Source organism: Hylobates moloch, unplaced genomic scaffold (genome assembly GCF_009828535.3).
Source record: "Hylobates moloch isolate HMO894 unplaced genomic scaffold, HMol_V3 SCAFFOLD_15, whole genome shotgun sequence".
Taxonomy (NCBI): Eukaryota; Metazoa; Chordata; class Mammalia; order Primates; family Hylobatidae; genus Hylobates; species Hylobates moloch.
Window position 1 is genome coordinate 47,892,661 of NW_026652290.1, and position 66,309 is coordinate 47,958,969.

Consider the following 66,309-nt stretch of genomic DNA (forward strand, 5'->3'; position numbering starts at 1 on the left):
AGTAGCTGGGATTACAGGCCCATGCTAGCAGGCGCAGTTAATTTTTGTATTTTTAGTAGAGACAGCGTTTCACCATGTTGGCCAGGCTGGTCTCGAACTCCTGACCTCAAGTGATCTGCCTGCCTCGTCTTCCCAAAGTGTTGGGATTAAAGGTATAAGCCACTGCGCCCAGCCCACAGTTGATCTTAAAAGCAAGGCAGTACAACACCAAGTGATTTTCTTAACTCTGCAAACAACAGAGGTAACTCTAGGAAGGGTCTGCTGAAGGGTTGTTTGGCTAAACTGGGCTTTGCTCCAAGGTGCAGGGTGATGCAGCCCTCCTGGAAGCATCACTTTGATGCAGCTTGGTGCATGCACAGCACAGATAGGCTTGCAGCAGTCTGGCTTGCCTCTTGCCTCTTGCCACTTGCCTGGCTGGACATTCTCTAGACCTTTGGGAGTCCTATCTCACCAAAGATCCTGACAGTTGCCAGGCAGAAGGCAGTATAAAGGTACTTCCCATCATTTGGGCCTGAGTTTTCTTTGGGATCATTCCCCAAATAGCTCATTCTTCTTTCACGATGTGTGTTCCCTTTACACTTTTAATTATTTCTTTTTTTTGAGACAGAGTTTTACTCTTGTCGCCCAGGCTGGGGTGCAGTGGTGCGATTTCGGCTCACTGCAACCTCTGCCTCCCAGGTTCAAGCGATTCTCCTGCCTCAGCGTCCCGAGTAGCTGGGACTACAGGCGTGTGCCACTATGCCCAGCTAATTATTTGTGTTTTTACTAGAGATGGGATTTCACTGTATTAGCCAGATGGTCTTGATCTCCTGACCTCATAATCTGCCCGCCTCAGCCTCCCAAAGTGCTGGAATTACAAGCGTGAGCCACCGCGCCCAGTGAATTTTTGTATTTTTTAGTAGAGACAGGGTTTCACCATGTTGGCCAGGCTGATCTCGAACTCCTGACCTCAGGTGATCCACCTGCCTTGACCTCCCAAAGTGCTGGGATTACAGGCATGAGCCATCACGCCCAGCCACTTTTTTTTTTTTTGAATTATACTTTAAGTTCTGGGATACATGTGCAGGATGTGCAGGTTTGTTACAGGATGTGCAGGTTTGTGCAGGTATACAGGTGCCATGGTGGTTTGCTGCACCCATCAACCCATCATCTAGGTATTTCTCCTAATGCTATCCCTCCCCTAGCCCCTCACCCACCAACAGGCCCAGGTGTGTGATGTTCCCCTCCCTGTGTCCATGTGTTCTCATTGTTCAACTCCCACTTATCAGTGACAACATGCGGTGTTTGGTTTTCTGTTCTTGTGTTAGTTTGCTGAGAATGATGGTTTCTAGTGTCATCCATGTCCCTACAAAGGACAGGAACTCATCCTTTTTATGGCTGCATAGTATTCCATGGTGTATATGTGCCACATTTTCTTTATCCAGTCTATCATTGATGGGCATTTGGGTTGGTTCCAAGTCTGCTATTGTGAACAGTGCCGCAATAAACATACTTGTGCACGTGTCTTTATAGTAGAATGAGTTATAATCCTTTGGGTATATACCCAGTAATGGGATTGCTGAGTCAAATGGTATTTCTAGTTCTAAATCCTTGAGGAATTGCCACACTGTCTTCCACAATTGTTGAGCTAATTTTTTTGTTTTTTTTTGTTTTTTTTGAGACGGAGTCTCGCTCTGTCGCCCAGGCTGGAGTGCAGTGGCGCAATCTCGGCTCACTGCAAGCTCTGCCTCCCGGGTTCACCCCATTCTCCTGCCTCAGCCTCTCCGAGTAGCTGGGACTACAGGCGCCCGCCACCATGCCCGGCTAATTTTTTTGTATTTTTAATAGAGACGGGGTTTCACCATGGTCTCGATCTCCTGACCTCGTGATCCGCCCACCTCGGCCTCCCAAAGTGCTGGGATTACAAGCGTGAGCCACCGCTCCTGGCCTAATTTTTTTTTTTTTTTTTGAGATGGAGTTTCACTCTAGTTGCCCAGGCTGGAGTGCAATGGCGCGATCTTGGCTCACTGCAACCTCTGCCTCCCAGGTTCAAGCAATTCTCCTGCCTCAGCCTCCCGAGTAGCTGGTATTACAGGCATGCACCACCACAACCGGCTAATTATGTGTTTTTTGGTAGAGACAGGGTTTCTCCATGTTGAGGCTGGTCTCGAACTCCTGACCTCAGGTGATCTGCCTTCCTCGGCCTCCCAAAGTGCTGGGATTACAGGTATGAGCCACCGTGCCCAGCATGGTCAAACTAATTTACACTCCCACCAACAGTGTAAAAGTGTTCCTATTTCTCCACATCCTCTCCAGCATCTGTTGTTTCCTGACTTTTTAATGATCGCCATTCTAACTGGCATGAGATGGTATCTCACTGTGGTTTTGATTTGCATTTCTCTAATGACCAGTGATGATGAACATTTTTTCATATGTCTGTTGGCTGCATAAATGTCTTCTTTTGAGAAGTGTTTGTTCATATCCTTTGCCCAGTTTTTAATGGGGTTGTTTTTTTCTTGTAAATTTAAGTTCTTTGTAGATTCCGGATATTAGCCCTTTGTCAGATGGATAGATTGCAAAAATTTTCTCCCATTCTGTATTCACACACCGAAAGCAATGGCAACAAAAGCCAAAAGAGACAAATGAGATCTAATTAAACTAAAGAGCTTCTGCACAGCCACTTTTAATTATTTCTTTTGTGTCTACTTAAATATTCTTGTTTTATAGTCTCTCAATTTTTTCTGTATCTGAAATCTTTGGGTCTTGATACTCTTGTCGGTTTTATCTGTGGATTCTCGCTCATGGTGGATATTTCCTTATAAGTTTGGACGGTGATCTCTTCAGTGCTGCTTTGCCTGTAGTGTGTGTGCTTTGCCTGTAGTGTGTGTGCTTTGCCTGTAGTGTGTGTGCTTTGCCTGTAGTGTGTGTGCTTTGCCTGTAGTGTGTGTGCTTTGCCTGTGGTGTGTGTAGGTGCTTTCAGAGTAGTTTTTCATTTGCCTCTCTGGGCTTCCTGGATTATCTCTTTCCATGGAAGCAATTTTATGTTAATTTTTCTACTTGGGGGTTTCCAGACCCACAGGTGGTATAATTCCAAACCCCAAACTCTTGTAAGTTGTAGGCGTGTTGTCTAAAATTCTCAGGGGAGACTTTTCTAATAAACCAGGAAGGAAGAGATAAATTTCCTTGCAGTCCGCCTGTCCTGGTGAATGAATTTTTCGAATCCATCCTTCTGCTGAGGTCACATTTCTTTGAGAGTTCTGGTTCTGCTAAGGGATCTTAGTGCTAACTTCCCACCTCGTACTATACAAAATCTCATCTCTTACACTTGGGTATAGGAAGCTGCTGGTTACTGAGATTAACAGCTCAGACTTATCTAGGGCAGATGAACGACCTCAGATGAACTGGGTCAGCCATAGCATCAGCTTAAACCTACTGCCGCAGATTTTAGTTCCCACCTGGTTGCTGGCACCTGGGAATCTCCTGACTTACCTCTTCTCTTCTCATGAGCTCAGCTAGCTATACATTAAAAAAATTTTTTGTTATATTTTTCCAAAATTTTTAGAAATTTGGGGGTTATTTTTGTCCTCATCTTTCTGGAATCTGAAGTTTCCCAGATCCTCCTTGTTACTGAGTAAGAACTATGCTTACTGTGTCAATGAGGAAGAAGGGGAGAGAGTAGCAGAATTGGTTGTATTAATCTGTAGATAGTCTCTTTGGAAGAGGTGAATAGCAGCCACCTCAGTAGTCTTTACCTTCTTTTGCTTAAAATAGTTCTGAAAAACAATGAGTCTTGTAGCACATTTAAAAAGTTTATAAACCGTTTCAAAATAAATAAAAGTAGTTGCAAAAGATAACTTCCAACATACATTAAATATTTTCACTTAAAAATAAAACTGTTGGCCGGGCGCGGTGGCTCACGCTTGTAATCCCAGCACTTTGGGAGGCCGAGGCGGGCGGATCACGAGGTCAGGAGATCGAGACCACGGTGAAACCCCGTCTCTACTAAAAATACAAAAAAAAAAAATTAGCCGAGCGTGGTGGCGGGTGCCTGTAGTCCCAGCTACTCGGAGAGGCTGAGGCAGGAGAATGGCGTGAACCCGGGAGGCAGAGGTTGCAGTGAGCCGAGATCGCACCACTGCACTCCAGCCTGGGTGACAGAGCGAGACTCCGTCTCAAAAAAATAAATAAATAAATAAATAAATAATAAAAAAAATAAAACTGTTACATCATTAAAAATGTATTCAATGTAATCTAAATATGTTAGTGATTTGATACCTACCATCATTTATTACAAATGCAAATACAACTTCATAAAAAGTTGGAAACTTGGCCACGCACAGTGGCTCATGCCTGTAACCCCAGCACTTTGGGAGGCCAAAGTGGGTGGATTGCCTGAGGTCAGGAGTTCGAAACCAGCCTGACCGACATGGTGAAACCTCGTCTCTACTAAAAATACAAAAATTAGCTGGGCATGGTGGCGGGCGCCTGTAATCCCAGCTACTTGGGAGGCTGAGGCAGGAGAATTGCTTGAACCCAGGAGGTGGAGGTTGCAGTGAGCCAAAACCGGGCCATTGCACTCCAGCCTGAACAACAAGAGTAAAACACCGTCTGAAAAAGAAAAAAAAGTTGGAAACTTTACATCATTTTCCTCTGTGAACCCATTTTTTCTGTACCACTTCCTGCTGAATAACTTTACTCTGATTTTGCCTTTAAATGTGTTTTACTGATCATTGTTTCATGTTTCTCGGCAATACACTAATGTTTATAAAATTAAATTTTATTTTCTATGATCATAAATACTTCAGTGTTGGACACATTTCTTCTGGATCATTTTTGCAGCTATGCTATTGATCAAAATACCAAGTACATTTTGATAAAGAAATACTTAAATATTTTGAAAATGGAAATGTATCCCGTCCTGAGATGAATGGGATTGAGGCATTAGGTTAAGTATGTATAGGCAAATATTGCTTATTGCTTGAATGAGACAGGATTCAATACACATTTTGCTCTCTTATTTTAATAGATGCGAGCACCTAACAGCTTCATTCACGTAAATAAGAGGGAGAAGGAAGAAGTTTTGTCTCATCTGTTATTCAATTCTTTAGCTCCTAAACTTCTTAAGCCCAAAATTGTACCGTGATCTACCATCAAAAATTATTTTTAGCAATCTATCTGTTAGCTATTTGATTAGTTCTCTTTCAATTTCACAGAAGGCAAAGAACTGAAAAATTGTGTGACGTGCAGAAAGTAAATGGAGTTACTCATTTTCTCACCCTGTAAACCAATGCCTCAAAATTGCTCTTTTGTTTGATGCCCAGAAGTTTTCACATCTGGGGATAAAGATGTGAAAATTACAGTGAGGTTCCGAGTGGGTGAGAAGAAGTGTGACTTTCTTTCATAAAGTGGGAGAAGGGAAATTTTGAGAGTGGAGTCCTCTGCTGGAGGCATTTTCAGGAAGATCAATTTAGGGAGTAGTACCTTTGGAAGTTGAGTATCTGGAATGGAAATTCATTCCCCCTGAGACTGCCAGTACTACACACCCCCTGCAAAGCTTTTCAAACCCTCTGTTATTTGTTTGAGGCAGGCTTCCTGGAAGAAGAAGGCTTTGCAGCTAGATTATAAGCTCTGTGGATCTTGCAGTGACTTTACAGTGCTCAGCATGTAAAGGCTGGGCAATAATTAGCAAATTTTTATTGTATGTTTACTGTGCATTGGTACCTTCACAGTGGTGCATGTGCCTTAGCTCAGTCAGTTCACAAATAAACTCTATGAGAAATTTCTTCTTATGAACACTACCTTATGAGTGAGAAGCTAAAGATTGGAGGAGCTAAGTAACTTGCCTTAGGTTGCGTGAGTGATAAATAGTAGAACTGGGGATTGGATCCTAAAGAGTTTGTCTAATATAAAAGCTCATAGGCTGGGTGTGGTGGCTCATGCCTGTAATCCCAGCACTTTGGGAGGCCGAGGTGGGAGGATCACTTGAGGTCATGAGTTCGAGACCAGCCTGGCCAACATGGAGAAACCACATCTCTACTAAAACTATAAAAATTAGCTGGGTGTGGTGGCAGGCACCTGTAATCCCAGTTGCTCAAGAGGCTGAAGCAAAAGAACCTGGGAGGCAGAGGGTGCAGTGAGCTGAGATCATGCCACTGCACCAGCCTGAGTGACAGAGAGACTCCATCTCAAATGAATGAATGAATGAATGAATGAATAAATAAATGCCCATAATCTTACCAATTGCTCCACAGGAGAAGCAGCAAAGGAAGGACTCAAGTTAGACCCCTGACTCACATTCCCTTCACTCTTGTTAAGAAGAGAGGAGAAAAGAGATAGCTTCTTAGAGAATTAAAAATAATAGAATGGCAGTGTTGGAAGTAGCTTATGAGCAATGTGATGTGGGATGAGTCAGTTAACTTGTCTTAGACTTAATACCGCATCTGTAAAATGAGGATGGTGATGATGGTGATGATGATGAAGATGATGGTGATGATGAAGATGATGGTGATGATGGTGAAGATGATGGTGATGATGGTGATGGTGATGATGGTGATGATGACGGTTATGATGGTGATGGTGATGACGGTTATGATGGTGATGGTGATGATGGTGATGGTGATGACGGTTATGATGGTGATGGTGATGATGGTGGTGATGATGGTGATGGTGGTGATGATGGTGATGGTGATGATGGTGATGATGATGGTTATGATGGTGATGGTGATGATGGTGATGGTGATGCTGATGATGGTGATGATGGTGGTGATGATGGTGATGACTATACTTCCTGCATAAGACAGAAATTATCCTATAGTCAGTACCTTCCATTACTTGACACTTCTACCTATCTGCTTTGCTTAGATGAAATCTTTTACCTCTTAGTCTACAAAACACTCTCTTCATAACAAGCTCTCAACTGTTTGATGTTGAAATATATTTTCTTTGGTGTTTTTTTCCAGGATAGATCTCATGAGTTATTTAAGTTAAGACAGTGTCTCGCTCCATTGCCCAGGCTGGAGTGCAGTGGCGTGACCTTGGCTCACTGCAAACTCCATCTCCCAGGGTCAAGTGATTCTCATGCCTCAGCCTCCTGAGTAGCTGAGATTACAGACATGCACCACCACGCCTGGCTAATTTTTTGTAGTTTTAGTAGACACAGGGTTTCACCATGCTGGTCACGCTGGTCTCAAACTACCGGGCTTGTGCCACTGAGCCCAGCCACCATGCCCGGCCAGAAATATGATTGGTTTTTGTTTATTGATCTTGTACCCTACAACATGGGTGTACTTGTTTATTAGTTCTTATATAATTTTTTATTTTTGACACATAATAATTGCACTTACTTATGGGGTCCAGTGTGATTTTCTTTTTTCTTGAGATGGAGTGTCACTCTGTCTCCCAGGCTGGAGTGCAGTGGCGCCATCTCGGCTCACTGCAACCTCCGCCTCCTGGGTTCAAGCGATTCTAGTGCCTTAGCCTCCCCAGTAGCTGCATTTTTAGTAATGATGGAGTTTCACCATGCTGCCCAGGCTGGTCTCGAACTTCTGACCTCAGGTGATCTGCCCACCTCGCCCTCCAAAAGTGCTAGGATCACAGGCATAAGCCACCATGCCCAGCCTCAAGGCAATCATATCAAAACCCCAGTTTTCTTTCTTGCAGAAATTCTCAAGCTGATCCTAAAATTCAGATTAAAATACAAGAGTTGGCCAGGCATGGTGGCTCATGCCTATAATCCCAACACTTTGGGAAGCTGAGGCGGGAGAATTGCTTGAGGCCAGGAATTTGGGACCAGACTGGGCAACATGGTGAGACTCTCTACCAAAAACTACTACAACAAAATTAGAGTGGTGTGGTGGCTTGTGCCTATAATCCCACCTACCTGGGAGGCTGAGGTGGGAGGATTGCTTGAGCCCAGGAGGTAGAGGCTGCAGTGAACCATGTTCACACCTCTGCACTCCAGCCTGGGTATCACAGTGAGACCCTGTCTCTAAAAAATACAAAAACAAACAAAAAAAAGGGAACCTAGAGCAACCACTGAAAAAAGTTGTTAAAAAGTAAAAAAAATAAGTACAATGAATATGCTACGAAAAAAATGAAAAAAATAAAAAGGAGAGAAAAAATGAAGTAATACAAAATGGTCAGTTAAAACTACAAAAGGAAGAAAAATAGTGAAAGAAATACAAGGGACACAAAATAGCCAAAACAACCTTGAGAAAGAACAAAGTTGAAGGACTGGCACTTCCTGATTTCAAAACAGCGCTGTATTAGTCCGGTTTCATACTGCTGTAAATAACTTTCTGAGACTAGGTAATTTATAAAGGAAAGAAGCTTAATTGACTCACAGTTCTTTTCTGCCAGCTGCTGTCTTCTTCTTCTTCTTTCTTCTTCCTTCTTCTTCTTTCCTTCTTCTTCTTTCTTCTTCCTTCTTCTTCTTTCTCCTTCTTCTTCTTCTTCTCTCTCTTTGAGACGGAGTCTTGCTCTGTCATCCAGGCTGGAGTGCAGTGGCACCATCTCAGCTCACTGCAGCCTCTGCCTCCCGGGTTCAAGTGATTCTCCTGCCTCAGCTTCCTGGGTAGCTGGGACTGCAGGCACATGCCACCACACCCTTCTGCCGGTTTCTTTAACAGCCTGTTTCTGTGTTCAGTGTCATTCTCAGGCACTCCTGCAGCAACTGATGCTGTTTCCCTGAGACTGCATTGTGCTAACCCCTTGATTGTACTGTAATTTTATATTTATTAGTGTGTTTATTGTTTGAATAGAGCAAGAAAAGACGGAAGGAATAAAAAAGTGAACGCATTACCAGGAGTGTGGAGTGAAGAGGCACAGAAATAGTGAGGCTCTGGGGGTCTGCCAGGCAGCCCAGCATTGCTGTGGCACATCCAGGCCTGCTTCAAGTCAGCCATTGAGAATAAAAAAGAAAGGAATGAGGGGAATGGAATAGAACATGTAATTGGTGCTTGTGGTTTTAACTTTTAAAAAAAAAATTGGGACCAGGCGCGGTGGCTGAAGCCTGTAATCTCAGCACTTTGGGAGGCCAAGGCAGGCAGATCACAAGGTCAGGAGATCGAGACCATCCTGGCTAACATAATGAAACCCCGTCTCTACTAAAAAAAAAAAAAAAAAAAAAAAAAAAAAATTAGCCGGGCACGGTGGTGGGCGCCTGTAGTCCCAGCTACTCAGGAGGCTGAGGCAGGAGAATGGCATGAACCCGGGAGGCGGATGTTGCAGTGAGCTGAGATCGTGCCACTGCACTCCAGCCTGGGTGACAGAGCAAGACTCCATCTCATAAAAAGAAAAAAAAACAAAGACTGGGCTGGGCGCGGTGGTTCACCCCTGTAATCCCAGCACTTTGGGAGGCTAAGGCAGGTGGATCACAAGGTCAGGAGATCGAGACCATCCTGGCTAACACAGTGAAACCCTGTCTCTACTAAAAATAAAAAAAATTTAGCCCGGCATTGTGGCATACGCTTGTACTCCCAGCTACTTGGGAGGCTGAGGCAGGAGAATGGTGTGAACCTGGGAGACAGAGCTTGCAGTGAGCCGAGATCATGCCACTGCACTCCAGCCTGGGCAACAGAGCTCACTCCGTCTCAAAAAAAAAAAAAAAAAATTGGCTGCTTCAGTGGAAAAAAAATAGATTTTATTTAACGGCATCAATGCATGTCAATATTTATAAACCTGTTATTCTGTAAAAATAAAGAATATGTATTTTGAAATGTTTAGGGAGCATATGGAGAAAAAAGAGGCTACATATAGAACCTCCTTCTATTCAGTACCGGGCCTGCTCTGAGTAGATTTGAGTTTAGAAAATGCATTAATGGGAAGATAACATGAGAAGAAAGTGGAAGTAGTCACCTTCCTTGATGAAGAAAACCTGGAAGATGTTTAGTCATATGAGAGAATGCTGCTTCTTGTTATGTACTCCCAGTGTGGAAAACACAGAAAATAGTCAAGCTAATTAGAAAAAGCACTAGCTCAGGCCAGGCGTGGTGGCTAATACCTGTAATCCCAGCATTTTGGAAGGCTAGGCCAAGGCGAGTGCATTACTTGAGGTTAAGAGTTCAAGACCAGCCTGGCCAACATGGTGAAACTTCGTCTCTACTAAAAATTAAAATAAATAGCTGGGTGTGGTGGTGCGCACCTGTAATCCTAGCTCCTCAGGAGGCTGAGGTAGGAGAATTGCTTGAACTCAGGAGGTGGAGGTTACAGTGAGCCAAGATTGTGTGCCACTGCACTCCAGCCTGGGCAACAGAGCGAGACTCCGCCAAAAAAAAAAAAAGAAAAAAAAGGAAGATATAATAGGAAAGAGAGAGAGAGAAGGAAGGAAGGAAGGAAGGAAGGAGGGAGGGAGGGAGGGAAGGAAGGAAGGAAAGAAGGAAGGAAGGAAGGAGGGAAGGAAGGAAGGAAGGAAAAGAAGGGAAGCAAAGCAAAGAAAAGAAAAGAGAAAAGAATACTAGCTCAATTTGGTTCAATACGTGCTCATGGAACTTTTCCCCTGTGCAGGGCACCATGCTGAGCAAGGCACCATGCTGAGCAAGGCACCATGCTGAGCAAGACGTGCGAAGCATGGTCCTGTATCCAGGTGCTGAAGAGGTGGTGCAGGTGAGGGAAGATGTGGATTTATTTGTAGCGAGGCCAAATTTGGGAATGAGAATCTGATTCTCCGTTTATTCGAGCATATGAATAGAGGATATATTTTGATCTAAGAATAAATGGGATACATTTCTCTAAACTTTAATAGCCTTAAGCTTTTTATTTGATGCTAAGTAGGAAAGTATTAATAGTAATCCTAGAATCATATGAAACACAGCATCCTCTCATACTTTTCGATATGAGATCCTATTTTAATACTATTTTGTTTTTTCCAATTCCTGTTAAAGTTATTATGCAGTCACTGATTTATTTTAAATCACTTCCCAAATTAAACTTGCTAGCAAACTATTCATCTAAAAGAGTGTAACTGAGGATTTGCTGAAAGAAAATGTTGAGACACATGAATACACATTTAATAAGGTACAGCAGAACCAGCATAGTTGGATTACATAGCAATAACTAAATTAAGTTAAGGATGTGTAACTTTTATGCATTTAAAATGCTTTTTTTTTTCTTTTTTATGAGACGGAGTCTCGCTCTGTTGCCCAGGCTGGAGTGCAGTGGCGCAATCTCGGCTCACTGCAAGCTCCGCATCCCGGGTTCATGCCCTTCTCCCGCCTCAGCCTCCCAAGTAGCTGGGACTACAGGTGCCTGCCACCACGCTCAGCTAATTTTTGTATTTTTAGTAGAGACAGGGTTTCACCATGTTAGCCAGGATGGTCTCGATCTCCTGACCATGTGATCCACCCGCCTCGGCCTCCCAAAGTGCTGGGATTACAGGCATGAGCCACCGCGCCCAGCCTTAAAATGCTATTTTTTTTTTTTTTTTTTCTCTGTCGCCCAGGCTGGAGTGCAGTGCTGCAATCTCGGCTCACTGCAGGCTCCGCCCCCCGGGTTCATGCCGTTCTCCTGCCTCAGTCTCCCGAGGAGCTGGGACTACAGGCGCCTGTCACCTCGCCAGGCTAATTTTTTGTATTTTTAGTAGAGACGGGGTTTCACCATGTTAGCCAGGATGGTCTCCATCTCCTGACTCGTGATCTGCCAGCCTTGGCCTCCCAAAGTGCTGAGATTACAGGCGTGAGGCACCGCGCCCGGCTTAAAATGCTATTTTTGAATACCAGATATTGTTACCAGACTTTGTGCTTTTTTTTTTTTTTCAATTCTACTTTAAGTTCTGGGATACATGTGCAGAACGTTCAGGTTTGTTACATAGGTATATACATGCCATGGTGGTTTCCTGCACCCATCAACCCATCATCTACATTAGGTATTTCTCCTAATGCTATCCCTCCCCTAGCCCCCCACCGTCAGGCCCCAGTGTGTGATGTTCCCCTCCCTGTGTCCATGTGTTCTCATTGTTCAACTCCCACCTATGTGTGAGAACATGCAGTGTTTGGTTTTCTGTTCCTGTGTTAGTTCACTGAAAATGATGGTTTCCAGCTTCATCCATGTCCCTGCAAAGGACATGAACTCATCCTTTTTTATGGCTGCATAGTATTCCATGGTGTGTATGTGCCACATTTTCTTTATCCAGTCTCTCATTGATTGTTACCAGACTTTGAAGCCTGAAATGACCTATGATGACTGAAAGACCTCAGAGTTGGACAATAGGACCAGTGACTGAGAACACAAAGGCATCTCTAACAAGTAACGTTGTCTCACAAGCACTTAAAATTTAACAAGTCCCAACTTGCCTTCTTCACCTGGCTCATACACCCCTAAGCCTGCTCTTCCTTCCCTATTCCTTGTCTCTGTTAGTGCTTCTGTCATTCACCAGGAACTTACACTAGAGACTTGGGAGTCATCCTTGACACATCCAGTAACTAGCAAATTCTGAATACTTTATCTCCAAATTATACTCAACTGCATTTCATTCTCTCTAGCTCTACTCACCCACTTAATGCAAATCTGCACTCACCTGGCTTTCTGCAATTGCTTTCTTAGTGTAGGTCTCCCTGTCTCTGCACTCAGTAGTACATTACGTTCTCCACATTGCTGCTAAGTTACCTTTGAAAAATGCAAATTAGATGTAATTGGTTGCTTGTTAACAACATTCAGCAGCTTTGCATTGCTTCTAAGATAGCACACACTTCTCAGCAAGGTTCACCATCTCACCTCCTGCCAGCCTTCGCTGCACCTCCTGCCTCCTCCGCACCAGGCCTTCTTTCGGTCCACTGAGCCACACTCTCTTCTCACCCTTTGCACGTGGCTTTACCTGCTGAAAATGCTTCTCCCCATTTTTTCCACCTGTCTGTTTACATCCCACCATTCAAGTCTCTGCTTAAATATGACTCCTTAGAGATGCATTTCCTGACCTCTGGTCTCAATTTTGATTCTCCCTGTTAAGTTGCTGTTCAGTTGTGTGGGCTAACTTGAGGATTTCTTGAACCATGATTGGTCACTTTCTGGTGCATATTTGTAAATGTTATGTGAAGGTAGATTGGTGTGTTAAGATTCCCTTGTTTCTTTGCATTCTTGCCTTCTGGACACTTTCAAGAAAGGAGAGCCTTTTTCTGCCTACTTCTTCCATTCTGACCTGTAAATTGTCACTGTAGTTTCTAGGATTTTAGGATGTTTCCTGTGAAATACACTCCTTCCTCACAGAAGTAAGAAAGTGTGGGAGCACTGTCCGCTCAGTGAGGGCAGGGCCAGGCCTGTCCTGTTCCCTGTTCTCTCCCAGCCTCCAGCACAGTGAGTGATACCCAGAAGGGGCTGCATCAATGTTAATAGAATGAAGCTGTGCTTGTGGAATGATCGGAATTGGGTCAAGCAGAGAGAAGGGGAAAATAGGATTTTAATAAAACAAACTATATTATTAATATCCTTGACAAAGCAGAATTTCAAGGAGACTGTCTACATCAAAACCAATCTTTTATATTATACACAGGAATATATGGCCAGGAACAGAAATATTGATCTATTCCTTATATAATATGTATTCCAATGAAAGCCATCAGTGGAGTGTACTGAAGTATACAATATGGAGGTCAAAAAGGATAATTTATCATGTGAGGTTCTCAACAAAATAGGGTGTTCAACTTTCAGATCAAAGATGGCAAACTTTCTGCCTGTGAGCGGTTTTCACCATGGCCACCTCAAAACAATCAGAGCCAGGCACAGTAACCACAGCTGGAGGATTCTGCAGTGCATGGGGCAGCAAACACCTTCCACAAAGGGCAGCCAGCAAGTATTTTAGGTATTATCTTTTGTTTTCATGTTTGTTTTTTTAACAACCCTTTACAAATCAGCTCACAGGGCTGTACAGCAACAGGCTTCAGAATGATAAGAATAATTTCAGATGAGCAGCCTAATACTCCATCCTTCTAAAAAAAAAATTCCTGAATTTTATCTGTTCTTTTTTAACCCCCCAAATTGGGCTTAAATTCATTGTTGCTTAAGATTTTAGTTAAACTACTAGGGCTATGACAGGGTATATTTTTGAAGTGGTTTTGTTACATTCATGGTGCTTCCTGTCTGTATTCTATTTTGGTCATTCTATAAGCTTAAATCTGTCAACATATTCAATATGCCTTATCAATATAATTTGATGTTGAGGATATGGTTAATTGTTCTAGGTACAAGTAGTAGAAGCCACATTAGAGAGAAAGTCAAAGCATTAGGATCAAAGGTTTTAAGACCATTATTTTGTGTTTCAGTTACCCAACAAAAATTTTACTACTCCATTTTGCCTGAAGGGAACATTTCAGAAAGCATAACTTAGGTGCTTTAGAGCAGCGGTTCTCAAAAAATATAGTCACCAGACCAATGCTTCAGCGATCTGGGTTTAGCAAACACATCAGGACCTCTCATGCAAAGAGGATTAGTGTAACCTTTACCCAGCAGTAGTGGCAACACGGGAGCCGAGGACAGAAACCTTTTGACCAAATTAGCCTTGGCAAAATCATTCATGGAAAAGAAATTTCTTATTAGCTACCTGCAAAAATAAGCCTTAGTTATAATTCTGGCTTTCAGTGACATACATAGAGATACACTATACTCCTAAAAAGTTAAAGTATTTAGATAAGACTTCATTTGAATTTGACAGAGTTATGTTTTTATCAGGCATGTTCATTTAACTATTTAATAAAATAGTTTACATGATTGTTAACATGCAGTGTTTGTGTATTATACACTGTGTATAAATCAAACTGATGAATTTGACAGAGATTGCTGCATAAAATGTGTTACTTTGAGTTGTAAACACAAATATTGTACTGTAAATATTTTAATCTGAATGAATTACATGTTCATATATTCATTAGCCATAACATGTTTTTTGAAATTAAAAAGGCAATATCATATTACTGGCTTGAAAGACCTCAGCTTCATATTTTATTGGTTTTCTTCTTGCACCTAGATTGATTACGCGTGTTTTTTGTTGGTGGTGGTGGTGGTGGGTTTTTTTTTTTTTAATTTTTTTTTATTGAAATAGAGTCTCGCTCTGTCACCAGCCTGGAGTGCACTGGTGTGATCTTGGCTCACCGCAACCTCCAACTCCCTGGTTCAAGTGATTCTCCTGCCTCCGCCTCCCGAGTAGCTGGGATTACAGGCATATGCCACAGACATGTATTATTAAAGGACAATTATAACTTTTTTTCAGCTCGTGAAATATGAAAAATGGCCGGGCGTGGCCGGGCGCGGTGGCTCATGCCTGTAATCCCAGCACTTTGGGAGGCCGAGGTGGGTGGATCATGAGGTCAGGAGATCAAGACCATCCTGGCTAACACAGTGAAATCCCATCTTTACTAAAAATACAAAAAATTAGCCGGGTGTGGTGGTGGGTGCCTGTAGTCCCAGGTTCTCAGAAGGCTGAGACAGGAGAATGGTGTGAACCTGGGAAGTGGAGATTGCAGTGAGCTGAGATTGTGCCACTGCACTCCAGCCTGGGAGACAGAGGGAGACTCCGTCTCAAAAAAAAAAGTGGTAATATTTGAAATTGCTAAGACAGCAGATTTTAAATGTTCTCACCAAACACACACAAAAAGATAAGTATTGATTGTCCAGGCACAGTGGCTCATGCCTGTAATCCCAGCACTTTGGGAGGCCAAGGCGGGTGCATCATGAGGTCAGGAGTTAGAGACCAGCCTGGCCAAAATGGTGAAACCCCATCTCTACTAAAAATACAAAAATTAGCCGACCGTGGTGGCGGGCACCTGTAATCCCAGCCACTCAGGAGGCTGAGGCAGGAGAATGGCGTGAACCTGGGAGGCAGAGGTTGCAATGAGCCGAGATTGCACCATTGCACTCTAGCCTGGGTGACAGAGGGAGACTCCATCTAAAAATAAAAAAATTTTTTAAAAAAAGATAAGTATCTAAGCTAACTGATATGCTAGGTAGCTTGATTTAGCCATTCTACAATGTATGTCTGTGGCTATATATATATATATATATATACAGATTTAGCTATTCTACAATGCGTGTCTGTGTGTGTGTATATATATGTATAATGTGGTACACCACAAATACACACAAATTATCAATTAATTTTTTAATTCCAAAGATTTTTTTGACTAATATACAACCCAACCACAAGTTTAAGAGCATTCTAATTAGATGTCCTTTCCAACACCTGATTTTGTCAGTCTTTCTTTTATATATTCTGGCTAGTAGGTAACGCTATTACTTTTTTATTGATTTTGGTCTTCTAATTATTAAAATGCCTGAGACTATTTTCATATATGTTTATTGAAAATGTATATAATCAGGCTGGGCACGTTGGCTCATGCTTGCAATCCCAGCACTTTGGGAGGCCGAGGCGGGTGGATCACTTGAGGTCAGGCGTTTGAGACCAGCCTGGCTAACATCATGAAACCCCGTCTCTATTAAATATACAAAAAAATTAGCCGGGCTTGCTGGTGGGAGCCTGTAATCCCAGCTATTCGGGAGGCTGAGGTGGGAGAATCGCTTGAAGCCTGGAGTTGGATGTTGCAGTGATCTGAGAACTTACCATTGCACTCCAGCCTGGGCAAGAAGAGCAAAGCTCCGTCTCAAAAAAAAAAAAAAAAAAAAAAAAAGTAGCTACTTGGTTGAAAGGCTGAGGTAGGAGAACAGCTTGAACCCAGGAGGCAGATGTTGCAATGACCCGAGAATGTGCCACTGCTCCAAGCTGGGCACAAGAGCGAAACTTCATCTCAAAAAACCAAGCCAAAACAAAACAAAACAAAAAAGAAAATGTATGCAATCATATTTTCAGGGATCTGTGCCATATTTTTTTTTTTTTTTGAGACTGAGTCTAGTAGCTCTGTTGCGAGGCTGGAGTGCAGTGACGCAATCTGGGCTCACTGCGACCTCCACCTCCCAGGTTCTAGCAATTCTCTTGCCTCAGCCTCCCAGATAGCTGGGATTACAGGCACGCGCTGCCATGCCCAGCTAATTTTGTTTTTTTTTTTTTTCGAGACGGAGTCTCGCTCTGTCGCCCAGGCTGGAGTGCAGTGGCACTATCTCGGCTCACTGCAAGCTCCGCTTCCCGGGTTCACGCCATTCTCTTGCCTCAGCCTCCCGAGTAGCTGGGACTACAGGGGCCCGCCACCACGCCCAGCTAAATTTTTTGTATTTTTAGTACAGATGGGGTTTCTCCATGTTGGCCAGGATGATCTTGATCTCCTGACCTCATGATCCGCCCACCTCGGCCTCCCAAAATGCTGGGATTACAGGCATGAGCCACCATGCCCGGCCAAGACTACTTTTTAATTCCCAAGGGCAGCCACTGTGGTTTGAGCATGTGCCACAGCCTGTGCTCGGGTTGATGCCCCACATTCCCATGGTTATCCAAAAGAGGCCCTCAGACTCACTGTGGCCATTATTAATACTCTGAGGTTCAGCAGCAGTGGCAACTGAAAATCTACAAGCATCAGAAGAAAGAAGTGCTGCAGAGAGGAACCACAACCATCACAAACCTAGAAGGCTGGGTGGGCCACCCCCTGGATCCCATTGGCTGCCTGTTTCTCACTTTGACTGCGGCCTGCCTCCTGAATGATGACGGCTATCTAGATATGAATGAACTTACCAAGTATACTGCTTGTAAACATTTTGTTAACAAGGCACGTCCTGCACAGCCCTAGATCCCTTAAACCTTGATTTTATATAACACATGTTTTTGTGAACTCCAAGTTGGGTCAAAGTGAGTGGCTGGGTCAAAGTGGCTGGGGCAAAGCTACAAATTAACAACATCTAAGCAAAGCAATTGTTTAAAGTACAGGTCTTTTTCAAAATGGAGTCTCTTATGTCTTCCCTTTCTACATAGACACAGTGACAGTCTGATCTCTCTTTCTTTTCCCTACATTATACCATTTAACCCTCATACCTGGCACCTTCACTACTACACGCTGAGTCCCAGCCACCTTCCTCTCACTTTAATTATAGCCAGAATCAGCTGGCTGGCCTCTCTGCATGCACCTCTGCCCCTGCCCTTTGCAGTCTCTTCTCAACCCAGCAGCTGGAGTGATCTGTAGAAACATGAAATCAGTTCATGTTGTTCCTCTACTCCAAACTCTCCAATGGCTTCTCGGCCTATTTAGAGTAGCAGCAAATGTTTAATAACAGCCATGCCATCTTCTTTACCCCAAACCCCGCCCCATGTCTGCCCTCTCTTCCTACCCTTCTCTCTCTTTCTCCTGTTCCAGTTGCTCTGTCCCTCTCACTTTTCCTCAAACATGTCATGCAACTTTTTTCCATATGGTTCACTGGTCAAGCAAAGGTTAAAGCACACATATTGTATTTCACCTATTAAGGTAGTAAAATGGGAGATAATTTGTTTTAAACAACAAGTTAGTGATCACTGGTGGGGGGAAAAATTCAAAAATTCATGATAATCTATTTTTCCCCAACAATCTTTGCTGTTGGAAATTTGATCAAAGACAGGTTTCCCTCATAAATTGAAAAAGTCAAGGTTAGTGAGGCAGATCATTTTTATCCCAATAGAATATGCCTATTGCTGGGAGACTGTCCATTTTCACCTACTGTACAATGTTAAGAATTGTGAAGTTTACGTTACAGGAATCTAGTACCTGTGATTAACTTATTGAACCACTGAATGAGCAACGATACTTGAAAACTAAGGCTACCATAAATAGTTAGAAAATGAATCTTTTTGGGAAATGTATTTCAGATAATTCAGAAAATACTTTTTGAAACACTAAACCTTTAAAATAACTTTAGCCATTTTGGTGGATGTTAAAAATGAAGTATTGACTACCTTTTGTCTTAGTAGCCAGACTCTACCATGTATAAAGTTTTACTTGATGATGATTTGGATAAACACTGGTGGCATAATCCAGTGTGGAGGTTTGTTTGCCCGTACACAGAATGGCACCAGGCTAGTGTGCTTCTTGGATCCTCATGTCTTCTTTGTATAATTTTACATGGGCATTTGGGAAGAGAAAAAGAAGTCATAAATGAGCAATTTTCAGCCTGAGAATTTTCAGCCTCAGCCTCAGCCATTGTGATACTTCAAAGGGAGAGGTAAGGTCATGTGCTAACTATAAGTGAAGGAGTCTTAGGTGATTTTTAAAACCTCCTTCTTGGCTGGACATGATGGCTCACACCTGTAATCCCAGCATTTTGGGAGGCTGAGGTGGGTGGATCATCTGAGGTCAGGAGTTCGATAGCAGCCTGACCAACACAGAGAAACCCGATCTCTACTAAAAATACAAAATTGGCCAGGTGTGGTGGCACGTGCCTGTAATCCCAGCTACTCGGGAGGCTGAGGCAGGAGAATTGCTTGAACCCGGGAGGCAGATGTTGCAATGAGCCAAGGTCGCGCCATTCCACTCTAGCCGGGGAAACAAGAGTGAAACTCCATCTCAAAAAAAAAGAAAATAGGAAAAAGAAAAAACCTTCTCCATTCTGATTCTACTGCAACAGCATCCAACAGCTCTAGAGCATTGGCTACTTACAGAATGTGGAACCAGAGACACCTTGACACACTATTTAGACCAAACAGAGGGAGAACAACCAAAGAAAGGATGGAGGGGTACTGTACACAAATTCCATTCACTTATGGCTTGTTCATAGGAAGATCCATTCATGACACTGAAATTGTCATTCAGCCCAAGACCAACGTAACTTTGCCAATGTAAATATTTATACATACTCTCTATTATTGTAAAGTGGTCTTCATTATATAATTCACATTTAAATAGTGCTTTAGAGAAGCAGTCCCCAATCTTTTTGCATTGGTTTTGTGAAAGATAATTTTTCCATGGACTGGGGGTGGGGGGATGGTTTCTGGATGATTCAAGTGCATTATATTTATTGTGCACTTTATTATTATTATTATATTATATGAAATAATTATACATCTCACCATAATGTAGAATAAGCAGGAGCCCTGAGTTTGTTTTTCTGTAACTAGACAGTCCCATCTGGGGGTGATGGGAGACAATGAAAGATCATCAGTCATTAAGTTCTCATAAGAAACGTGCAACCTAGATCCCTCACGTGTGCAGTTCACAATAGGGTCTGCGCTCCTATGAGAATCGAATGCTGCCAGTCATCTCACAGGAGGCAGAGCTCAGGCAGTAATATGAGTGACACAGAGCAGCTGTAAACACAGATGAAGCCTCAGTTGCTGGCCTGGTGTGCACCTCCTTCTGTGTGGCCCAGTTTCTAAGAGGACACAGACTGGTACCAGTCCATGGTCTGGGATTTGGGGACCCCTGATTTACAGTGTATAAAATGCTTTTGTGCTTTTTCTTTCACTCACCAAGTATATGTTCAGGATGTACATCACTGACCTAGGCTTTACAGTAGACATTAGAAATGTTAAGATGATTTTTTTTTTTTTTTTGAGATGGAGTCTTGCTCTGTCTCCAGGCTGTAGTGCAGTGGTGCCTTCTCGGGTCACTGCAACCTCCGACTCCCAAGTTTAAGTGATTCTCCTGCCTCAGCCTTCTGAGTAGCTGGGATTACAGGCACCCACCACCACGCCCGGGTAATTTTTTGTATTTTTAGTAAAGATGGGGTTTCACCATGTTGACCAGGCTGGTCTCGAACTCCTGACCTCATGATCCACCCACCTCGGCCTCCCAAAGTGCTGGGATTATAGGCGTGAGCCACTGTGCCTGACCAAATACCCTTTCTTTCTTTCTTTTGCCTGACTGCCCTGGCCAGAACTTCCAATACTATGTTGAACAGGAGTGATGAGAAAGGGCATCCTTGTCTCGTGCTGATTTTCAAAGGGAATGCTTCCAGCTTTTCCCCTTTCAGTATGATATTGACTGTGGGTTTGTCATAAATAGCTCTTATTATTTTTAGATATGTTCCATCCACATCTAGTTTATTGAGAGATTTTAGCATGAAGGGGTGTTGAATTTTATCGAAGGCCTTTTCTGCATCTATTGAGACAATCATGTGGTTTTTGTCACTGGTTCTGTTTATATGATGGATTACATTTATTGATTTGCCTATGTTGAACCAGCCTTCCATCCCAGGGATGAAGCTGACTTGATAGTGGTGGATAAGCTTTTTGATGTGCTGCTGGATTCCGTTTGCCAGTATTTTATTGAGGATTTTCGCATCAAAGTTCATCAGGGATATTGGCCGAAATTTTCTTTTTTTGTTGTGTCTCTGCCAGGTTTTGGTATCAGAATGAGGCTGGCCTCATATAATGAGTTAGGGAGGAGTCCCTCTTTTTCTATTGTTTGGAATAGTTTCAGAAGGAATGGTAGCAGCTCCTCTTTGTACCTCTGGTAGAATCCATCTGGTCTTGGACTTTTTTTGGTTGGTAGGCTATTAATTACTGCCTCAATTTCAGAACTTGTTATTGGTCTACTCAAGGATTCAACTTTTTCCTAGTTTAGATGTGGGAGGGTGTATATGTCTAGGAATTTATCCATTTCTTGTAGATTTTCTAGTTTATTTGCATAGAGGCATTTATGGTATTCTCTGATGGTAGTTTGTATTTCTGTGGGATCAGTGGTGATATCCGCTTTATCATTTTTTATTGTGTCTGTCTGATTCTTCTCTCTTTTTTTCTTTATGAGTCTGGCTAGTGGTCTATTTCAATGATCTTTTCAAAAAACCAACTCCTGGATTCATTGATGTTTTTGCAAGGTTTTTCATGTATCTCCTTCAGTTCTGCTCTGATCTTAGTTATTTGTTGTCTTCTGCTAGCTTTTGAATTTGTTTGCTCTTGCTTCTCTAGTTCTTTTAATTGTGATGTTAGGGTGTCGATTTTAGATCTTTCCTGCTTTCTCTTGTGGGCATCTAGTGCAATAAATTTCCCTCTAAACACTGCTTTAGCTATGTCCCAGAGATTCTGGTACATTGTATCTTTGTTCTCATTGGTTTCAAAGAACTTATTTATTTCTGCCTTAATTTTGTTAGTTACCAAGTAGTCATTCAGGAGCAGGTTGTTCAGTATCCATGTAGTTGTGCAGTTTTGAGTGAGTTTCTTAATCCTGAGTTCTAATTTGATCGCACTGTGGTCTGAGAGAGTGTTTGTTATGATTTCCGTTCTTTTGCATTTGCTGAGGAGTGTTTTACTTCCAATTATATAGTTAATTTTACAAGAAGTGTGATGTGGTGCTGAGAAGAATGTATATTCTGTTGATTTGGGGTGGAGAGTTCTGTAGATGTTTATTAGGTCTGTTTGGTCCAGAGCTGAGTTCAAGTCCTGAATATCCTTGTTAATTTTGTCTTGTTGATCTGTCTAATACTGACGGTAGGGTGTTAAAAGTCTCCCACTATTATTATGTGGTAGTCTAAATCTCTTCGTAGGTCTGTAAGAACTTGCTTTATGAATCTGGGTGCTCCTGTATTGGGTGCATATATATTTAGGATAGTTAGCTCTTCTCTTTGCATTGATCCCGTTACCATTATGTAATGTCCTTCTTTATCCCATGTCCTTCTGTATCCCTTTTGATCTTTGTTGGTTTAAAGTCTGTTTTATCAGACCAGGATTGCAACCTCTGCCTTTTTTTGTTTTGTTTTCCATTTGCTAGGTAAATATTCCTCCATCCCTTTATTTTGAGCCTATATGTGTCTTTGCACATGAGATGAGTCTCCTGAATACAGCACATTGATGAGTCTTGACCCTTTATCCAATGTGTTAGTCTGTGTCTTTTAATTGGGGCATTTAGCCCATTTACATTTAAGGTTAATATTGTTATGTGTGAATTTGATACCATCATTATGATGCTAGCTGGTTATTTTGCCCGTTAGTTGATGCAGTTTCTTCATAGTGTCAATGGTCTTTACAATTTGGTATGTTTTTGCAGTGGCTGGTACCAGTTTTCCTTTCCATGTTTAGTGCTTCCTTCAGGAGCTCTTGTAAGGCAGGCCTGGTGGTGACAAAATCTCTCAGCATTTGCTTGTCTGTAAAGGATTTTATTTCTCCTTTGCTTATGAAGCTTAGTTTGGCTGGATATAAAATTCTGGGTTGAAAATTCCTTTCTTTGTTTTTTTTTTTTTTGAGACAGAGTCTTGCACTGTCGCCCAGGCTGGAATGCAGTGGCATGATCTTGGCTCACTGCAACCTCTGCCTTCCAGGTTCAAGTGATTCTCCTGCCTCAGCCTCCCAAGTAGCTGAGATTACAGGCACCCACCATCACGCCCGGCTAATTTTTTGTATTTTTAGTAGAGACGGGGTTTCATTGTGTTGGCCAGGCTGGTCTCGAATGCCTGACCTCATGATCCACCCGTCTCAGCCTCCCAAAGTGCTGGGATTACAGGCGTGAGCCACTGCGCCCAGCTGAAAATTCCTTTCTTTAAGAACATTGAATATTGGCCCCCACTCTCTTCTGGCTTGTAGGGTTTCTGCAGAGAGATCCACTGTTAGTCTGATGGGCTTCCCTTTGTTGGTAACTTGACCTTTCTCTCTGGCTGCTTTTCACATTTTTTCCTTCATTTCAACCTTTGTGAACCTGATGATTATGTGTCTTGGAGTTGCTCTTCTGGAGGACTATCTTTGTGGTGTTCTCTGTATTTCCTTAATTTGAATGTTGGCCTATCTTGCTAGGTTGGGGAAGTTCTCCTGGATAATATCCTGAAGAGTGTTTTCCAACTTGGTTCCATTCTCCCTGTCACTTTTAGGTACACCAGTCAAACATAGATTTGGTCTTTCTACATAGTCCAAATTTCTTGGAGGCTTTGTTCATTCCTTTTCATTCTTTTTTTCTCTAATCTTGTCTTTATGCTTTATTTCATTAAGTTGATCTTCAATCTGTGATATCCTTTCTTCTGCTTGATCAATTCAGCCATTGATATTTGTGTATGCTTCATGAAGTTCTCGTGCTGTGTTTTTCAGATCCATAAGATCCTTTTTGTTCTCTAAACTGATTATTCTAGTTAGCAATTCCTTTAACCTTTTTTCGAGGTTCTTAGCCTCCTTGCATTGGGTTAGAACATGTTCCTTTAGCCCAGAGGAGTTTGTTATTACCTATTGTCTGAAGCCTACTTCTGTCAGTTTGTCAAATTCATTCTCCATGCAGTATTGTTCCCTTGGTGGCGAGAAGCTGTGATCTTTTGGAGGAGAAGAGGCATTCTAGTTTTTGGAATTTTCGGTTTTTTTACACTGGTTTTTCCTCACCTTCATGGATTTATCTACTTTGGTCTTTGATGTTAGTGACCTTCCAATGAGGTTTCTGAGTGGAGGTCCTTTTTATTGATGTTGATGCTATTCCTTTCTGCTTGTTAGCTTTCCTTCTAACAATCAGGCCCCTCTGCTGCAGGTCTGCTAGAGTTTGCTGGAGGTCCACTCCAGATTTTTTGCCTGGGTGTCACCAGCGGAGGCTGCAGAACAGCAAAGATTGCTGCCTGTTCCTTCCTCTGGAAGCTTCACCCCAGAGGGGCACCCACCAGATGCCAGCCAGAGCTCTCCTGTATAAGGTGTCTGTCGACCCCTTTTGGGAGGTGTCTCCCAGTCAGGAGGCATGGGGGTCAGGGATTCACTTGAGGAGGCAGTCTGTCCCTTAGCAGAGCTCGAGTGCTGTGCTGGGAGATTTGATGCTCTCTTCAGAGCTGGCAGGCAGGGACGTTTAAGTCTGCTGAAGCTGCACCCACAGCTGCCCCTTCCCCCAGGTGCTCTGTCCCAGGGAAATGGGGTTTTATTTATAAGCCCCTGACTGGGGCTTCTGCCTTTTTTTCAGAGATGCCCTGCCCAGAGAGGAGGAATCTAGAGAGGCAATCTGGCCACAGCTACTTTCCTGTGCTGTGGTGATTTCCACCCAATCCAAACTTCCCAGCCTCCTTAGCACTGTTAGGGGAAAACTGCCTACTCAAGCCTCAGTAATGGCGAAAGCCCCTTCCCCGCCAAACTCTAGCATCTCACGTCGACTGTCGACTTCAGACTGCTGTGCTGGCAGCAAGAATTTCAAGCCAGTGGATCTTAATTTGCTGGGCTCCATGGTGGTGGGATCCACTGAGCTAGACCACTTGGCTCCCTGGCTTCAGCCCCCTTTCCACGGGAGTGAATGCTTCTGTCTCACTGGCATTTCAGGCACCACTGGGGTATGAAAAAAAATTCCTGCAGCTACGTCAGCATCTGCCCAAACAGCCGCGCGTTTTATGCTTGAAGCCCAGGGCCCTGGTGGCGTAGGCACCTGAGGGAATCTCCTGGTCTGTGGGTTGTGAAGAGTGTGGGAAAAGCGTAGTATCTGGGCCAGAGTGCACCATTCCTCATGGCACAGTCTCTCAAGGCTTCCCTTGGCTAGGGGAGGGAGTTCCCCGACCCCTTGTGCTTCCCAGGTGAGGCGACGCCCCACCCTGCTGAAATGTTCAGTTTTCATGTAATAGTTTTAGTCAGTCATAGACCTGTGTTTACAAAAGAAAGGCAACAGTGATCCTCTGTTTCAGCCACAAAAAGATCTATATCTGCTGAAAATTCATTGAAAGACTCATATTTATATAACCATATTTGTCCTTCACCTTCATAGATCACTGGATTTGTGTTCAACAGTTTTTAAAAATCTCTCTATCTGTGTGTGTATCCATATATGAATGTATCTATCTACATATGTAGATAAGTGTGAACGTTTGCATGTATGTGTGTACCTATCTATCTGTGATCTATCTAGTCCCTTGGTTCTCATCTGTGACACCACGATTCCATCAAAGAAAAGCAATATGGCATCACTGCTGTGACATGGTTACTCCACGTGCAGTATAGCATAGGATTTGGTCAGCCTCCTCAACCATTTTCTTGTCTACTTGATTTTAGAGTCAGTTCTTACTATCAGGAAGCTACTAATTAGTCGATATTAAAACCAACCCTTGTTTAGGCATTTTACTTCAATAATATAGTTTTTATTGTTTAGGCATTTTATAAACTTAACCTTTCTCTTGCTATCTCTCCAGAAAGATGATAAGCCTGCATTTACAGTTTTGCAGCTACAGATAATTGTACAAATAACTAAATATTGTCATTATTTAGTTCTTGGATAGTTCTTGGATGCATTTGCCATAGTTCTTGGATAGTTCAATCTGGAAGCACCCCTACTCGGCCCTGGAGGCAGAAGTTTGGGTTGAAGCATGCCAGGGGCTTGAGGCCAGATGCCAAAGGGTGGTGGCTGACCACACCCTACCTTGACCACCTGGAGTTCTGCTCCCATCTTGGGCAGACCTGCAGACCCTTCAGGCCCTGAACCTGCTTTTTTGCCTCCAGACCTTTGCCCAAGTTGTTCCCTCAGTCCAAATGCCCTTCCCTTCCATCCTCCCAGCTCTGATTCTGAGAGCAGCCCTGGCCACCTCCCCTAGTAATCCCTCTGGGATGCCTGCACTACATTTCCCTCCCCACAGCACCACAGGGCACTGCTGCTGCCTCTCCCTGGAGCCCAGGTCCTGCTACTAGTCTTTCCAGAAGCCTGTGGGCTGCACGGGCCTGCTTCAGGGCTGCCCAAGGCCTCTACCACTATGCAAAAGCATGGGTCAGTCAAACCGACCAGCCAGCCCCGGCCGCCCCCTGCCCAGCACGCCTGAGGCCCTCACATGTGTGAGGCGAGCCGTGTGAGGGAGCTGCGGCCACTGCCACCCACACCCGGCAGGAGTGCATTGCCCAGCGCCTGGCGTAGGGTGCGGCTGATGCGGCAGATGTGGCTCATGGCGTCCATGAAGAGGACCAGCTTCAGCTTGGCCATGTTGATCTGGTTGTAGTCCTCTATGTACTCCTCAATCACCTGCATCATCTGCGCACCTAGGCGAGGATGGGGAAGGCGGGGTCTCTCTTACTGTAGGGTCTCCCCACTCCCCCCCACCCACCTGCTTTCTTCTCTGTCCTGACTGAGAAGCACAGGTGCCTTGACCAGCCTGTGACCCAGCCAGCTGCATGTTTCCCCTGCAGGCTCGAGCCCAAGCTGAACATTCCCAGACACTGATAAACTTGCTTAGATTGTTGCTCAAAACACTGAGGGATTGGCCTAGCGTGGTGGCTCACGCCTATAAGCCCAGCACTGTGGGAAGCCAAGGTGGGAGGATCACTTGAGCTCAGGAGTTCAACACCAGCCTGGGCAACATGGCGAAACTCTGCCTGTACCAAATAAAAATAAAAATTAGCTGGGCGTGATGGTGCGTGCCTGTGGTCCCAGCTATTCAGGAGGCTGAGGTGGGACGACTGATAGAGCCCATGAGGTGGAGGCTGCAGTAAGCCAAGTTCGTGCCACTGCCCTCCAGCCTGGGTGACAGAGCAAGACCCAGTCACATACACACACACAAACAAAAACAAAACCCACGGGGGATCAAGCATATGTTAAACACATAGAAGCTAGCCCCAGCCCACCCAAATTCCTTCAGTCCTCATGTGAACTCCATAACTCATATGGCTCCCTCGTTGCAGACATACTGAGCTAGAACATCTCTGCTCTCCCCCGTATGTGAGTTCCCCTAAGAAATGCTCCGGACTAATTACCCTGTAATTCAATGCTTCTTTCTTTGGAATCTCAACCGGCCCAATCTAGGGATGGCTTGGGGGCAGTCCCTTGTAGGAACTTGCTTGCTGCCACTTTTGGGGTGACTCCAGCCATGGGCTCGGCTGATTAGAACACCGTGTACTGGGGCCCTCCCTGACAGGGAGCTCACCCGCCACAGTGTACCCTGTTCCTCCTGTGCATGGTGGGGACACTGGGCCTTAAGAAGCCAGGCCCCCCTGCACGAGGCCTGACCTAGGGACACATGGAGGCCTGAGAGTTGGGTCAGAGCCCTGCCTGCTCCTTCTGGGGCTCACCAGGGTGTGCTGACCCTGGGACCCTGGTGGGAGCTCTGGGAATTAGGAGAGGATGCGTGTGGAGAGAAACTGTCAGGAGGCCTGCTTCAGCCATGCAGCACTGGGGCCACCAAGTGAGGCCTCTTCCCTGCCTCCCTGGCATCCTGACTGATACCCATGGCCCCAGGCCCCGCCCCCAGCCCCCTGTGGAGGGATGATTGCTCCTGTGTCTAGAATCCATCTCAGCTGGACCACAGGCTGGTTCTCCAGAGATAAGCGAAGAAACTGGTACCCAGAGAGAGCAAGGGCATGCCGGGGGTCTCCTGGAGCTGGCCTTCTTACCCCGCATCCTGGCCCCCTGGTTATAGTGAGGTGGTCTGTTAGTGGTGACTGCAGGGGGCCTGGGTCCCAGGGAGGCAGATTGAAGAGGACCCCACCAGGGGTAGGGCGCCTGCCTGGGCCCCTCACCTTACTCTCACTGGTGATGAGCTCGTAGGACTTGACATCGGAGCCTGGTGACATGAAGTCCCCGTAAAGAATGGGCTGGAAGGGGCAGACCTTGTTGAAGGTCACCTCCCACTGCTCCATGCAGCGCTTGAGGAGCTGGTCGAGCCAGCTGCCATCCTCCTCATTCACCAGTCGCTCCCGGAACACACGGCAGTTCTCGTGATACCACAGTCGCAGCAGCTGCACTTGGTCCTGCGGTAGCCCCAGCATCGGTGCTTGTCCTTGGCCCCCAAGCCCTCAGCTATCTCTCAAACCACCAGGCAAGGGAGGGTGGGCCTCAGTTCCTGGGGTCCTGACTGGAGCCTGGCTCTCCCACCACGGCCCAGGGACAGTGTGTGGGGGCTGCCGACAAGTGCAACTGCTGGCTGAGGATGGGGTGGATTGCACAGTGCTGCCTGGGCCTCCTCATGCCTCAGCTCCGAGTCCAGCTGGCCAAGTGCCCTCTGCGTGTCTGGCCCTGCTAGCTTGTCACAAGCACCTCACTTCCACCTTTTAGCCCCCTGTGGCTCCCCTAACCCCAAACCTGGGAGGGATGCTTGATGCTCCTAACTCCTTCCCAACACCCCACATCTAACCACCCACCAAGCCACACTGACATGACCCACCAATCTCCTCTGAACCTACCCCCTCTCTCCATCTCTGCTGCCCCCTCTGTCCCAGCTTCCCTGCATCTCCCTGGGTGCCCTCCGGAAGCTCCCAGCCTTTTCTGTAGACTTTGTTGGCTACAAACATGGCTACAAGGCCAGGGTCAGCTTCTGTCCTGCTCACCCCATCTCCTTAGCCTAGGCTACACACACCCTGGCCACTCAGTCCCATTCCAAAGTGCAGGTCTGTCCCCCACCCACCCACATGGCTCCTCATTACACCCTCAGAACAAATTTAAGCTCCGTGCTGGCCTCCTACCGGGCCTAGTGCCTGGCCCCACCTCTGCCAGTGCCCCTGACACCTGGCTCCCTGCTACACTTCCCCCTCCTTCCACCTGGGTGTTTTTGGTTCCCAGAGGGCACCTTGCTCACTGTCCCTCAAGCGTTCTCACATGCAGGGCCCACACCAGAAGCCCTCTTTCTCCCTCGTCTTGCCCTGGCTCTCTCATGCGATCCCCGTCTCAGCCACCATTCCAGGTGTGGGTTCAACCAACAAGACTGGGCTCAGCTGCACCAAGGCTGGGCTCTGGAGGGCCTGGCACCTCCATGTTCCAGGAAGCCCCACTCAGGGCCTGTTTGGGCAGGAAGGCCTGAAATTGGTGGGGCTGGGGAGGATGGGGAGAGCATTGTGGGCATTGGGGAGGGTGCCTGCCCGGTCCTCACCTCGACCTTGGCCGGGTCAGCCATGAGCACGCCTTGGAAGACCTTGGAGAGGTCCCTCAGGTTGAAGGTGTAGTGGGACTCGGCTGGAGTGGGCAGCAACTGGGAGGTGATGGTGCCTTCCACAAGGGGCTCCATGAAGTGGGCAATGTGGTGGGCCCCAGCTGGGGGAATAGGAGAGTGGTCTGGGTCACATGCCAGGAGCTTCCTCTGCCGCTTCTGCAGGTCCTGACCTCCTTACCTTTGCTGTGCTGTGCCCCCCCCCCCCACCAAACCCCTTCCCCAGCCTTCAGGCTTGGATTCCACGTACCCTTTGGCCCATCTTGGATGCCCCCAGCTTGGGGGAGGTGAAGAATCTCCTGCTCTGCACCCCCTTATATCTTTATGCTGACATGGCCTGTCAGAGCACTGGGACTCATCATGAGATTGGGGGCGCTCGTGGGGTCAATGTTGGGCGGGGCCATTACTGCCTCGTCCTGTGGGGGCCGCACGCAGACCTGAACATTCCACCTCTGAGCCACACGTGGGGAGGGTTTCATGGTCCACATAGGCTTCAAGATGCCTAAGGGTGGGTGTGGGGAGGCCAGGAGCACACCCCCGAGCTTGAGGGTTCACCACCCACTTCAGGGCTGCCCACCCCTCAGCCTGCATTTTCACCACTCACGCACCTATCGGCCTGATCTTTGAAAACTATCCAATTCTGTTCTGGGAACCCAAATTCTGTCAGTGGAAACTTGGCGGAGAAGTGGAAAAAATGGAAAGAAAGGGCAGGAGAGGGGCTTGTCTGTGGACACAGACACTGGGCACAGAGTGACCCAAACAGACACACTCCTTGCCTTCAAGCTTACATTCTTGTCAGTAAAGACGACAATGAGCAGATTAGCAAGTAACAAAGACAGCAAACAGGTGGCAAGGGCTAACGGCAGCCCTGCAGCAGGAGAGGGGCCCGGGGAAGGCCAGAGTTGGGCTTGGGGGCGATTTTACAGAATGCTGGGGGAGGCCTCAGTGAGAAACGGGACGGTCAAGCAGAGAAGTGAGATGCAAGCTTGCACATAACTAGAGAAAAATTGTCCCAGGCAGAGGGGACAGCAAGGACAAAGGCCTGGAGGTGGGAGCAGGCCTGGCATGTTAAGAACCAGCAATGAGGGGGTGAGCAGGAGGCGGTGAGATCAGAGGATGAGGTGGGGCAAACTGAGGACGGCTTTGCCTCCCACTGTCAGGACACAGGCTCTTGCCTGGATGTGATGGGTGAGAGAGGAGGAATGTGGCCTGATGGAATGATTGCATGGGTCCCTGTGGCCCCAAGCAGAAGATAGACCTTAGGCAGGTGAAGGCAGCCGCCAGGAGACCATGGCGGGGCTACAGCACTGGCCGGGTGGGCGAGGACAGGGTGGTGAGCAGTGGCTGATCGGGATGGGTTCTCAAGGGAGAACCTATGGGACCTCCTGACAGGTGAGCTGTGGGGTGAGGGAAGCGGGGATGGATGATGGCGCCAAGACTCCATCTTGCCTGGAGCACCTGGAAGGATGGAGCTGCCATCGCCTGAGATGAGAAGAGTGTGGAGACCAGGGCACTCGGGAGTTTGGTTCTGGACAGGTTTGGCCTGAGATACCCTGTGGGCATCCTAGGGGAGATGTGGAATCTGGCATTCAGGGGAGACGTCTGGGCTGAGGAGGTAGACTTGGGAGTTGCCAGCACAAAGAAAGTTTTCTCCGTCAGAGGCGGGATGGGAGTGTCTCAAGAAAGTGTGGTTGGAAGGAGAAGAGGCTGGAGACGAAGCCCCAGTCCATCTGAGAATGGGCAGCTAGGGATGGGGGAGGCCTGAGAGAAGCCTGTGGCAGGAAGGGGACGTCTGCCGGCCAGCACTACTGACCCCTGGGAAGGCGAGGACAAGGGCTGATGGCTGGTCTGGCCACAGAAGGCAACTGGTGACAAGAACACTCTCAGAGGGTGAGGGGGGCATTCACAGGAAAGCGCAAGGGGAGGGCAGGTGCAGCAGGAAAGACAATGCTTTGGTGGTGTTTTGCTCAGCGGTGGGCTGGGGCGGGTGGGAAGGGGGCCCAGAGAGGCTGTTTTGCATTTGGTGGTTAAGACGGAGAATGGGGCTTGTTTGTGGAAGGCCCAGTGGCGAAGGGAGCACCGGTGTCGGTGGGGAAGAGGGGAGCCACATTCCCAGGCAGGCCCAGGAGGAGGCTGGGCTTTGCTGTGGAGCAGCAGTCCATTCCCAGCCACAGGAGGGAAGGCAGGGCGCAGGCAAGCAGGTGGGTGCAGACCCAAAAGGGAGCTGTCTCCCGACAGCCTCTTTCAGCTGAAGGCAGGGGGAGGAGGCAGGCCTGGGCAAGGACAAGGACTGCAGTGGTCAGTCGCCTTGTCGCGACGACGGGCAGATTCACCACGATGCCTGCCCCACACAAACCACTCCCAGCTTTCCTGTGCACACCTGCTCCCTGGAGTTCTGATTCTTCACACAGGGTGGGAGTTTGTTGGATTCCCTTATTCATGCATTCATTTTGCATTTAATTTGTATCTATCATCAGCTGGACACTAACGGAGGCATGGAAGGGCTGGCTGACTCTAAGAATGGGTGAATGAGCCTATGGGGCAGCCAGTGCCTGTGTCAACCTTCGCTTTGGCACCCAGTGGCCCAAGGTCCCTGCATGAACCTGAGGATGGGTCACCACGGCGCCTGGTCCCAGCCTCAACACACCCAACCAGAGCCTAGAGCTCCTCCTGGAACCAGTGCCCCATTCCCGCCCGGGCCCACACTTATGCACAGGCTCCCGGTAGCTTTTTTCTCCAAGGAGTCCATCTGGATGATGGAGGGAGAAACACGGGGCTCAGGGTTAGGTGGACCTCTTGCTGCTCACCCTGGCCAGGTGAGATGGTGGGGGAAACAGCATCTTGGGGTAAGCTTTTCCCCAAACCCCATTAAGGCTCAGAGACACTCCGTCCATCCTATCTTGTGGCTTTTACTGATTTACAAAAGTAACAGGCCTCCCCCAGAGTTTCTGGGCAAGTACTAATGTATATGTATGTAGGTATGTGAGTGAGTGCATATCTGTGTGTATCATACATCCAGCAATCACCATGTGCCAGGCTTCATGCTAGGTGCTCTACACGCAATATCATACTTAACCCTCACGACCTGGAATGGTAGGTACAGATGAAGAAACAGGCTCAGAGAGATTCATGAGCTGCCAAAGGTCACACAGCTGAGTGAGAGGTGAAGCCAGGGTTGCGGTCATGGTTTGGCCACTCCACCCTTTCTGTGGCCACCCAGCTGTCCTTGGTGTGGCCCCCCTGGCCTGGGCTTCTGCCTTTGTCCATGCTTACCCCCACCAATATTCACCCATCCAGTTGCCCAGGATGGTGGAGGAGATGCGTTTCTTGCTGACCTCGTCCATCTCAGCGAAAGACAGGTAGTTGAAGTGATGCGCCAGTTGTGGGGTGACGGTGTTCCTGCCTCCACCCCGGGGGCCCATGGCACAGACAAAGTTGATGTCCACTAGGTTCTTGAAGGTGCCTGGAGTAGGGGCAGGAAGTCAGGAAGGGCCCTGGCCAGGGCTGCATTATGAGCTTTGTGGCCCCTTCTCCATACAAAAATTCAAAATTATACTTTAGAATAGTATTGGAATAAAGACAAATACATCAATATTACACGGGAAAATTTTTCTTTGCCCTAAAAATTCATCCTCCTCTCCTTTAACTTTTTTTTTTTACAAAGTTCAAAAGTACTTTTTATTGCAGACATTTTCATATACAACGTTAGTGAAATAGAGCCCTCCCTCCATGGTGAAGACATATTCCTATCTTATAAAAATATTTCAAGTAACCCTGGACGTTTTCATGTCACTCTCTTTTTCAGTACCTGGGGATTGGCTTTGGCTAGATTTTCTATTTTAACCCATGCTTCTTCCCGTACTTTCATTTTTAGCTTCTCTTTTAGTTTCTCTGCTTTGAACTGTTGTGTACAGTCATCAGATAGCTTTCGGTTCATCTCCATGAACAGCTTCAGGGCGTTGTATATCAAACCATGTATTATCTTGTTCCAGTGGGTCTTTGAGTTGCGGTACAAGGAAGGAAACATGATGGGCAGAATCTTCGCTGCGTTGTCACTGATTAAACTCATGATGTATTCATTATTCCAGTAATAGAGAGCTCGCTGTGCCACCTAGAAGTGTGGGCTGGAGACACATTTGGCCAACTGCTGGAAGAGGGGGCTCCACGGTCTTCACAAATTCTGATGGTTCAATGACATCTAAAATCGCTTCTAATTCATTTAAGAACATTACTTCTTTTGGACTGTGAGTCTTTGGCCAGTATTTGAGAAGTGCCATCACCACTGGTTCTGTGGGGGTGCTATCCTTTTCTAAAAACTGCACTCCACAGTATGCCAGCTGCGGGTGGTAGACACTCAGAGATTTCACTTTGTGCAAAGGTAGTGTTCTTTTAGTGGTAAGGCAAATCCATTAATTATACTTCCCAATATTTCCAGTAACTCTGCTATGCCATTATGATGCTCTGTTTCATAAATAAACCTATAAAATATATTATTTATCTGTTTTCTGATTTAAGCTGTCAAGCCCAGGAATTTCCCATAGATTCTGTGAAGGGTGCTTTTAAGAAAATCTCTCTCCCGAGGATCTTCACTGTCAAAGAGCTTTAAAAGCTGCAATACAAACTTCTGAGCAATATATTTCTTTGCTATATTAGGTTGAAAATCTGGAGACCCTAAAAATCTTAAGAAAAATTCATAAAAAAGTGTAGATGAAGCCAGGCTGCTTCTAACGTTGGTTCATCTTCCTCTGGGTCAAATTCTGCCCTCGTAGGATTGGAGGAAGGTGGTAATGTTTGAAACATGTTAACTGCGAACATATGGACTACTTCTGGGTAAATAGGATTTGTGATCACATTCCAATTATGGGTGATATATTCTTTTTTTTTCTTTTTTTTTAAATTTATTATTATACTTTAGGTTTTAGGGTACATGTGCACAATGTGCAGGTTTGTTACATATGCATCCATGTGCCATGTTGTTTTGCTGCACCCATTAACTCGTCATTTAGCATTAGGTGTATCTCCTAATGCTGTCCCTCCCCCCTCCCCCCACCCCACAACAGTCCCCGGAGTGTGATGTTCCCCTTCCTGTGTCCATGAGTTCTCATTGTTCAGTTGCCACCTATGAGTGAGAACATGCGGTGTTTGGTTTTTTGTCCTTGCGATAGTTTACTGAGAATGATGGTTTCCAGCTTCATCCATGTCCCTACAAAGGACATGAACTCATCCTTTTTTATGGCTGCATAGTATTATTCTACAATTTCAATTAAAGCAGCTCGTTTTACTTCCTTCCACTTTAGGTCACTTAGTGGATCAGAAACAAAGTCAAAAAGGACGCAACACTGACATAACTTCTGGATAAAAAGCTTCTCTTGATCAGCAGGAGGAACATCTTTTAAGGATGGTAGTTTTTGAAGTTCTCTATTATTGCTTGCGCTAAACCTTGAAGAATTTTGCCGTGTCTTTCTTCACTATGGGCTGAGAGATCGGTACTTCTATTTTAGCAGACACTGTAGATGGGACAGCAACAAAGCTGTTTTTCCTGACGGAAGTTTGCTCTGATTCTACTGCGTCTTGTCCTTCTTTTGAACTTTTTCCACTCTTCCCTGCTTTTGGTGATTCTCCTTGTTTTATTCAGCATGGCTGGAGTGGGCCGCCGCCGCCCTTGCCGCCACCTGCCCCTGCAGCAGCAGCGCCCCCGCCCTGGCCTTCGCGCTCCCGCGGCCACCGCCGCCTGGGGACTGAGTCTTTGGCTCGCTCTCGATTCCCCTTTTCCAGGCTTCCAGAGGCTGGTGGCGGCGTCTCTCCGCCTCTCCCCTGGCCGGCCCCCCTCCTCCCCTTTAATTTTAGGAGAAATTAAAACATTTTTGTGTGTGCCTTAAAGTACTGTAGGCCTTCAGTGCTGCGCCTCCTGTGCCCCTGCACAGCACGCCTAGCCCTTGCCCGGCGAGCCAGGCCGGCCACACTCACCAATGATCTTGCAGTCGTACCAGCCGCCTCGGTCCATCCACTGGCGCAACAGCTCGATGGGTGGCTGTGAGCCATATGTCTCCAGGGCCCGCATGTCCAGGTAATCGATGAAGAAGATAAAGTTGTCCCCAGAGGTGGCCCAAACACACCCTTCCGCCTGAGGGGAGGGGCTGTGTGAGCCCAGCACCCACAGGCACCAGGTCCTCTGAGAATCCAGGGGCGACGGGGTGGCAGCTTTGCCTCTAGGAAGCCCTTGCTAAATTTCAGCCTCCTCCAAATTGCTAGATGTCTTGACCCACCCTCATCCTTGTTCTGAGTGCCCTGGGATAGCTGGGACAGGCTGACCTGAGTCTGAGCTCCCTCAAAGTGAGTCCCGCCTCCCAGGCAGATGGACAACAGGCTTCTCACAGACAGACCCAGGGGCCTGTCCAAGGGCCCAGCCAGGGCGAGCACCCACACGCTGACTGGCTCTGTAGGAATTTTTGATACAGGGAAGGCTCTGGAGCTGTCTGTGAGGGAACCCTGGGCCCCTTGGGGGGCTGTCAGCTCCCCCTGGGAGCTTTCTGGCAAACCCAGAAGCATAATTTGGTGGAGAGGTGGGACAGCAGCTGGGTTGGCCAGGCTGGGGAGATGCAGGGGTGAGGAAGGAGGGAGGGGTGCCTTGCCTCTTGTCCAGCTTGCTGTCAGTGAGGTCCTGGGTCTGGTTGGCTGAAGTGCGGGCTGAGAAGGTGAGGAAGTGGCTGACGTAATCCAGTGCCAGGTTCTTAAGGAGCTTGTCAGAGATGGTGGGCGTCTTCCCCGTGCCTGTCGGCCCAATGCACAGCACCTGACAGAGCGGGGATGGCACAGAAGGAACAGGCGGTGGGCCTGGTGCACAGGAGGAGCTGCTCCCCATCCGTGTGGGAGGTTGGTCAACCCCCAGTATAGGCCTTGGGGATGGTGGAGGCAGGGCCTGGGGGGCGCTTATGGGCTTCTTGTTGATGAGCAGCATGTCCAGTAAATGGGACATCTGCACGGTGTGCATGGTGGGCACAATGATGTTGCAGAAGTTGGTGTCTGGTACCATGGTGAATGGAGCTGAGGAATCCATCCACTTCACCCAGGCAATCTGGAATAATAGGTGGCTCAGCGGTGGGCCTGGAACCCCTCCCTCCCCCACTCCTGGCTGCAGCCCCATGGCCAAGTGCACAAGGGCCAGGAGCTGTAAGGCTGGGCTTTGGCAAGCAGGGCCAGGTGCAGGGCTGCTTCCGGAGGAAATGGAAAGTCCTGTGCCCTGCCTTCTGCATGGGGAGGGGAACTCCCAGCACAAACATTCAAGAATGGGGACTCTGAGCACAACTGCATAGGAGGGCTCTCCCTGCCCAGGTTGGGGGCTCCCTAAGGACTGCTAGGCCCCGAGTCTCTGCAGAAAGGAGACACTCCAAGAATTGAACAACCCAGAATGCAAAGGTGTTTGCTGTTTAGTTTCAGGCTACCCAAGAAATGTGGGGGCCAGAACCATGGGCGCTGGTGTCAGCTGGAAGCTGAGAGGCCACTGGGTCCAGTCTTCCCAACATCGTCCCTGCTTGCACAAATCCTTTCACTCACAGCAGCCCTGACCCAGCTTACAGACATCCCCTGACTGGGGGATCACTATGGCCAAACCAATGCATCCCACTGAGCACAGTCCTAAACATTAGACCCAAATGTGCCCTGGGAGTCCCCAGCAGGATCCTGCACAGTAATGGACAGGTCTCTGCAGACGCCTTTCTACCTCTGTCCTCCTGGGCTGGGGTCTTGACCTTGGGGTGAGGGTGGGCTCCTGGAGCCCTTGCTAGCCGATAGTAGCGATGAGGACACTGAAGCAGGCTTCAAAAGCTTGCCCCCCAGCCCTGGGGAGACCAGTCTCTGGGAAAATGGGGCTTTTAAGTGGAACTGAGGTGGCCAGTCCCTGGGCTCCGCATCAATGTGGAAGAGGCAGTGTGTATGGCTGGAAAGGGAGGTACTCGAACATCTCCCCTCTTAGGCCAGCCCTAGGTTCAAGTACAGTTCTGCCACATCTGGAAAACAAGCACAATAATAACCAGTCTACAGGGCCATGAGGATTCATGAGATGATGCAAATAACCCCCGCCTGAGACCTGGTGGCCATCAATGTGACTGCTCCCTGTGTGGCCATAATTCATTGTGGGAACAGCAGCCACCCAGTGGTCCCTCCCTGTGCAGTCTCTGGGGAGGGCCTGCAGCCACCTGCTTCTATTCCTCCTCTTCATCCTCATTGTCGTTGGTGCCACTGATGCCCGCGTCCTCCAGCCTGTAATCGAACACCAGCCCCTCTTCTGGGAAAAGCAGAGTCAGCTGCTGGGAATCAGGTGGAGAAGCAGGCTGTGAGGCCTGGTAGGACGGAGGCCCCTGGTCCCTGGGGACCACTGGCTCTCACCTGTTCGTTCTCCATCTTGAGCCTTAGCCAGTGGCTGAAGCTGGTGCGGCCACTGCTGTCCCCAGTGGCACCCAAGCTCCAGATCAAGGAGAAGACGAACCAGGGCTCGATCAACTCTATGATGCGACTCAGCTTTTCAGAGGGTATTTTTTGAGGCCCTGGGGATGAAGGGAATAGTATCAGGCTGAGACAGGAACAGTATCAAGCGGCCTGAGGAAGTGGGGCAGGGGCATGTCTTGACCTTTGCTACACAGCTTTGTTTCTCTACAGCCAATTGGACCGGTGGTCTCGTGACCCATGTTGCACCAATCCGATTCTCTTTCAGGCCCCAGAGAGCAAGGAGAGCAGTGTGGGGAGAGGGACCAGGTGCATCTAGCCCCACTCTCAGGGCTGTACCTCTCTAGGCAGAAAGGACTTGAAGAAGCAGTCCAGCAGCTTGAGGAGGTTCATGGTCAGATTGCAGCTGATTGAGGCGATCACCTCCTTCACTGAGGACTGAACGAAGGAGATGGATTCCTGCAGGGAGCAGGCACCCAGTTCTCACGGCTGGCAGCCACAGTGCCCTGCTGCCCTGCCGGGGTCAGACATACCCGTGGCCTCACTCACCTCCAGGAAGCTGACAAAGAGGGCCTTGAAATGCTCCTCGTAGGGCTTCAGCAAGGGGTGGGGGGCAGCTTCCTCAGCCAGTACTAGATGAAGAGCATGAGCCCCAGGATGCTGGGCCCCAGGTACACCATGCCACAGTGGGAGACCGTAGCTGGTGAAGCTACAACCAGGTCTTGCACCTCGAACATCTTGCCTGGTGCCAAGATGAACCACAGAGTGGGCTGGCTGCCAGTCCCCAGGCCTGGAGAAAGGGGCTGCAGGGCTGCGGGGCTGCGGGGCTGCGGGGAGGGGCTGCGCATCCTGTAAGTGGGTGGTGTGGGCAGGCTGTGGGGCGGGGGCAGTGCTGGGTGGGATGCAGGAACCGCTGGTCCTCAGCTGATCATGTGGCTCTCCCTGGAGCCCTGAGGAGGACCCCAAGTCAGGAGATTCCTGAGGTTAGCTGGCCAGACTGGGGTCAGGGCATTTTGGGTCCCTGAAGGCCTGTGGACATCTGATGGGAACTGTGTATTTTGCCCCAGAGCCCTCCACCCCTGTGCACATAGACACAGGTCCACATTGACTGCCAGGTATTTGCTTTTAGAAGGATTCAAGAGCTGGACTCAGTGTAGACCCATGAGCTGCTCTTGTGCCCAGGCCATATCCCTCTTTCTCTGACAACTGCTCCTCACACAGCAGGCAGGTCCCTGTGGTGTCTATGCCATCCATCTCCCAGACCCTGGGCACACTGCCAGGGCCAGGTGCACACCTGACCCCACCTGACCTGACTGGGGCAACATGGCTGAAAGTGGGCCTGGGAGGCAAGAGGCAGCATCAGCCGGGGAGCAGTAGGACAGGCATCCTAGTGGGCTCAGAGCACAAAAGAAAGAGGGTCTGTGTAAAGGGTGCTCTGAGCAACTGTGCCGGACACCCTGAGGTGTGGGAGCTCAGGCCAGGAAGGGGCACTAGGAGATGAGCCTAAGCTCCTGCTAGCAGGAGGGCTCTTGCTGAGTCACAGTGACAGCCTGAGATGTACCCATGGCCCTGAGAGAAAAGGGTGAGGGGGCAGAGTTTGGTCAGCATGATGCAGCCTCCAGGCCCACCCAGCCTTGGAGGAGAGTGGGCAGGTGGACAGGTGGGTGCACTTCCGTGAGCTTGATGATCTCCCCAGAGCTGAGGCACAGCTTCTTGTTGTCATCCAGCACCGTGTTCATGTTCTCAATCCAGATGGCGTCCACTGGCCCATCGAACATGTACCACTTCTTGATGGTGTTGGAGGTGATGGCCCCCACCCAGATGAGCAAGGAGAAAATCCCATCTGTCCTGCAGCGCCAGGGAGGAGAGGGCTGGAGACATCAGGGAGGCAGTGCTTCAAGCACAGCTGGCTCCCAGGGAAGCCTGGGTGGGCGGGCTCTACTTTACATTTTCCTTTGATCTCTGTTCTTTTAAAAATTGTAATAGGAAAAGTGGGACTTTTTGGTGTCACATGGTGTAATGAAAACATGTGCTTATGTCCCTGCCCTGCTGAAGCCCCATTAAAGGTGAAATCCCAACAGGAAAAAGGCAGCAGGGGAGGAGGCAATAGCAGAGATGGAGGCAGTGCAGCTCTGGAAGACGATGGACAAGGATGGAGGAGGGTAAATGACAGGGCAGAGAAAGCAGCGTGGTGAGAAGTGGCCAGGTCCTGCCTCAGAACCCAGGGGGCTCAGACCTCAGAGGCAGCACGCACCAGGGAAGGGGCTGGTAGGGCCGACAACGATGCTGTGCTTGGTCCAGCCTTAGGCTCCAGAACCATATATGCACGTCCTTGTAAAATCCAGTTTCAGTAAAGAACCCTGCTAAGTCAGTTTAGCCAGAACCCTTGATATCTGGTCACTCTTGAGGCTCCTTCCCTGCACCACCCCCAGGCGACATCTGGTTACCCTGAGGCCTGTCTTCAGTTGGAATCCTGTTAGGTTGGTTCAGCCAGAATCCCCCTCACCACTGATGTTTCCTCTGGATTTTCCACCCACTGATGCTCACCCTGCCCCTTGGCTATAGATTCCCACTGGCCCATGTTGTATTCAGAGCCCAGTCTCTCCCCTTAACGATAAGGCCCCAGTGCAGTGGTCCCTGTGCCTGCCATGCTCCTGAATACGTACTTCCTCAGCATGCTTTAAAAAGTATCATTGAGGGCCCGGTGAGGTGGCTCACGCCTGTAATCCCAGCACTTTGGGAGGCCGAGGCGGGCAGATCACCTGAGGTAGGGAGTTCGAGGCCAGCCTGACCAACATGGTGAAATCTAGTCTCTACTAAAAATAGAAAATTAGCTGGGCATGGTGGCACATGCCTGTAATCCCAGCTACTCGGGAGGCTGAGGCAGGAGAATCGCTTGAACCAGGAGGCAGAGGTTGTGGTGAGCCTAGATGGCGCCATTGCACTCCAGCCTGGGCAACAACAGCGAAACTACGTCTCAAAAAAAAAAAAAAAAGTATCTTTGAATAATTTTTTTTTCTTTAACAGGGGACTTTTTTCTGGTCTGACCCCCAGCCCCCGCGACCTACCTACATAAGAGACTGGAGTGGATATGGGGGAGAATCTTCACTAGAAATGGGGGAAGCAGTACAGGTTCACGTTGTGGAAGGTGGGCAATGGTCCCTCCCCATTGACCATCCCCTACAAGGCTCCCAGAACGCTGGAGCCAAGCAGACACCTCCAGCAGAGAACCGGAGACTCTTGTCTGGAGAAGCAGAATAGCCTTAGAGAAAAGCCCCTGAGGTGCCGATGTCTCAGCAGTCTCCGTCCAGCTGCCCTTCTCCCATCTCAGTGCATTTCCCCTAAAATGCACACCCCGGCCTGGGAGCAGGGGCCCGGAGAGGGCCCACCAGCTTCTCTCAGGTCATGACAATGGCCAGATACTGCAGAGGCACTGAGTGTGTTAAGTCATTCTTGCCTTACCATAAGCATGGTGCCATTATTGTCCCCACTTTGCAGACGAGGGAACCATGGCCTGGGGGGTGAGGAGGGTCACTCAGCAAGGAAGTAGAATGGAGAATAGAATACCAGGCATTGGGCTGCAGAGCCCGGCCTTCCACTGGGCTAACGGAGGGAGGGGTGACCGCGGCCCACAGCCTCCAGAGGTCTGGGAGCAGGGCGTCACTGGGGAGGCTGGGGGGTCACTCACCACTCATGGGTGAGAAGGTCAAACTCCCCATACAGCTGGCCCATCGTGATGCACTTGGGCTTGAGCACATAGTAGTTGACAGCCTCGTACATGCCACCACTGATGGATAGCTGCCCTTTCAGTGATGTCATGGCAGCTGCCAGTTCTCCGTAACACTGGGAGACGGACCGCCTGAGAGTGAGGCTCCCAGAGAGCAGGGCTGGAGTGGGCTGGGGGCCACGGGGATGGGGAGGGGTATTCTATGCCAAGGGGCACAAATGGAGGCCAACCCCTGTTGAAGCTGCATCCCGCCCCCCCGCAGGCCCACTATCTGGATACTGACTGCCAAGCTTGGCTCTGCTTACAGTACTCTCGCCAGAGCCTATGGGCCCGACGAGCATGAGGCCGTGTCGCACCACCATGGTCTCGTAGAGCTGGATGCACTTGGTCAGGAAGCCTGGGGGACATGGCATGGGGCCCAAGGGTCAGAGCATGGGTTTGGGTCCTGGCCACACCACTAGCTCGTGTGACCTTGGGTGAGTCACTGCACTCCCTGAGCCTCAATTTCCTCATCTATAAAATGAGGACGGTGGTAGCACCTACATCATAGGCAGGGGCAGGTGAAGCCCTAAGCACGGAACTTGGCACAGAGTAGAAACTCTGTAAATGCCAGCCATTCTTTCCACTGTGACCACCATTCCTTCACAGCCGTTGGTCAGGTGGTCAGCCATCACCAGTTTGCTCAGTGTCAGCTGTCACAGGCCCCAACTTCAGCACCAGCCTGCTGAGAGCACCACCCCAAGTAAGTGCTGACTCCTATGAGCAAACTCCTAGAGACAAGATCCTAGGGTCAGTTGGGAGCTATAGAGACAGCTGCCAGCAGGCAGAGGCCAGGCCCACGGGGGTAGGGAATAAGTGCTTCACTTTGGCCCAAGAAGGGTGGTGGTGGCTATGGCCCTGCAGGTCGGGGGGTTCCTGCCAAAGGGATAGGGCCCAATTAGCCAGGGATGGCAAAGGTGACCTAAGGCTGTGAGGGAGAGAAGAGTTTGAGGCTTCATTCAACAAGCCTGCTGGGGTCGGGGGTGCAGGAGGTGACCAGAGGAGGAAGCATTCGAGCTGCAAGTGGAATTGAAGTGCAATGGAGGGCACCTGGGAGAGGCCTTGCAGGGCTGAGCAGGAGCACATCAACTGCCCGGGGTTCCGAGAAGGGCCCTGTGTGGCCAGGGCGACTGGCCGTGGCTTCCCGGAGGAGCTCCTCCCCCAGCCCCACCAAAGGACTCGCTGGAGCGGGTGGGCTGGGGATGAACTGATACCCTCATCCTACTATGAGGGGCGAGGGTTCAGGATGAGAGAGAGTCTATTTAAGGGCAGTGTCCCCCCAGCCCTCCCAGACACATGGTGGCCTTTGCAACAAGTCAGTGAGGGAAGGGCCCAAATGTTCTTTCTTTAGCGCAACGATGCCAGGGGTGTCACTCAACAAGGAACGTGGGTAAGTCCCGCTAGTGGGGTGGAGCCAAGAGGCCTCTGGAAGAGGTGAGTGGTGGCTGTGGTGAGGTGGGCTGGGGTGCAAGGAATATGGCCTTGAAGCTCCAGTCACACCTCAGTGAGGGCCAGGCCCTGATGAAGCAAGGCCCAAGAGGAGCCCCGGGCTCTCAGCCCACACAGGAAGGAGGGCCCGGGAAGGGGACAACGCCTGCTCCCCCACCACCAGGCGGGTTTTGGTGGAGACCGGGCCGGGACATCTGCCCTGCCTCTGGATTGCTCGGCTGAGAGCCCTGGCCTGCAGCACACTTGGCCGGGTGTGAGGGCCCCTGGGGCTGGGCTGGACTGTCCTGTCTCTGTCTCCCTGACCTGGACTCCAAGGTGGCCAGGGCCAGCCCCTCCACGAACACTCAGGGCCCGAGGCTCACCCTCCACATCCTTGAGGTTGCTGTTCCTGCAGGCCTCGCGGGTGGCCTCGTCCAGGATGCCGTAGTCCGTGTCCTCCTTGATGGTGGGAAACAGGTCGGACACGATCCCAGAGAAGAGTTTGAGGTCCTCCTGCAGGAACTTTGGCACGTTCACGTCACGGATGGCCCGGAGGCAGATCAGCTCCTGCAGCAGGTGCTGGCTGAGCCTTCAGGGCGGTGGGCCAGCTGCGCTCCAGCTGCCCAGGAGCCCTCCCAGAGTTCCACTCCTGGAGCCCTGCTGGGTGGAGCTCACCTCATTCATGCTGGGGTTTTCTCGCTTGAGGTTCCCAGCAGCCGAGATCACAGTCTTCATGGCTCTCATCCCGAAGTCATAGTGATCCTGTCGCCGTACAGAAGGAGGCATGGGTGAGCACTGTTCCTCTCCGAGGCTCCTGCCTGGAATACGCTGCCTCCCACCTGGCAGCTGGCCAAGTCTCATCACCAGCTCACAGCACTTCCCTTGCAGACCTGCTGGGACCACCTACATGCTCAGCCTGGGCAGGTGCACCTTCTTTGGGCTCCCTGGGCACCCTGTACTTTACTGTCCTGATAGCCCCCTCCTTTATCAATACCCATACTGCATCCTTTGGCCACTGTCCCAGCACATGGCCAGGGGCAGGAGGGCACTCTAGCTGTGCTGGAAAAGTGAATGAAGGAGTTTCCCATCTGTGCAACAATCAGCTTGGCCTTGATGGTCCTTGAGCTTCCTTCTAACATTCTCCCATAACATCTCTCCAGACCCATCTTTTTGGCCACACCACTGTGGTTTTTCCCCCAGCTTGTTTCTCTTCATTACACAGTAAGTGTGTTGGAAATAGTTAAACTAATTATTCTGCCCCATGGTGCCCAACCAAGAGGGCTCCATCTAGACCCAACCCATAGACTAGCATATGTTCCAGAAATCTTGGACTTGGAGCTGCATGAAGAGGCTGGGCTTGACTTTGGGTCATTTCTACTTAGAAAGAGTTGAGTGCATTTCCAAAACCATGTGGGATAGTTGCTCTGATTGGGGTTGGGGAGCATTTTGGAAAGATGGGTGTGTGGGAGCGCCAGCACCCAGGAGTGCACTGTGATGAACTGCCACTGCTTTTCCTGGTAACAGGCTGCATCTCTTCTAGCTCATAGATTTTGGTGGACTGCATCTGGCCAAAGGTAGTACTGATTATCCCTTGCCACAGTGATTGGTGTTCATGGATGAGCAGGTGACCCAGAGAAGGCCCATTAGTGTGACACCAGGGATTTTTTTCTGAAATCAGGATGGAAGACAAACTAAGTTGCTAGCATGTCAGCCCAGAGGTGGGACTCATCTCTGCTGCTGCAAAGTGGGGGCCTGTTTGGGAACCAAGCTGAACAGGAAAGCTCATCCACCAGCACTGGTGCCTGGGCTGCCCCATCTGTCCTTGGAATCTGGGCTCAGCAAGCTGAGTGGAAGGATGGTGGTGCTGGGAGGCTCAGAGGGCCTGACTGTCCTGCTCTGGTCCCCACAAGGCCCAGGTGCACTTGCTCCCCAGCCTGGGGTTCCGAAGCTCTTGGTGCCCTAATGATCAAGGCCCTTGCACCTGAACTAGCCACACGGGCATCTGTTCCTGGCTCCTGCTCCAGTGCTGCTGTGTACTTCATGAGCCTGGCCAGACCTTTAGCTACCTAGGACCTCAGTATCCTCAGCTGACAAATGGGCATGTAACTCCTATCTCCAAGGGTTGCTGGGAGAAGCCCACAAGGTAATGCCTGTAAAGCACTGGGCATAGAGCCCGGCCCTCAGCAGGTGCCCTGGAGGCTGGGAGCAGGCAGAAGTTCTCAGACCCTGGAATCCCATCAGGGCAGGATGGCACCTGGGAGCTGAGCTGCTCAGAAGACAGCTTGAAGGTGGTTGTGATCTTCTTAGCCAGCACACTGGCCTCATTAAAGCCAAAGGAATAGAGAGAGATCTCAGCGATCATGGCGTAATCTGGAACCATCATGGCCATGGGTCGGAAGAGCACCTGCGACACACAATGCACATGTGAACAGCAGACAGAGTTCACCCCCAGAGCACCCCCAGCTTCATCCGGCCCTCCTCCCTAACGCTCTGGGACTCCCTGCTGCACCAGTCCTGCCACAGCTGAGGCTTTCACTCCCCTGAGGCTGGTAGCTCTGCCATTAGAGTGGATCCTTTGTGTTGATCCAAACCTGCCCCCACATGACTCCCAGGAGATGCCTCTCTTGGCTCCTGTTTTCCTGTTTCTCCTGAAGGCCCAGGGTGAATAGGTCTCGTAAGATTCCCCCTCCACACCACATCCATAGACAGCCTGACTTCTCCCATGCCCTGAGGACAAGTCTGAGGCCCTGAGGCCTCCCCTCCATGGCTAGGGGGCTGCCATAGGGAATCACAGTCCTGGAGTCCAAGCAACTGTGTCCTTGCATAAGTGACTTAGCATCTCTGAACTCAGGCTAGAGCTCTGGTGCTTCCTGGGCCACTCTGGGCCTGCACTTGCCTTCAGATTGTCAGGCAGCTCCGTGCAGCCAGCGTAGCCTGGGTTCATGGTGATAAACACTGCACAGGATGGCACCAGTGGGATCTCCACACCCTCAAACATGAAGCATTCCACCTGCACTGGGACTAGGGTGTCCAGCCTTGTCCCCTCCTCTGAGTGGGCCCCTTGTCCCCTGTTGATGCCCCTGTCCTGGCTGTAGCTGATAGGCCAGGCCTGGACCCCTGATCATGGGTTGTACCCTCTCTCGGGATCTGGCCTGAAACCTCAAGCCCCAGTGGCTACCCATGGCCTCCCACCTCCTGGCTTCAGGCCCTTGGAGGTCTCCACATCTCCTGCTTCCCACTCGCTCCACCCTCAGTTCCCCAGCCCCAGGCAAGCTCAGCCTGACTAGGGGAAGTGGGGGAGGGGGTAACTGCCAGCCTCTCAGCTCCTGTCCCCAGAACACAGTCCCTGGCCGCCCTGCACATGGCTAGAGAGAGGACCAATGCCTGGAGCTTTCCATAAAGGTCAGGATGTAATGAGGAGGGGACCCCTTCATCCCCCGTAGCTTGGCCTGGGAGCTGCCCACAGACTGGCGTGAGGGTGTGCCCCCTGGGACAAGAGAGGCTGGACCCAGGGCGGACCCTAGCGCCTGGCTTCTCAGCTTGCAATGGGGAGCAGTATGGTGGCGCGAGCATGGCAGATCTGAGGGAGTAAGATGGGGCCCCCAGGCTCACCCGCTGCTCTTGCGCCTTCTGGATGGTGGTGATCTGCTGCACCACCACAGACAGCACCTCGATGTCGATGCGATTGACCTCGTCGAAGCAGGCCCAGGCCCCAGCACTGAGTGAGGCCAGAACATTGGATGGGGCACATGTGTTCAGAGCCCAACCTGGGCACCTCCCTCTGAGGGCCCCCTCCAACTCCACTTGGGAGGAAGCCCTCAGGGGCAATCTCCATCAGTGGGGAGGGCTCATCTGTGTGCCTGGACCACCCAGGGATGCCTGAGCTGGTTAGCACTGTCCCAGGTCCCCCTCTGCTCACGCTGCCCGCTTGACCTGGAGTTTGACAACCGCCTTCCATCTCCTCCAAGGCCCAGCAACAAGCAGCCTCACCGACTCTCCCTCACCCTCCTTCAAGGGGTTCCCACCGAGGCCATTGTCAGTGCCTCTTACAGAGTCCACTACACATGCCGGGCCCATGATTCAGGGGCAGATACAGCCCCTTAGTGGGCTGTGGGCCCCTCGAGGGAAGGGACCAGGCCTCATTCCCCTCTGTTTCCCCTAGTGCCCACCAGGGCCTGGCACAGTCCTGACACTGCTGACTGTGACCCCCATCCCATGAGGAAGAAATGAATGAGTGAGTGAGTTTGCACTGATGGGAGAAGACAAGATACATTCTGAATGGGTAATTTGGAGGCATAAGGGGAAATGGCTCATTTTGAAGATGTCTCACCCTTGGACTCATGTTTCAGAGAGTATTTTAGGACTCTCACACTCAAGACCCATTGAATCTCAGAGAATCCTGGGGTCATGGACCCAGAAGTCCTTCCAGGAAGGAGGCTGGTTTGTCTCCCAGGCACCGAGTCTCTCCTGTCACTGCAGGCTTTGCTGGCGTGGGTGTGTTCCTCCCTTTGGAAGAGCAGCTCCCCCGGCTCCTTTGGAGGCTTGGGTGTCCTGTGGGGATGTGGGACTTCTCTGGAGGGCAGGCATCCCTGTATCCTCTTTGTTCCCTGGAGTATCACAGATGACAGCACCATCTAGAAATCTCCCTGTAGACACTGGCTTTGGTGTCCAGTGCTCTGCCCAACATGCTGGTGGGGTGAAATGTCTCAGTCATCTGGACAAACCCCAGCTTGGACCCTGACAGTCCATATCACACCCCTCCCTGCCCCTTCCTTCCCCAGGAGGTTCTGGAGGAGTGGCTGAACTGTCAGAGGTCCTGGCTGTACCTGGAGCCCATCTTTAGCTCTGAGGACATCAACCGGCAGCTGCCTATGGAGAGCAAGCGCTACCAGACCATGGAGCGGATCTGGAAGAAGATCATGAAGAATGCCTACGAGAACCGGGAGGCAAGCTCAGTGGGGGTGGGAGGGGCAGCTGGGATCCCCAAGGGCCCTGGTCACATTGCTGGTAGCCTCCTAGTCTCTTCCCTCCCTACACAGAAAAGGCTGGCGGACAAGCCTGAGGATTTGGTCTTGACCCATGTCCTCCAGAGTGGGCTCCCCAGCCTCAGAGTTGCTCCTTAGAGGCACAGTCACTGACGAGTTTTCTCTTGGAGATCCACAGCCCATATTAGCATTTTTTTCTTTTTCTTTCTTTTTTTTGAAACGGAGTTTTGCTCTTATTGCCCAGGCTGGAGTGCCATGGTGCAATGTTGGCTCACTGCAACCTTCACCTCCCTGGTTCACCTCCCGGAGGCTGAGACAGGATTCCCCTGTCTCAGCCTCCCAAGTAGCTGGGATTACAGGCATGCGCCACCACACCCGGCTATTTTTTGTATTTTTAGTAGAGATGGGGTTTCACCATGTTGGCCAGGCTAGTCTTGAACTCCTGACCTCAGGTGATCTCCTCGCCTCGGCCTCCCAAAGTGCTGGGATTATAGGCGTGAGCCACTGTATTCAGCCCAGTTCACTGTTACACATGTGCTGCACGTGGTTGTACGCATATGTTGGGAGGCAACTAAGGTTAGGAGGAGTGTGGGCGTTGGTCTCACCTCCGGCATTTACTGTGGCACCCTGGCCAGTTGCTGAACCTTTCTGAGCCTTAATTGATTTGTCCGTTTTTTTGTTTGTTTGTTTGTTTGTTTCCTTTTGTTTTGTTTTGAGACAGAGTCTCAGTCTGTCTCCCTGGCTGGAGTGCAGTGGCATAATCACCGCTTACTGCATCCTCAGCCTCCCAAGAAGCTGGGACCACAAGCATGTGCCACCATGTCTGGCTAATATCTTAATTTTTTTGTAGAGATGGGGGTCTCCCCATGTTGCCCAGGCTGGTCTCAAACTCCTGGGCTCAAGCGATCTTTCATCTTCAGCCTCCCAAAGTGCTGGGATTTACAGGCATGTGTCACTGCACCCGGCCTGACTCATCTGTTAAATTGAGGCTAATGCTATTAGCTCCTTCCTGGGGCTCTTGAGAGGAGTAACTGAAGAATAATAGCAATGGTGGACACTGTCAAGAATTTTATGTGCATTATTAACTCACTTAATAGAACGCATCTCAACCCCTGGGCCTCATGACCCCAGGGATGGGGCTTATTACTGTCATCCTCCCAAGTGGCTGTGGTTGCCAGAGCAGGAGGCCATGCTGGAGTGGCTGGGCCTGCTGGTGGCTGCCCACCTGCTTGATGGCGTACTCCTTGCCAGCCACCTCGGCCACCTTTCTGATGCTCTCCATATGGTCCTGCAGGTTCATCTCGAGGCAGCGAGCAAAGGTCAGGTTGGCCTTGGGCCTGACATTGATGTTTATCTGGTTGGACAGTGTCTCCCAGTGCCGGTTCTGCATGCCAGCGTTGCGCAGCCCCTGGATCAGCCGGATGTATGGTTTGAACTCCTCGATGCAGGCCTGGATGTCCAAAGCCACTTCCTGGCAGGCTGCCAGGTAGGAGAGAAAGGCATGAGACGCAGGTGGCAGAGGCAGAGAGGAGGGAATTGGCCGCCTTGGCTCCCTACCTGGCATGTCCTTAAACTGCTTCACACACTTGTGCATGGTCTTGAAGGCTTCAACCACGTTCTTCTCCAGCTGCTCAGCATCGATGGTGGAGAGGGGGTCATTCATCCAGCTCTCCGACCAGCGCAGCCAGTCAGAGGCTGTGGTCCAAAGGTCCAGGTAGGGTTGGAACACCTTCACCATCCTGGAGAGCTTGCCATACTGCAGGGAGAGGAGGGCAGGGCTGGGGCTGTCTTGGGACGCTCCCCAGTCTCTCTCCATGTTGCCCCCTCTTGGGCCAGGTCCCCTCCCTCTCCCTTGCTCCTGGCTGATGTCCCTGACCCTGCCCTCACACACCTGGGCCTGGCCTCCCTTCTTCTCTTCCCACCTGAGATCTGGGCTCTGAGCTGTTGCACCAGACCTGGGCTGACCCTCAGGCCCCCTGCCTGGTACCAGGGGCCTCCTCAACCTGAGGGCCAGGGTTGGGCTGTCTCCACTCTGCAGCCTGCTGGGTCCTGCCCCCAAATGCCAGAGCCCTGCCTCCTGGCAGCTGCATCTACATGAGCTGCTTCCTCAAGCCTGGGCGAATGGGGGCAGGGTGCCTACAGGAGGCCTACACTGGTGATAGGCAAGCTGAAGATGCGCTCACGGTTGTTGTAGAGCATGGCCAGCTGCTGGCAGTCCTTCAGCTGCTTCTTGACACGCTGCACCTTGTTGGCGATCGCGTGTGCCCACAAAATCTCCACATGGATGGAGAAGCCAGCTACCACCAGCTGCAGGCCAAGAAGCAATGGGTCAGATGCCCCTGCAGCCCCACTTGTGTCCACGCCTTCCCATGCAAACCCAGGGAACCGGAGGTCCCAGGACGTCCACTCCTCCTAGTTCTAAGGAGGTTGTTCTGGAGTGAGCAGGTTCCTCACAGCAAAGCCAGGGGAGACCCAGTGCCCTGACACTCTGCCCACTGCCCAGTAGGCCACCAAGGACACAACAGAAGAGCTGGGGACTTTACTACTCCGAATCTTTCTGGAGCTTGCTGCCTAGGCATGTCTTTGGCCTTTGGGTTCATTCTTTCAGCCATTTATTCATTCATCCACCTGCTCGCCCATCACATGTTGACTCAGCACCTCCTGAATGCAAGAAGTGAGGCCAGGCAGTGGGCAACTGGGGCTGGCTGGTCAGTTTGACTGACCCATGCTTTTGCACAGTGGTAGAGGCCTCAGGCAACCCTGAAGCAGGCCCGTGCAGCCCACAGGCTTCTGGAAAGACTAGTAGCAGGACCTGGGCTCCAGGGAGAGGCAGTAGCAGTGCCCTGTGGTGCTGTGGGGAGGGAAGTGTAGTGCAGGCATTCCAGATGAGACCCCGGACAATTAACAAATTGTTAATTTGTGTCAAGCACTGTACTAGGCATATTATATACATAATTTATTTACTCTATATAGCCACAGTATAAATTAGTTACCATTATAATCCACATTTTTCAGATGAGGAAAATGAGGCACAGAGAGTTTAAGAAATAGATGTAAGTTACACTAGTAGGATGTAGCAAAACCCACATTTAAACCCACACTTCTCCCCAGAGAGCTTAAACTCCTAACTTTTATGTTATACTGATTTGGTACTTATCACTTTTGAATCTCAGTTTTCTCATCTAGGAAGTATACTACTTCATTTATTCATTAATTCATTCAGTCGTTTCGTTGTCTACCATGTGCTAGGTTATACTGAGGTGTAGGCACAAGGATTAACCAGGAAGAAAACAGACTGTGTATGCTGTCAAGGGCATAACTTTCCAGTGAGAAGAGTCAGACAGCCAGGAAATAAATGACTGTAACATGTCATGTGGTGACAAGAACTTTTATGAAAAATGAAGCAGGCTAAAGTAGAGAGAAAGGGTTGTATTAGAAGCACATTTTATATCATATGTGGAAAATTCTGGTAATGAGACATTTGAATAGCAAGAAGAAGATTCTAGGCAAAAAGTAAGACAAATTGAAGTAGGAGGATGTTCTGGGAAGAATGTGTCCATCAGTGAGGCCAGAGCAAAGTGCTCAAAGGGAGGATGGTAGACGACAGTTTCAGAGCAATGCCAGGAACTAAATAATGCAAGGCCTTGGAAGACATTGTGGTCAGTTACTGTCCAACTAGGAGACTGAAACTGCACAGTCATTTGAATAAGGAAAATTGGGTTGGGCAAGCTTGTGAAAGGCAATGCAAACACACACACAAAATAGGGACAGCAAATTCAGGGAGCTGCCACTGCACTCTACAGCGCTTCAGGCAAGCACTGCAGGAAGAAACAAATCTGGAAGGATCCCCCACACACACCAGAGCTGCGTGCTAGACCTCCTTGGAGAGAGTGAGGATGTGGCCTGCTTGACAGCAGAGAATTTTGCTGAGTTTCTACACTGACAAAACACTGGGAAGCTGCTCCCCTAGGTGCTGCCTGTGACCTGCTCTGTCCCCAGAGAGGTGATGGCCACTGTTGGCTGCTGTCCCCCACAAGAGCAAGCTAAGAGCAGCACTCAGAACTAGGAAGAAGAGTTCCATCCTTCTCCAGCGTCCCTCCAGCAGATGCTGCAGAGTTTCACACCATGCCACAGACAAGGCAAAGCCGGCGAGCAGGGTAAAGGGGGGAGGTTTGGAACTGATGGTAATCAGCTCAACAGTGCAAGAAAAATGGGTTTTCTTTTGAAAAGACGTTCGACATCGGAGATCATTAGAGAAATGCAAATCAAAATAACAATGAGATACCACCTCATACGACTCAGAATGGCTATTACTGAAAAGTCAAAAAATAACAGATGCTGGCAAGGTTGTGGAGAAAAAAGGAACACTTAGGCACTGTTGGTGGGAGTGTAAATTAATTCAGCCATTGTGGAAGACAGTGGCAATACCTCAAAGACCTAAGACAGAAATACCATTCAACAAAGCAATCCCATTACTGAGTATATACCCAAAGGAATATAAATCATTTTATTATAAAGACACGTGCATGTGTATGTTCATTTCAGCACTATTCACAATAGCAAAGACATGGAATCAACCCAACTGCCCATCAATGATAGACTGGATAAAGAAAATGTGGTATATATACACCATGGAGTGCTATGCAGCCATAAAAAAGAATAAGATCATGTCCTTTGCAGGGACATGGATGGAGCTGGAGGTCATTATCCTTAGCAAGCTTATACGTGGGAGCTAAATGATGAGAACACAGGGACACACAGAGGGGAACAAAAAACACTGTGGCCTTTCGAAGGGTGGAGGGTGGGAGGAGGGAGAAAAGCAGGACAAGAAACTAATGGGTACTAGGCTTAATACCTGGATGATGAAAGAATCTATACAACAAAACCCCATGACACAAGTGTACCTATGGAACAAGTGTGCATATGTACCCTGAACTTAAAAGTTAAATTAAAAAAAAAAAAGAAAAGATGAGTTTTGTCCTCATTTAAAGGATTTGAGCCAAAGGGTGACATTTTATTTTTTTTTTATTATTTATTTATTTATTTATTTTTGAGACGGAGTCTCACTCTGTTGCCCAGGCTGGAGTGCAGTGGCGTGATCTCAGCTCACTACAAGCTCCACATCCCAAGTTCATGCCATTCTCCTGTCTCAGCCTCCCGAGTAGCTGGGACTACAGGTGCCCGCCACCACACCTGGCTAATTTTTTTGTATTTTTAGTAGAGACTGGGTTTCACAGTGCTAGCCAGGATGGTCTCGATCTCTTGACCTCGTGATCCACCCACCTCGGCCTCCCAAAGTGCTGGGATTACAGGTGTGAGCCACCGCACCTGGCCAGGGTGACATTTTAAATGATATTTTTGAAAAATCAGCTACGTGGCTTCATGGAAAGACAAAAGGAACAGCAGAAGGAGTAAAAAGCATCTAGAAGGACAGGCTACTAATCGAGACCTGAGATGATAGTGGCTGGGTGGAGTGGCAGCAGTAGACCTGTAAGAGATGCTTGGATTCACAATATGTTTTAAAAGAATCACCAACACGATCTACTGATGAATTGGTTTGGAGTATGAGAGGAAGACAGTAGTACCAGAGAATTCCAGATTTCTTATGGAAGAACAGAAGTAACATTTACTAGATGGTAAAGACTGAATAAAAGTGAAAAACAGTGAGCTTCTCACTTCAAGAAAAAGTGACAATATCCTATATATCAGTGATAAAATTTAAAATCTGAATTAAAAACAAGAATTTTGGAAAACTTTTATCAACTACTGTGAGCCAGACTGCTGTCCAAACACCTAAAGATCTTTCTGGTTAGGCTGGCAATGATTTAACAAAGCTGTTGTTTATCTGACATTGTATAATGAAATGTGCCAACATTTAAAAGATCTGCTTAACTCCGTGAAACAATGTCTAATGGGTGATATTATAAAATTGGGCATGGATAAAACTTAATTAAAAGTATAAGATGGAACAACAGATTTTAGAGTAAATTTAATCTTTTTTAAATCTTAAGAGTTTTAGGAGTTTTCATATTTAAGGTTCCAGATTCCACATTACAGCTAACTTTTAAGAAACTACCCCTTTAAAATTTTCAGTGTGGTATCAAAGAAGATTGTCCCCCATTACCTCAAAAGGTTATTAAAATACTTCTCCCTTTCCAACTATTTTTCTGTGAGACCAGATTTTCTTCATACACTTGTTTAAACTCAATAACATATTTTAACAGATTAAATGTGGAGTTAAATATGATAATCCAGCTACAATCTATTAAATCAGACATTAAAGAGGTTAATAAAACTAAGATAATACCACTCTTCACATTAATTTCTATTTTGTTTAATTTTTCCTGCAAATTTATTACTTATGTTAACACATAATGAGTTTGTCATCATTGCTTTGAATCAGCTAACATACTTCTTTCAATTTATCAGATTCAGTTTTAATACGGTAAATACCTACACATATAATACAAATAAATAAAATTACTCTGTGGTCCCCAATAATTTTTATGATTATAAGGAGTTCCTGAAGCCAAAAAGTTTGAAAACTTGTCTTTATTCTTTTGTACTGTAATTTTCATTCCGTTTTCAAGACTACATACTTGCTGTCCAGAAAGACTCAAGTTGAAAAAAGACTGAAAACTAACCATAAATTTAATACACAGACCATTACTAAATTAACAAAAAGGTGTATTTATCTCTCTTAAAATTTATGTCATGTTTGACTAGAAGAACCTTACTTACATTATCAATCATATTTTTTTCCCTTAACCTCTGAATCTGGAAATATCATGCATAGTTCTACCTCTACCAACTCTTTCACATTAAGGGCTACCAAGGATCACATTTATCCAAAAATGTAAGGAAAGAAATGATAGAAACACAATATTTGTCCCTTGGGAACTATGGGTTTAAGTTCTCAAAGGAAATGTCTAGTTGTTTTAATGTGAATAAGAGTTGTCTTTTTTCTGATAAGAGGTATAGTATTCCACCTTGTGCTACTCATGTTATTTGGCTTTCATGAATTTCTGTCCTTCCCTATTTTCAGAGCACATGCATTTCCTAACATCTTCATATTTCTACCACGTCCATCCGCTAAGCTTTCCCCAACTTGTAAAATAACATAATGCCTTGGAAATGAGAGCAAAAAACATGGACTCCTCCAAGTCAGCAAGATCAATCTTCATTCTTAATTTCTTTAAATTTTAGACTGTAATCATGTGCATAAAATATGAATATACTGCTTAAATGCAATACTCATCTATAAATTTTATACCCAAGTCAAAATAATCATGAAATAAACATCTACAAATTCAATAATCAGATCGAGTTTCCTCAACAGTCTAGAATTTCCCATCTGCCATTTCCCCAATCACAATTTACCTTTAATAGTAGTCGCTGTGAAATCTCCTACCACTTTCTCAGGTGCTTTTTGTCTTGCTTGCTTTTTGTTGCCTTTTCTCAGCACTTCTTGCCTTTTTTTGATGAATGTAGATTTTCTTAAACATTCATTTTATTCCCTTTAAAGGGTTTGGAATTTATACACTTTTACTCACCTGTTAGTAATTTACTAGAAATTACAATTTTTTTTTTTTTTTTGAGACGGAGTCTCGCTCTGTCACCCAGGCTGGAGTGCAGTGCGGCGATCTGGGCTCGCTGCAAGCTCCGCCTCCCCGGTCCAAACGATTCTCCTGCCTCAGCCTCCGGAGAAGCTGGAACTACAGCCGCCTGCCACCACGCCCGGCTAATTTTTTTGTATTTTCAGTAGAGACGGGGTTTCACCGTATATTAGCCAGGATGGTTTCGATCTGCTGAGCTCTTTATCTGCCCACCTCAGCCTCCCAAAGTGCTGGGATTACAGGCGTGAGCCACCTCACCCAGCCAGAAATTACAATATATTTTTTGACTCATCAAAATTTAATAGTTATTAATTCGTTTTACTATTGTTCTGGAAAATGCAAGGAAGGACCTTAATTTTATTATCCCATCTCTTTTTTTTTTTTTTTTTTTGAGACAGAGTCTCACCGTGTCACCCAGGCTGGATTGCAGTGGCTTAATCTCGGCTCACTGCAACCTCTGCCTCCTGGGTTCAAGCGATTCTCCTGCCTCAGCCACCCAAATAGCTGGGACTACAGGCGCCCACCACCACGCCCAGCTAATTTTTGTATTTGTAGTAGAGACAGGCTTTCTCTATGTTGACCAGGCTCGTGTTGAATTACTGACCTCATGATCCACCTGCCTTGGCCTCCCAAAGTGCTGGGATTACAGGCCTGAGTCACCGTGCCCAGCCCTGTTATCCCTTCTCACATGTACTTGTACTTGTGTGTGAATTGGGTCTGTGCTATGTATTTAATATCCCCAAGGCATTGCTGTTTTAGTCCATTTGTGTATTGTCAAGATATCTGCCACTTTTGCTGCTCTCCATTCATCCCCGAATCCTTGAAAATATTTATTTATCATCATTTTGCTTTTTCTTCTTTCTCAATAAACATGCTAGAATTTCACTTAGGGTCTATCCGCTGATAAAAAAAATTTCTGTCAGTTTTTACTTATCTGAACATGTTTTAATGTTATCTTTATTTTTAAAAGATACTTTGGTTGTGTAGGGAATTTTTTGACTAGCGGTTAGTGTCTTACATCACAGTGAAGCTCTACTAATTTCTACTTGTTTCTTGGTTTTCTGCAGCTTCATCACCAGGAGTTTGTCTTTCTGAAATTGTAGATTATTATATTTCATTAATTTTAGAAAATTCTCAGCAATTGGGTCTCTAAATATTTTTCTGTCCCATTCTTATTTTCTTCTCTTTTCTTCAGTGCATATTAGATTTTATTATTAAATATCCTCAGTAACTCTTAAGCTCTTGTATCCATATATCTTTATGAATGTATGTATAAACATGCATATTTTTTCTGGTTAGTTTCTTATGATATCAATTATAATTCACTGCTTCTTTACTTAGCTGTGTCTCATTTGCAGTTAAACTCATATATTGAGTGACGTTTTTCTTCCTCACATTTTTTAGTCATAATTTTTGTGTGTTATTTACCCTAATCTGCCACTTTTATACTCTCTACTTTCTTGCTGAAGTTTCCAAGCTTGACCTCATGTCTTTGAATATAGTAATTCTAGTTGCTTTGACATACTTTTTTCTTTTTCCTTGGCATCTGTTTATTCCTTCTCACAGTGTCTTTTTTTCTTCATTGACCCTCATATCTTTGAGCAAATGTACAAAATATAGTGGTGAACAACTGGTTTTGTCTGTCTTTAGAGGCCCAACTAATGTTTTCTTTCTCAAATGATTGCTATTTCCTCGTGCCAGAGGTATAAGGACAATCAAATTCTGAATTACTTTCATAAAAATTTGGAGTTGGAACCTTTTTGGGGCACTCAGGTGGAGAGCAGCCAGCCTGCTGTGGTGATTGGGTGAATTCTGGTTCCTTCTCACTGCTTTAATGCACCAGCAGCCTTTAATATCCGTGACCGAACTGGGGGCCTCTGCAAGACTAAGAGAGGTTTAACACAACCTGGGTAGATACCCCATCTGAAGTAACAAATGGCTCCAGGGCAAAGCAGCTCTTATTTCTCTAGATGCTGTTTCTCTCCAAATCTCAGCCTGACAATTCTTGGCTGTGCATTAACTCAGTTACTGTTTAAAAAAATTAAATTATTGCCTCTGATTTATTTTTATTTATTTATTTATTTTATTTTTATTTTTTCGTGATGGAGTCTTGCTCTGTCACCCAGGCTGGAGTGCAGTGGCACAGTCTCGGCTGACTGCAAACTCCACCTCCGAGAATCAAGGGATTCTCCTGCCTCAGCTTCCCAAGTAGCTGTGACTACAGGCGCACGCCACTGCTAGTTTTTGTATTTTTAGTAGACACGGGTTGTCACCATGTTAGCCAGGCTGGTCTCGACCTCCTGACCTCAGGTGATCCACCCGCCTCAGCCTCCCAAAGTGCTGGGATTATAGGCGTGAGCCACCGTGCCTGGACCTGATTTGTTTTAAAATGTTATTTTACATACAAAACTTAATTTAAATTATTCTAGGGTACCTGGTCTGTCTTTATCAGAAGTATAAGTCTGACATTTATTCATCATAAAAAATGGTATTTGAAATTTTCTCTCACTTGTGTTGTTTTGTTGTTGACCTCAAAAAGTTATCTTATAAAAATGTTCTTATGTCTGATAATATTGTTTACCTTGACAAATAATTTTTTGTTTATTTGTGCCATTTTTGAAACTTTTATATTGTAATTGGTTAGAAGAAAGGAATTAAAAAATGTTTTAAACTGGTGTTAGAAAGCAGTGCTTACTAAGGACGTATGTGTTAAAACAGAAATGGCAATATTTGTCAAAATGTCTATGCAAGCACCTAATTTGAATGTATGCTGTACTGCAAATAAAATGTTTATATTTATAAATGTCTTATTTTTTGTCGCAGCATAGAATTATGTTTAAAAAGACAAAGGCTCTAACAGTAATAGCCACTGCTGTCTCTTGGAGTTAGTAAATGTAGATTGTGGCTGCTTTAGATATTTTGGGATCCAAGGTCAGGTTGTGAGGTAGTTTTCTTATCAATGGACTATGATTACTGACTATGGTTACTGAACTATCAAAAATAACATATGGTGAGGTTTTTGTTTGTTTGCTTTTATTTTTTGAGACAGGGTCGCTCTGTCACCCAGGCTGGAGTGCAGTGGCATGATCTCAGCTCACTGCAACCTTTACCTCCCAGGTTCAAGTGATTCTCATGCCTCAGTCCCCCAGTAGCTAAGATTACAGGCAAGCACCACCATGCCTGGCTAATTTTCTTTTTTTTTTTTTGGACAAAATCTTGCTCTGCTACCTGGGCTAGAGCGCAACACTGTGGTCTGGAGTCAGTGCAACCTCCGCCTCCCGGGTTCAAGCAGTTTTTCTGCCTCAGCCTCCAGAGTAGCTGGGACTACAGGTGTGCGCCACCACACTCGGCTAATTTTTTGTATTTTATAACAGAGATGGGGTTTCACCATATTGGCCAGGCTGATCTCGAACACCTGACCTCTGCTCACCTCAGCATCCCAAAGTGCTGGGATTATAGGCATCAGCCACCGTACCCGGACTAATTTTCGTATTTTTAGTAGGGATGGGGTTTCACCATGTTAGCCAGGCTGGTCTCAAACTCCTGACCTTAGGTGATCCACCGGCCTTGGCCTCCCAAAGTGCTGGGATTACAGGCATGAGCCACCAAGCCCGACCTATATAGTCAGTTTTAATCCAGATATAAAAGATGAAGAGATCATGCAAAGATAAAGACTTTTCAGATAGTAAATGGCCAAATAGCTCAAAATTATGATTTTTTCTTACATTTTAAAATTTTTAATTATTATTATTCTTTTTTTAGAGACAGAGTTTTGCTCTGTCACCCAGGTTGAAGCACAGTGGCACGATATGGCCTCACTGCAACCTCCGTCTCCTGGGTTCAAGCCATTCTCCTGCTCAGCCTCCCGAGTAGCTGGGACTACAGGCGCACGCTGCCATACCCTGCTGATTTTTTGTATTTTAATAGAGACGGGGTTTCACCATGTTGCCCGGACTGCTCTCAAACCCCTGAGCTCAGGCAGTCTGCCTGCCTCAGCCTCCCAAAGTGTTAGGATTACAGGCGTTAGCCACTGCGCCCTGCTATTTTTCATTATTTTTTAAGGCTAGTTAAGTGAAGCAGTGGAGTGGAGAAGGAACAAAGAAATCTGTAAGCGGTGTGATCAACCAGTTGTGAACACCAGCCTCCAAATTATCTGTTATTAATTGTTGGTACTGAGAGTTCACAGTGAAATAGAACAATCAGAAAACATGGGCAAATAAAATTATTAAAAATTCATCTCTATGATGTGCCATGTTCTGAACAGGCAGTTTCTGAGTGTCCGGGCGATCTGTACAAGAGAGTTGTTATTTGGTCAAGGACACATGCATTTTTCACTCTAGAAGAATGTCATCATTTTCTTGAAGTAATTGCAGTGTTCCTACTCTGTATCAAACAGCAAATATCTCTGAGTCCTAAGTCAGCAGCGTAGTTATTATTTGATTTTTTCCAAGTGAATAAAAGGAAAAATAAAATGTTATGTCACAATCCCAAAACACTGCTGGCATATGGAATAGTTGAGATGATAGAACATGATTTTACAATTCCAAACTGAAAATATCTATCCAAGCAATTGCATCCCTGAAAAACTATTATATTGTCTGGCAAAAGACTCTCTCATGATAGGAAGTTTTTCTAGATTTTTCTAGAAATAGAGACAGGGATTAAATTTTATGTGGCCCCAAGAAAAGGAATCAGAATTGAGTATTGTCAATGATGGCTTATGGGCTTGAGAATTAAGAAAAAAAAGACCCCTCCCCACAAGTACTGACAGTTGCATAACCACCGGTGCCAATGGAACTAATTTGACATACTGAAACAATTTTCTATAATCATTCAGTATTTCTCTATGAGAAATCAAAATATAACTATCAAATTCATATTTATCAAAGTTACAAGTCAAATCTTATTTTAAAAACATCCCAACTCTTTGAAGATTTAGCTTAACAATGACAAAGCAATTGACTAGGAAGTAGTATTGTTAACCATCCAATTGACTATTTGACCAAAGAATACTGTATGGATATATATTTAATTTCTATTGAAACAAATGAACATAGTTGTTTATGCCATATATAGTTTTATTTGATTTTTTAAAGAATTCAACCAAAACCATCAATCCTGAAGTATCAAACTCCAGTGACTTCAGCAATTCTACTTTTGAATTCAGTGATTTGGTAACAAATGTAAGTAAAATATTAATAATTTCATGGTAACCCTCTCCATTTTTTTCAGAATCACAACAATACATTTTACCTTTGCTGATTATTAAGGAATGTTCTCAGTATCATCTAATATTTATGTTCTTTGCAAATGCAAGCACTGAACACTGATATTTTAAATAACATTATCTTGTTTTTAAAAATCATGTATCTTTCATGCATCTGTAACCATCTGATCAATGATCGGAAAACGGGAAAGTAAGTATCACTCAGATTCTCTCAGAGAGTCACATTTAATTGGCTGGGCCCAAAGCCTTTGAATTTCTATCTAGAATCTTCTGAGATTAATGTACAAGTAATCACTCTGTATAAAAGCAGCTTAAAATACTGGACATAGCTTCAGTATCAGAATACTTTCAACTATAGTGTGACGTGCACAAGTGCTTTGTTTTTCTTGAATATTTTCTCTCTTCCACTTGGTTAAGAATTTAGCAGATTGTGCTTTTCTGGAGAAAAAAAAAACAATGTTGGAAACCAAGTTTTATTTAACAAAATTAAGTGATTTAAGCACAGATAGATTTTGAACTTAATTCTACAGTACGTTTCACAACAAATTTCCTTGTATTAATGGTAGGCCATTTCACAGCAAGTTCAAGCACCACAGAACACAGAAATACCTGTGCTAAATAACCTTGTCCTATTTTCATGAAAATGAACAGTGTTCAATAATCCTCAAAATTTTATTTCATGCTGATTCAGATTTTTTCTAACCATTTTTTTCTGTGACATTGCTTCCACAATAACATAGAATGTTTTTGAAAAGGCAAATGTAGTTTGTTTTCATTTATCTTTTTCAGATACCGTCTTTCTTAAGAAAGCATGGTGACTTGCAGGTGTTACCATGCATATTCTTTTTGTTTTTGGCAAAAGGATAAAATTTGTTTTAAAAAGCCAATCCACTCTCCTATGTATATATAGGGTGGCCATGCTGTTCAATTTGCACATAGAGACTGTCAGTGACTAAGAATGACTCAAATTGCAACTTCCTGTTTTAATGTTGCAAAGGTTGCCTATGCCTGATGCTGTGTTAAATACCCAAAGCTTGCACAGAGGGAACAATGGACCTTTTCACGGGTGGTGGTACACAGTTGTGCTTCCAGAATCTTTAACCGCTTTACTTCATAGGAAAATAACAAGACAAAAACAAAACACAAACCACCTGATCTCCAAGAGTTTATTTAAAACCAAAACCATCATGTGAAACTTAGTAAGTAAAGATTACAGAATTAGTATAGCATGCATTAGATATGGATGACATATCTGCAGTAAGTCATTGTAAGTCTAGTAAATATCCAGATGATAACACCTATTTAAGAACAGCACTGATAATTACATAAGAGGTCATGTTAATGTTCCACAACAAATTAAAGAGACGAAGTCCATGAAGTTATCTATGCCACTCTATCTAAGAGATGGGAAAAGCTTGGGCAATATTCAGTGCAGATACTGACTTGTGTTCCTGACTCATAGGCAGTGCTCAGACACATTTAACCCACCGTCTGACAGGATGAATGAACGTGTGCTGTAAGTGAACCCCTTTTGGGCATAAAGTTATTTTCTACGAGTACATTAAATCATTTTGTTTTCCAAGTGTAAATGAAGCCTTCAATTTGATTTAATAAAATACAAGATGTGCACCACCATGCCCGGCTAATTTTTTTGTTTATTTTTGTACAGGCAGGGATTCACCATGTTGCCCAGGCTGGTCTGGGACTCTTGAGTTCAAGCCATCCACCTGCCTTGGCCTCCCAAAGTGCTAGGATTACAGGTGCGAGCCACTGCACCTGTCCTAAAATACAGATTTTGCTTAATTTCTACACTTGATGTTCTGGTACAGACATTTACTGGGAAATACAGTATAGTTAGCGGAAGCCTTTTCATGGGGAAATAAGATAACAGTAAGTATATTCCAGGATTTTAAACTAGAATACAAAAGAAGAAAATATTTTTTAAAAAACTATAGCATAATATAAAATGTATTTACATCATTACATTTAACTGCTTATTTTACAAGCAATAAGTTACCATTCACCAATAATTTGTCAAGTTCGCCTGTAAGTATTAATACACATAAACTTCTATGAAGTTCTATAATGCCAAATAAAAAAGCAACATTTAGGTTTAACATGTATTTTATATAGGCATAACGCAACACCAGCATTACAGGATTGCATTTACAAATTCTCTTGACTCTAAGCATGAAGTTATGTTAAAAGACTAAGGCAATTTAACTGTTTTTGGGTTTTTTGTATTAAGGAAACCTAAATTTGTATGAGTGAATTAAATTGAATTAATCACATTTTCTTATAGGCCTATCAGTTTACCCTATCTTTGTTAAAATAACATGCACTGCCCTACAAAATGAATGCCGTATTCACAATCATGTTTCAGACACATTCTTAAAGATTCGGGGAAACAAATGCAATCTGAATTCAGACTCCATGTTCAAAGCCAAAGGTACACACCTCTATTTTTTCCCCAATGAGACTCTTGGAAAAGTCTTTGAATTACATATTAAAGTGCACTTCAAGGAAATGTGATGTTTTCGTTTATAGCTGGTGAACAGCATGCAATTTGACAGCACTGTCACTAACAATCAGAGACTGCTCTGGATCTAAGTACTAAAAACGACCCACACTGCAATCACAAGATACTTGGAAGTGGGAATTTATTGAACAAAGTTAGGCCGGGACTCTAAAGCAGCACTTGATTATTTTGCTTCAAGACGACGATGTTTAAACGTTAGTATCTCTATTGTTTCTTTTTCCCTCAACTCTTCTCCCACACCGCCTTCTTCTCCCCCACCACCTTCTCCCATCGTCTTTCCCCGCTTCCCTTCTCCCTCCCTCCGATCCTTCTTCTCCTAGCACTGTCTTCTCTCTCAGCCCGTCTTTCTGCCTTTTTCTTCCCCTCTCACCACCTCGTTCCCTGGCTCATCCTCTTCTCTCCTACCGATCTTTTTCCCCTCTCCGTCTCTTTCCCCAACGTCATCTTCGCCGCTTTCCCCTCCCTTCTTCTTCTCCCCAACCCGTCCTCTTCCCTTCTCCCTCCCTCCCCCTTTTCTTCCCCTCTCCCTCCGTCTTCTTCCCCACCTTCTGCCCTTTCCCTCGCCTCTCCTTCCCGATCCTTCTCCTTTCCCACCCCTCCCTTCCCCAACGTCTTCTTCCCGCCTTTTTCTCCCCTCTCCCTCTTCCTCACTGTCTTCTCCCCTCCTTCTTCCCCACCGCGGTCTTCCCGCATCCTCTTCTGCCCTCTCCCCACAGTCTTCTTTCCGCATCTTCTTCTCCCCCCGCACATTTTTCCCTTCCCCACCGTTTTCTTCTCCTCAGTCTCTCCGCCTCCTCGCAGCACCGGTTCCTGTGGCGTCGGCTTTTCCTCCCATCTCCCTCTCCCCAAGGCCTCCCCCGCCCTCCTCTCCACCCGCTCGCTTCCCTTCTCCACTTTCCCGCCTATTCCCACAGCAGCGTCTTCCCGCCGCTCCCTCTTCTCCCCTCCCCCTCCCTCTCCTCACGGTCTTCGCCCGGCCTATTACCCCCAACCGTTTTCTTCTTCACCTCACACCGCTTTCTTCCCATTTCTTCCCACTTTCTCGCAGCAGCGTCTGTCTGCCGCAGTCTCTTCCCACCCTCTTCTCCTCTACCCATCGTCTTCTTTCCCAGCTTCTTATTCTCCACCATCTTCTTCCCCTCCCCACCATTCTCTTCCCGTTTCCATCTCCCCACCTTCTCGCAGCAGCTACTTCCTGCTGCGCTTCTCTCTCCCCGCACTCTCTTCTCCCCTCTTCCTCTCCCCACCATCTTCGCCCCTATCGTCTTCTTGCCCACTCCCTTCTCCCCGCTCTCCCACTGCCTTTCACCTAGAAGCTCTCCATGCGTGCGCGCGCCTGTGTCCCTGCACCCGGTGTGTCTATGCGCCCAGGCAGCTCCCTGATCTGGGCCCCTGAGCTTCGCCCCAGCAGCCAAGTGTAGACCCAAGAGAGTTGCTGCCTGTGCCACCGCCGCTGCTGCCGCCGTCCCCGCCCCGCCCCCCGCCGCTGCCCCAGAACTGAAAAGTGTTGGCTGCGGAAGGAAGACAGTGGGGCCCAGAAGACTGCAGGGAGAGGGGGAGGAGGGTATGGAGAGGGTGGGAAAGAACCTTGGAAAGTCGGAGAGGGAGAAAGGAGGGTGGGAAAGAAGACGGTGAGGACACGGCAGGGCGCGGTGGCTCACGCCTGTAACCCCAGCACTTTGGGAAGCCAAGGCCGGCGGATTCCAAGTTCAGGAGTTCGAGACCTGTCTGACCAACATTTAAACCCTGCCTGGGTTTAGTAGAGACCAAACCCAGTCTCTACTAAAAATACAAAAATTAGCCGGGCGTGGTGGCGAGCGCCTGTAATCCCAGCTACTCCAGAGGCTGAGGAAGGAGAATCGCTTGAACCAGGGAGGCGGAGGTTGCAGTGAGCTGAGAACTCACCATTGCACTCCCTCCTGGATGACAGAGCGAGACTCATCTCAAAAAAGAAAAAACGACAGTGGGGAGAGGGCGAGGGGAAGAAGATAGTGGGGGAAAAGACCACCGAGAAAAGGAGAAGAGGTGGGAGAGCTCTCCTGTTTCACTGAGAATTCCTCAGTTAAAGTTAAAATGTTCTCATAAGTTCCGTATTTTCAACTTTTGCTCTTCCAGTTGGTGTATTATTTTCTTCCTCCAGCTCCTTAATTTTATTCAACACCAAGTTATAACTCCAACCACCTTTCTCTTTTTATTTTCCAATGTTTTTCTTTCTTCTAAGAACATTCTTAACACTGGTAACACTTTACAATGTTGCAAAGCTCTCAATCCTATTTCCTGTCATCTCTTCATGCTTTCCCATTGAAGTATCAGGAGATTTTCATCCTATTATTTTGTTTACACTAGGAACATTTCAGCTTGGCTAGACCTGTTTTCTACTTAATTTTTTTTTCAACTTCAAGCTTGACAAACCCAAATGTGCTCCTTTACCAGTGGTTTCTGTCTCAGGAATTGGTTTCTTGTTGCACTGTGATACACATGAAGCCAAATACCTTTTTCAGCTCATTATCCCCAGAATGTTTTTGTACATTATTGACACAGAATAGACACCTAATAAGTATTTCTAAATTTTTATTGTTCTTCCTTGCCACAAAACCAATCATCTTTTTTTTTTTTAGCATGATGTACATGCCCTATCATCTTGCCCTGAACTATTTATCAAATCTTATTTCTTCCCACTCCCCTGTTTGTTTCCGACGCTGTGGCCGTTCAGAACTACTTAGAGCTCT

At 47.1% G+C, this 66,309-nt stretch overlaps 2 protein-coding genes and 1 pseudogene across 2 annotated transcripts; 1 reads left to right on the forward strand and 2 right to left on the reverse strand.

The window, feature by feature from the left end:
* Positions 1 to 33,357: 33,357 nt before the first annotated feature.
* LOC116484234 (serine/threonine-protein phosphatase 2A 56 kDa regulatory subunit gamma isoform-like) lies at positions 33,358 to 36,610 on the reverse strand (annotated as a pseudogene).
* Positions 36,611 to 37,769: 1,159 nt separating this feature from the next.
* Positions 37,770 to 50,925, reverse strand: LOC116484235 (dynein axonemal heavy chain 1-like). The gene is given in 20 exon segments (XM_058428106.1): positions 37,770 to 37,880; positions 37,963 to 38,122; positions 38,360 to 38,478; positions 38,584 to 38,625; positions 38,628 to 38,756; positions 39,678 to 39,867; positions 41,708 to 41,862; positions 42,052 to 42,143; positions 43,597 to 43,780; positions 43,889 to 43,975; positions 45,468 to 45,617; positions 46,110 to 46,223; positions 46,826 to 46,931; positions 47,133 to 47,271; positions 47,544 to 47,764; positions 48,103 to 48,143; positions 49,424 to 49,677; positions 49,756 to 49,954; positions 50,350 to 50,561; positions 50,922 to 50,925. Coding segments are annotated over 20 exon segments (2,700 nt in total). The 3' UTR covers positions 37,770 to 37,778.
* Positions 50,926 to 62,540: 11,615 nt separating this feature from the next.
* LOC131381279 (uncharacterized) lies at positions 62,541 to 65,067 on the forward strand. The gene is made up of 2 exons (XM_058428107.1): positions 62,541 to 62,557; positions 63,901 to 65,067. The coding sequence occupies exons 1-2, from the start codon at positions 62,541 to 62,543 to the stop codon at positions 64,961 to 64,963; spliced, it is 1,080 nt and encodes a 359-aa protein (XP_058284090.1). The 3' UTR covers positions 64,964 to 65,067.
* The last annotated feature ends 1,242 nt before the right edge of the window (positions 65,068 to 66,309 follow it).